Source organism: Vulpes lagopus, chromosome 9 (genome assembly GCF_018345385.1).
Source record: "Vulpes lagopus strain Blue_001 chromosome 9, ASM1834538v1, whole genome shotgun sequence".
Lineage (NCBI taxonomy): Eukaryota > Metazoa > Chordata > Mammalia > Carnivora > Canidae > Vulpes > Vulpes lagopus.
Window position 1 is genome coordinate 1,438,262 of NC_054832.1, and position 60,948 is coordinate 1,499,209.

The 60,948-nt window shown below is 65.0% G+C and overlaps 7 protein-coding genes across 10 annotated transcripts; 6 read left to right on the forward strand and 1 right to left on the reverse strand.

Annotated features, from left to right (window-relative positions):
- Positions 1–6,626: 6,626 nt before the first annotated feature.
- LOC121498551 (ly6/PLAUR domain-containing protein 2-like) lies at positions 6,627–11,877 on the forward strand. Its single transcript, XM_041768561.1, has 3 exons — positions 6,627–6,706; positions 8,541–8,639; positions 11,462–11,877. Exons 1-3 carry the CDS (start codon positions 6,655–6,657, stop codon positions 11,668–11,670), a joined length of 360 nt encoding a protein of 119 aa, XP_041624495.1. The 5' UTR covers positions 6,627–6,654; the 3' UTR covers positions 11,671–11,877.
- Positions 11,878–20,554: 8,677 nt separating this feature from the next.
- Positions 20,555–22,187, forward strand: LY6D (lymphocyte antigen 6 family member D). Its single transcript, XM_041769550.1, has 3 exons — positions 20,555–20,660; positions 21,387–21,485; positions 21,671–22,187. The coding sequence occupies exons 1-3, from the start codon at positions 20,609–20,611 to the stop codon at positions 21,904–21,906; spliced, it is 387 nt and encodes a 128-aa protein (XP_041625484.1). The 5' UTR covers positions 20,555–20,608; the 3' UTR covers positions 21,907–22,187.
- Positions 22,188–30,135: 7,948 nt separating this feature from the next.
- On the forward strand, positions 30,136–34,558 carry LOC121498859 (ly-6/neurotoxin-like protein 1). 4 transcript variants are annotated; one of them, XM_041769165.1, is made up of 4 exons: positions 30,136–30,293; positions 31,206–31,404; positions 31,607–31,708; positions 31,909–34,558. In XM_041769165.1, the coding sequence occupies exons 2-4, from the start codon at positions 31,353–31,355 to the stop codon at positions 32,103–32,105; spliced, it is 351 nt and encodes a 116-aa protein (XP_041625099.1). In that variant the 5' UTR covers positions 30,136–30,293; positions 31,206–31,352; the 3' UTR covers positions 32,106–34,558. The 4 variants fall into 4 exon arrangements, with proteins under 4 accessions (XP_041625099.1, XP_041625098.1, XP_041625100.1 ...); XM_041769164.1 differs by having other exon boundaries at positions 30,154–30,342; XM_041769166.1 differs by having other exon boundaries at positions 30,154–30,336.
- A 165-nt stretch (positions 34,559–34,723) lies between these two features.
- On the forward strand, positions 34,724–41,143 carry SLURP2 (secreted LY6/PLAUR domain containing 2). The gene is made up of 5 exons (XM_041769163.1): positions 34,724–34,814; positions 36,191–36,562; positions 36,609–36,924; positions 39,889–39,987; positions 40,261–41,143. The coding sequence occupies exons 2-5, from the start codon at positions 36,473–36,475 to the stop codon at positions 40,395–40,397; spliced, it is 642 nt and encodes a 213-aa protein (XP_041625097.1). The 5' UTR covers positions 34,724–34,814; positions 36,191–36,472; the 3' UTR covers positions 40,398–41,143.
- A 2,166-nt stretch (positions 41,144–43,309) lies between these two features.
- On the forward strand, positions 43,310–46,550 carry LYPD2 (LY6/PLAUR domain containing 2). Its single transcript, XM_041769168.1, has 4 exons — positions 43,310–43,446; positions 44,575–44,757; positions 45,798–45,917; positions 46,334–46,550. The coding sequence occupies exons 2-4, from the start codon at positions 44,691–44,693 to the stop codon at positions 46,537–46,539; spliced, it is 393 nt and encodes a 130-aa protein (XP_041625102.1). The 5' UTR covers positions 43,310–43,446; positions 44,575–44,690; the 3' UTR covers positions 46,540–46,550.
- Positions 46,551–49,541: 2,991 nt separating this feature from the next.
- SLURP1 (secreted LY6/PLAUR domain containing 1) lies at positions 49,542–51,373 on the forward strand. Its single transcript, XM_041769431.1, has 4 exons — positions 49,542–49,598; positions 50,160–50,286; positions 50,701–50,820; positions 51,134–51,373. The coding sequence occupies exons 1-4, from the start codon at positions 49,542–49,544 to the stop codon at positions 51,292–51,294; spliced, it is 465 nt and encodes a 154-aa protein (XP_041625365.1). The 3' UTR covers positions 51,295–51,373.
- A 2,579-nt stretch (positions 51,374–53,952) lies between these two features.
- THEM6 (thioesterase superfamily member 6) lies at positions 53,953–57,899 on the reverse strand. Its single transcript, XM_041768438.1, has 2 exons — positions 57,319–57,899; positions 53,953–55,316 (listed from the first exon to the last, which is right to left on the reverse strand). The coding sequence occupies exons 1-2, from the start codon at positions 57,829–57,831 to the stop codon at positions 55,203–55,205; spliced, it is 627 nt and encodes a 208-aa protein (XP_041624372.1). The 5' UTR covers positions 57,832–57,899; the 3' UTR covers positions 53,953–55,202.
- Between the last annotated feature and the right edge of the window lie 3,049 nt (positions 57,900–60,948).

A 60,948-nucleotide genomic window follows, 5' to 3' on the forward strand; every position in this document is an offset into this window, starting at 1 on the left:
CAACGGACACATGAAGAAATGCTCCACATCGCTCGGCATCAGGGAAACCAAATAGAACCACAGCGAGATCCCACCTCACACTGGCCAGAATGGCTAAAATCAGCAAGTCAGGAGACGGCAGGGGTTGGTGAGGATGAGGAGAAAGGGGCCCCCTGACCCGCTGGTGGGGATGCAGGCTGGGCAGCCGCTCTGGAGAGCAGTGTGGAGGGTCCTCAGGGGCTGAATGTAGAGCTACCCCATGGCCCAGAAACGGCCCTACTGGGTACTTATCCACAGGACACAGACACGGTGATTCCCAGGGGCGCCTGCACCCCAACCTTTACAGCAGCAACGTCCACGAGAGTCCAAGTGTGGACAGAGCCCAGATGTCCATCGACAGATGAAGGGTAAAGACGCGGCCTATGTATACAACGGAGCGTGACTCGGCCGTCAGAAGAGTGAGATCTTACCATTTGCACAGCGTGGGTGGAACTAGAGGGTATGATGCCGAGCGACATAAGTCAGTCAGAGAAACACAATTAGGCCTTGACCTCACGCATACGTGGAATTTGAGAAACAAAACAGAGGATCGTGGGGGGAGGGAGGGGAAAATACAGTAAGATGAACTCAGGGAGACGAACCATGAGGGACTCATAACTCTAGGAAACCAACTGAGGGTCGCTAGAGGGGAGGCCGGGGGGACGGGGTGAGGGGGTGACGGGCACCAAGGAGGGCACGTGGCGGGATGAGCACTGGACGCCGCGTGCAGCTGGTGAATCACTGAGCCCTACCTCTGGAGCTAATGATACACTATAGGTTAATTCATTGAATTTAAATAAAAAACAAAAACAAAATAAATAAAAAGGGAAGATTTTTGTAGCAAACTGCCCGACTCTTCAGGCCCGACCGCTCTCCGTGTGCCCAACTCAGAAAGGCAGCTGCTGCCCCGGCTCTGCCCGGCTCGTCTGCGAACAGGCCCGGGATCCTCCCGGCTTCAACGCCAGACGCGGCAGGTGCCCAGGGCTGACCCGGACAGGCCGGAGCCTCCGCGCAGCCGCTTCCCACGGGCCCACCTCGCGTTGGCTGCGCTAACTCCCGCCCTCTCGTTCTTGGTGGTCGTGTGCCGTACTAATCGCATGGTGAAATGTCGCTGAATTTGGGGTCTTGACCTTATTTTATGATGAAGTTGCCTTGTTTGGTGACTGAATAAAGCCAGCGTTGCGGGAAGACACCCCTGTGCTGTGCGCCATCCCCTGGCGCCGCAGAGGACAGGATAGCGCACGTGGGACTCCTGGGCCGGCCTCTGCCCCCGTGTGCCATCACCTCCATGACACGGGGCCGGAACGAGGCCAAGAGCACCCTGCTCAGTGAGGGTGCTGCTCCCACGCAGACCTTCCCTAGGACGGCCTCCTCGTCCGCCTCGGCCCGCTCGGTGAGTGAGCTCCTCTCCACCCTTCCTGGCCCGCTGCCAGCGCCTGTCCTCTGGGAAGCTGCCCGTGGAGTCCCACCCATGGCTCGGCCTCGACCTGCAGGGGAGGGCAGGCCCGGGCTGTCTCAGGTGTGTCCTGCGGGACAGGATGCTGGCAGCCGGGACACCCTTGTTTATCCAGTTTGCCATCTTGCCGCTCCTGGAAAATACCAGCCGCCCATACCTAGCAGCACCGGCGTCCCTACATCCTGGCTCCTTGCTGTCCAGACAGGCCAGAACTGGGTCATCCAGCCCACCTGGGCTCCCAGGGAAATTCTTCACCACTCCCCGCCCCCCGCCACTCCTCTCATCCCTCCCCTCAAAGGGACCGGCTGGGACATGCCCAGATAAGCAGCTCATTGTGTTTCTGTGTGTACTTTCAGAGAACCCCAAACCCTGAAGCTGGGATCCCTCAGGATGGATACAGACGAGCTAGTCTTCCCCATGCTATAGGAAAATGGAAGATGGCAGTGCCAGGGCAGGGAGGGAAGAGGCTAGGCTGACCAGGGCACCGGCCAGAACAACTCAGAACATCAAACTTTCTGCTCAAAACACTCAAGAATTGCACTAGCCTGACCCCTCCAGCTGCTCCTCTCTGCACCCCACCCCCTGCTCCGAGCAAACTGGCCTTTCTTTGCTCCTCCCCACACTCTGGTTGTAGGTCCTAAGACTACAACAGCTTCCAATCTCTATGACCAGGGCTAAGGCTCAACCTATGAACAGGGTCAAGGCTCAGTGTGTGACCAGGGTCAGGGTCAGTGTGACCAGGATCAGGGCTCAGAGTGTGACCAGGGCCGAGGAGCAAGAATGCCTCACCCCCTTCACAGGGGGCAAGAAAACCTGCCCCCTTCAAGATCCTCATAGGTGGATTAAGATTCAAATCAACACAAGACAGATTAACAGGAGAAATAAAATTTAATAGGTGCACTACAGGGAATCCACATAGACATGCAAATCCCAAAGGCAGGAGAAATGAGGTGTCTGTGGCAGAGTGAACTAGGGAGAAAGTGCTTTCAGAGGAAAGGGATGCACTTCTCCGGCGGCAAGAGCAGGTGTTTGGTAATGAGCCATTTGCCCGGCTGTATAAGGGGGCGCTCAGGTAACATTCATCTCTGCTAATAGCCCTTATTCTGGGAAAGACCCCCAGTTCAGATTTTTCAATAGAGTTCATGGAGGGACAAAAGTTTCTCTTGGGGCTGAAGGATCTCAAGTGCCTTCAGCTCAAAATAGCCCACATGCCAAATTGGTACTATCTGTGGGAGTCGGAGTGGAGGACTGTCTTGAACCCTCCACCAGGCTCAGGGCTCAGGGTGTGACCAACATCAGGGTACTCCTTGGTCATGTAGGCACGGGAGACCCCTTTTCCAGCCCCTGCCAAGCAGGGAGGGGCCTCAGTTCAAATTCTGGGTCCCCCTCCCTTTCTTCCCACCACAAGAGGGAGGAGGGGTAAGAAGCAGGGTAGAAAGGAGGGGCCAAGGGAAGGCAAGAGAAAGGGATGGGGAGGTCAGTGCAGGACTCTGCCTCTGGTTTGGGTGGAGGTCTTGGGGTTCCTAAGAACAGTCAAGATCTCTTCCTGGAAGGTAGGAGCAAGTGCTCTGGGCTGGCAAGGTCCACGCTGGGTGTCCAGTCCAGAGGCGCACCGCTGCCCCAGTTCCTCCACCTGCCCTGCACACCTGTGTGACAGGAAACCCCACGTCTCCCTCTCAGTCACTCTGAGGAGTGGAGGGAAGCCATGCATCAATGGTGGCCTGGGTGGGAATCTGGGCCTTAACTGGAGAACACCCAGCTTATAAAGTTTCAGATGCCCAATTAGTTCAACAAGGGGTGGGTCCACCTCCTCCGCCAGCACCTGGGCCACTCATGCCACCTCAGCCCAGGACAGCTCCTGTCCTCCTGTTTTTCCCATGGGGAAAGTCACTCCTTCCTTGAGGGTTGGCTCCCCAAGAAGGCAGGCCCTTCCTAGGGTCCCTTCCCCATGAGGCTGCAGCATTTTTGCCCCAAAGGCCCTTTAAGATGCACAAAGTTCAGCATTTCTCAGGTGACCTTATTAGAAGAGAATATACTCACAGAAACGCAGGAACATGGACCTTGATATTTGAGAAATGCTGTGCCCACTGGGTAAGATCCAGCCAACTTTGCTTACACTGAGAGTTTTGGGGACTCATCACCCTGACTTGGCCGCTCTTTTGCATTGGCTCTTTCTCTACTTTGAAGAGTCCCCTTCTCCTCGCCCCTACTTCAAAATGCAACCCATCGGGTACCTTCTCCAGATAGAAGTCTCGGCATTGATAGAACCAGGCCGGGCTGGGGGTCCCCATCATGTTACCTGACTAATCTTGATAGTGCAGGTCCGCCACACCCCTATCCTCAGCACCAAGGGCTCGAGCCTGTCACTCAGTAGGAATCAGAGCCGCTGGAACCCATGAGCTACACCCATTATCTGGGGGGGAGGGGTGATCCCAGAGTCTCAGGCTCTCTCCCCATCCACAGCTGCTCTGCTGCACATTCATACAGGCACAGGTTACCTACCGAGTAGAGCTGCCTGGGTGCTGGGGGTGGGAAAGTGAGAAGCAGGTCTGAGTTCAATGAGAGGAGGGTTGTAGTCAGTCGCCCAAGATGGCGATGGCGGCTTGCGCACGTAGGGATGGGCTCCCCTTCCCTGGAGCCCAGCCAGGGCCCTGCTAAAAGACCTGGAGAATCTGTCAGCCACTGAGCACGCATCTGGCCTCTACTCTCTGGCCTCTGAGCTGGATCTAGGGCCAGCCCTTGCCTTGTGCTCCTATGTCATGGCACCAGTCTGGGCTCTACCGCACCCCTTCCAATTCTGGAGGCAAAGTAAGCAACTTTCTCAGGCCTGGGCTGAGAATGATGTGGAGTCTGGAAAGGAACTAAGTTCTCAGAATCCAGTCCCCATTTCAGGACAGCTTCACGCAGGATAAGGGTTCAGGCGAAGGAAGCCAAGGACCGCTGAGCAAGGCCAAGTGTGCTGTCACGGGCCATGGCTCCAGGAGGTCACCAAGCTCAGAAGGGAGAGGAAGGTGGGAGGAGCGGGGTCAATGGAATGAAGTGTATTGGATGGTATAGGAGGAGCTGACTGAGCAGAATGCAGAGAGTAGACAGGGTAGTAGATGGAGCGAGACAAAGTAGACAGAGTGGATGGAGTGGGTGGGGGGATGGAGGGAATGGAGGGATGGGCGAGGGAGGGATGAGGGATGGGGATGAGGGAATGGAGGGGATGAAGGGATGGGGAAAGGAGGGAATAGAAGGATGGGGGAAAGGAGGGGATGGAGGGGATGAAGAGGATGGAGAGGATGGAGGGTATGGAGGGGGAAGGAGAGGATGAGGGGATGGGGGGATGGAGAGGATGGAGGGGATGGAGGGGGAAGGAGAGGATGAGGGGATGGGGGGATGGAGAGGATGGAGGCGATGGAGGGGGAAGGAGAGGATGAGGGGATGGGGGATGGAGAGGATGGAGGGGATGGAGGGGGAAGGAGAGGATGAGGGGATGGGGGATGGAGAGGATGGAGGGGATGGAGGGGGAAGGAGAGGATGAGGGGATGGGGGGATGGAGAGGATGGAGGGGATGGGAGGATGGTGGGGATGGAGGGATGGTGGGGATGGAGGAGATGGTGGAGATGGAGGCAGTGAGGGGGAGGTGAGTGAAGCGCCAGGCATGCTTGGACACTGGGCTCGGCCCCAGCGTCGCCCCCACTACCCCGGTCCCCCGTGTCTGTGTTTGCACAAGGTGGCCGGGGAGTGAGCAGAGCGCGTGCTGCACTGCAGGTCCTGTGAGCAGGTTCCTGAGGACGGAGGCCGCCCTAAGGTCTGGGTGTGGGCCAGTGAGGCTCAAATACCCTAAGGCTGAAATTTGAACGTTCTAGAAGTGTTAAAAAAAGGTGACATAAAACGTCATGGACAAAGTTACCATCAAATAAATTGATGGACGTTTGGACGCCCGGTCCTGGCAGTGTCACTGGGCGGCGGCCGTTCGGGAGCCCGTCCTCCCGGGGTGTCACCTGTGCGCCCTGCACGGGCCCCACATTCAGCCCACAGCCCCCCACCCCCGCCGCCTGTGCTCCCGCCCCACCTCCACCCCCACCGTCCTTTGTGGCCCTGTGTCTAGGGACGGCACCAGCGGCGCAGCCCAGCAGAGCCTGGACGCAGACAGGAATACCCGGTCTAGGACCGTCCTAGACAGAGATGATTCTGTCCGGGAAGGAAAGAGGGGACGGCGTTGGGACGTCAGGCCGGGCCTGGTGGAGGGCGCAGGGTGTGTGGCCCCCGTGGATGCCCAGGGGAGGCCAGGGGAGGCCAGGCTGCCTGGGTGGTCACCTGCGGGCTCTGCACGGACTGGAACCGTCCGAGTTGCGTGTAGGGTGGTGGCTCTGGCCACAGGGGAGGGGACTCCAGCCACCAGGAGAGAGAGCCTGGTGACCCTGGGAGGGGATGGGTGAGCACCCACCCTCAGCCTCTGGAACTCCAGCCAGACCCCAAAAGCGCACCTGGGACCCGCCTACTGTGTGCAGGCTGTTTCCTGCATCTTCCAGGGCTCCCCGGGCGCCAGTGGGCCCCAAGCCTGGCCTGGGGACCTGGAGCCCTGATTCGGGCCCCCTGAGGTGCCGGCCTACCCCTCTGGCTCTGCCCATCCCTGGCCGGATGCTAGGGGGCAGGCTCTCAGGTCCTGCCTGAGCCTCCTGCCGGGATCAGCATTTTGTCTGAGCCCCGTGTGGTCGGCCTGCATAGACGTGGAGATGTGCGGGCCCAGAGCCTGCCTCCAGCCTCCAGTGCCTCAGTGTCCCCGCCACAATGGGCTTGCTGACTCCCGATTGCCCAGGGACGGGCCCGGGGGAAGGGCTGTGCTCACTCAGAAGGGTTGTGACCCCCGAGCCCTGAGAGGGGACGCCACCCGCAGGCCATCAGGCCTCTTCCTGCTCCCCAGCCTGACCTGGGGCCTTGCGATACCTGCGGGGACCCGGATGCCAATGGCTCCAGACAGACAGGCAGAGGGGGCGCAGGCGACCTCGTGAGCGCCCCCGGAGCCCGGGGTGGGGCACAGGGAGGCCTGGCAGCGTGAGTCAGGCGGGCCTGCCGCCCCCAGCGCAGCTCCGCTAAATTACTAGGTCTGCGCGCGCCGGGGAGCCGGCCCTCGGCCCTATAAAGGCCCGGGTGGCGGCGGCTGCCCAGACCCCGCCGGCGGCCGCCCCGCGATGAGGCCACTCCTGCTGTCTCTGCTCCTGGCTACTCTGTGCGCTGACCTGGGTAAGGGCTGCTGACCCGGGTGCGACAGACGGGGACAGACGGGGACAGATGGGTGCTTGGCGGCCTGGCCCCCATCCGTGGAATCTGCGGGGAGCTGCAGGGAACGAGGGGAGCCCGCGTGGCTGCTCCTCTACCAGCCCGACCACACACTTTTGTGTCTCCGTGGGCAGTTTCCGGTCTGGCCGCCTCTCGTGAGGTGAAAGACCCCGGGGAGGGGGCCCGAGTCTCCAGAGCCCTGGGCTGGCACTGGGACGAGCTAGTAGCCGGGTGACTGCTGTCCTGTGTCCCTGACATTCCCGGGGGACAGAGCTCGGGCGCCCAAAGCAGGAAAATGGGTTGGCCACACCCTTGCAGCCCCAGCTCTGCCTCCACTGATGACTTACTTGTGTGACCTTAAAAAGCACCTGCTGCTTTTGGGGCTACCGGAAATGGGGCCTGGGGAGGGGGTGATGCAGCCCGTGATTATCAGCTAATTACCATCCAGGGATAATAGCCTCACAGCGTCCCCTGAGTGGAGGTGGGGGAGGTGGGGCCTCCAGCCCTCGGGGACCAGACCCAGCCTGGGGGAGGCTAGAAACAGGGAGGGGACGCTTGGGCGGGCTCTGGGGACAGGGCAGGGGACCAGGCGCTGGTCAGAAGAGAGGCCGGCACAGAGGCGAGGATCGGCCGCCGGGGAGGCCCACTGAGGCTCTGCCCAGGCACCCCAGCCCGCGGGACTGCTCCAGTCCCAGAGGGGAAGCCGAGACCCTACAAGGTTCTTGTTCAGAGGAGCCTAGGACCCAACCCCAGCAGCACCCAGGGCCGTAGGAACGATGGCTGGGGGTTCGCCCAGATGGACAGGCCTCTTTTTCTTGGAGGGTTCCAGAACCCTGACCTGGGAAGCTGGCCTCGGAGCCCAGGTTCTGAGCCTGACTTGATTGCCTGGACCCCACCCCCGGGTGCCGGCTCTGAACGTGGGCACCGCCTTGCCCCAGCACACCGAAGGCCCCCCAGACCCGGGGCAGAGGTGCCCTTTCTGGCAACACAGCCCCTCCATCCTGGGCAAGGCTCCTGGCCTTTCCCCAACCCCACTGCCCTGTCACAGGTCCAGGGACACCCATTCCAGGAAGCCTTCCCAGATGGAGCCCAAGCTCTGTCTGAGCCAGGAGTCCCACAAAGTGTCTATTGTACCTTCCCCTCCATCCCACTCAGGCATGTACCTCGCTTGGCCAGCCCCGGGCCCCCGAGCGCCTCCTTGCTGTCGGAAACTGGGGCCACTCACACGGCACGTGGGGTCGGGCCAGGGCCCTTTGCTGTCACCTCCGCCCTGATGGGTCCAGGCTGGGGTCGCTGGCAGGTCCCAGGCAGCAACGGGCAATAAGGAAACAGCCGGGAGCGTCCACGGGAGGCCCAGCTGTGCTGTCCGGGCAGCAGACCGGGCCGGGAGCCGAGTGCGTGCGCTCCATCCCATCCTACAGGGAGGACTCTGCTCCTCGGAGAAGGGCAGGGACCCTGAAACGCAGAGCCCACATGCCTGAGTTAACTGTCCTCGTGTCACCCCAGGCCGCCCGCCTCCGTCCCAGGGTGGCCTGCAGGCACCCCGGCCACAGCCCGCACCCTCACTCCTGCCGAGCGTCCCCGGCCGGTGTGGGGCACCTGGGTCACCGCCCCCAAGAGTCCAGCCCCACCCCAGGGGACCAGGAGCATCTCTGGAGGGTGGGTGGGAGGAAAGCGAGGCTCAGGGAAGGCCAGCTGGGCAGTGGCCGTGCGGCAGGCAGCCGGGCCCAGACCCCAGGTACCCCCCTCCGCCGCCCCCCAGGGTCCAGACTGACCGGGGCCTGTGCTTTCCCCCCAGCCCGGGCCCTGCACTGCCATGTGTGCTGTGGCCACAAGGACTGCGAGTCTCTGGTGGAGTGCGCCCCAACTGACAACTACTGTGTGATCACGCAGGCCAGTGAGTACCCCGTGCCCACCCCACGGCCCAGCCAGGGGCCCACCCGGGGCCCCACGCACCCTGGCCCACCCTGGCCCTCCGCGGGTGCTGGAGGTGGCAGGGACGGACCGTCCCACTCTGACCCTCCCCCGGGTTGGTGGCGGGTGGGGTAGGAGCAGCTGTGCCAGCAGCCCCGCAACTACCCCGTCAGAGTCAGGCCGTACGTGGCCTTCCAGCTTGAGTTAGCGAGAGGGAGTCCGGGTTCGAGACGCGGGAGTGGGGAACAGGCCGACGAGGGAGTTGGCAAGGCGAGGCCTGGAGGGAGGCTGGCGCCTGGAGACCCGGTGGGGACAGCCCTGCAGGGCCGCCCGGGGATAGCAGAGAGCACCGTGGGGCCCCGCAGCCCCCGCCCCGGGCGCCTCTCCCCTGCCACCCCTGGAGCCCGCCTCCTCCATTCCCCGGCTGCCTGGGCCTCAGAGGTCACATGGCGGGAGTCTGAGCGGGACAGGGCTGCCGCACTGCGGTGACCCCGAGGAGCGGGAAGCCTGTTGGGTCTCAGACGGCTGGACAGGGCAGTGGGGAGGCTGGCCGGCAGGGACAGCAGGCACGGGGGCCTCGAAGTGATGGGAGCTGCAAGCCCCTCGCCGCTGGGAGAGGCGGAGGCGCCACGGGACACGGGTGGGTCAGCGCGGACAGCGGCGTGTGGTCCCGGAGGCCCGGCAGGCAGCAGCATGTGCTCCCCGTTGCCGTCCATGGTGTCCTGTGTGTGGCCGTCCCGCAGCACCCGCAGACGCCCGGCAGGGCAGCCAGGCCGCCCCTCCGGGCCCCAGCTCCCTAGAGACCCACGGCTTTCCCGCAAGGGTCACAGCCCCCTAATGACGAGGACACGTGGTGTCCGGCCCTGGGTCACAGCTGGACCTCGCCCCCCGCTTGGCCCGGGGCCCCTGTGAGGAAGCAGCACGAGGCCCTCAAGGCCCCGCGGGACCCTCCCCCGTCAGGTGGAAAAGGACCCTGCCCAAGGACGTGCCACTTTCTCAGGGGCGAGGGGACACTGCCCCACTTCTGGCCAAGCCCTGGGCGTGGGGGGCCACAGCCAGGCTGCGCTCCTTTCGGTCACCCGGCCGACAGCCCCGAGCCCCTGGGGGCGCTGCGGGCTGGGGGCCTGGCACGGCGGGACCTGTGGCTTCTTGGCCTCAGGCGGTGTGGGGGGAGGTTAGACCACTGACCTGGACGCGAGGGGGCGGGCGGGAGGGCGGCAGAGGGGCTGAGGGGGCACCGCTTCTCCCCGGGGTCCCCAGCGAGCCAGGAGCCCCCATGGACTCCCTTTGCCCTTGAAGCATCTGTTCTGACGCCCTGGACAGGGCCAGACACCCTGAGGGCCCCCGGCTCCGTCTCTGGGGCGGGGGCTTCCTTTAGACCCCCCACCCCGCCATCCCCACCGTGGTCCCGGGGCTTGCTCCTCACTCCCCAAGCAGGTCCTCCGGGTGAGGGGAGCAGATGCGCTGACCACTGGGCGTAATGGGGTGCCCGGGATGACAGTGGGGGACGGCGTGCTCCTCTGAGACCCCGCTCCGTGGGGGGACGGTGCTGGTGGGCGGGGGGAGGCGGGACAGATCCCGGGGCAGCACCCGGGGCTGGGGTGGGGACAAGACGCCCTGGCTGGTGTGAGTTGGGCACAGGCAGCGGCAGGGTACTCACGCCCACCTGCTCCCTGCATCACCCGGGCGCCTCCAGCAGGTTGCGGGGACGGCAGGTGGCAGGGGGTCCTGGCTCCCTGCTGGCGATCCCAGGGGAGGGGGAAGGGGGAGGACTGGCGGGGTAGGAGGCGGCCACACGGGGGCAGGGTCCCCGGGGAATGGCTCCTCGGGGGGCACCCGCCCCGTCCCGTTCTGCCCACAGATACACGCTCCTGATTCCGGTAACCGAGCGTGGGCCTCACCACCTTCCTGTTTAACTGAGGAATGTTCTGGGCCTCGCGGCATCCTGCTCGGGCCGGGGCTCGGGAGGGGGACTGTGCAGGGCGGCTTCCCGAGGGCTGGGCCTGCCGCCAACCCCGAGGCCCGAGGCCAGGCCCCGACACCCTCCTTGTCCTGCCGCAGGGCGTCTGTCCCTCCGCTTTGGGCGAGTCAGGGCTCCGACTCCTCGTGCTGCCCCCCCAGCCCTGACGCCGCTGCTCGCTACCTGCCGCCAGGAGCACGTAGTCCACAGGCTCCGGTGCCGCGTGGGAACTTAGCTGATCCCGATCCCCAAACAATCTCGGAGGCCTCCGAGTTCTCTTGTCCTCCATCTCCCGGATGAGGAAACCGAGCCAGAGAGATCGGCCCAGGGAAGCACCCCGGTTCCCAGGGCCCCACTGGCCGGTGCTTCTGGAGCCCTGTGCACAGCTGCCCCCGGGGCGCAGGAGCCCGGCCAGCGGGTCCCACGGGTGGAGGTGTCCTGCCCCCGGGGCCTCTCCCAGTGCCCTCCTCAGGCACTTTCTGCCCCCCCACCCCGTCCCGGCCTCCCCCGCCCACCATTCCCCAAGGCCTCTCAGTCCTGGACCAGGTGGGTGCGGGTGGGGCCGGGCCCCCCTCCAGACCCCGAAAGTCAGACGCAGGAAGGAGCCCAGGCATCTGTGGGGGGTGTGGGGATCACTGAGTCCCACAGGGGCCTGGCCTGAGGGTGAGACGGGGCTCTCCAGACCCACGGAAGGAACCCCCAACCTCAGAAGGCTCTTTGGGGCACTCATGTTGGTGCCCCAGGAGCCCTGGAAGGGCCCAGGCCATGGGCCTGCCTCCCCGAGGGCTGGCTGCGTGGGGGCGCATGGAGCAGCCACCCATGGGCCCTCGCCCCTCTCTCCACAGCGAACCCCGGTGGCATCCTGGTCATGAAGTCCTGCGCCCCCGTGTGCCCCAACAGCACCATGTCCTCGGACGGCCGCACCCTCTCCGTCTCCTGCTGCCAGGGCAGCCAGTGTAACCGCGCGGCCGGGGGCCTGGCGGCCAGTCCCGGGGCCCTGTGGCTCGGCGCCTGGGCCTGCCTGCTGGGGCCGCTGCTCCGGGCGGCCTGGTGAGCCCGCCCCCGACAGTCGTTCCCAGGCACCCGGCCACCTGCCCGCCCGCAGGGACAGTCCCCGGCTCCCCTGCCGTGCCTCCCCCTACCCCGGGATACACCCAGCCCCATCCTGGGGCTCCTACCCTCCTGCAGGGAACCCACCTCCAAGGGACCCTCCGCCCTCTCTTGGGGTCCCGGCCACGTGGGAGTGGGCAGGGCACCTCCATCCTCCCTGGCGCCCTCCGCCTCATTTCAGGGGCTTCCCCTGGGGGCTCGTCCCCCAGCTGCCCTGTGCACGGGGTGGGGAGGGGCGGGGGTCTGGGCGTCCCCTGCTCCGGCCACCGCTCGCCTCCCACCTGCATCCGCCCGCCCTCCCCTTCCACCCCTGACTCACATCTCGGTGGGCACACTCGCTCCTCGTGAACCCCCCAGGCCTCCTGCCAGGCCCCCCAGGCGGTCCTTCAGGGGCTCCCCCCACTGCCCACTGCCCGACTGGAGATGGGGTGAGGGGCCCTGCCGGGTGAAGGAGGCTCATTCACGGTCCCCTGGCTGCCCGTTGTGGGGGCCAGTCCGAGTTGGGTGTCTGTTCTCACCGGGCGTGGGGGGCCGCCCGCCTCCCCCAGAGGCTCCTGTGACAAGCCCACCCCCAGGACAGCTCGTAAGAGCAGAATAAAGCTGCACATCCTGTCCTGTCCCCATTCTCTGAGGTGTTGAATCTGGGGGTCCCTCTGTACCCCAGAGGCAGGAGAGGGGCACCTTTCGGGGGCTGGGAGCACTCTGCAGGCGTGAACTCAGAGAGGAAAAAGCACACTCCCCTCGGACCCAAGAAGCCAGCACCCACTCCCACCCGCTTGGCCTTGGGGTCGCAGGGGTCCCCCAGCATCCGCGGTCAGCCCTGCACTATGTCCCACAGCCCCCACCATCCCGCACCCCGGTCAGGGCCCAGCCAGGTCCCCAGGGCTGTCAGCTGGCCAGGCCAGGGCCTCCAGTGCCGCTCCCTCCCCGCTGCACAGGGCGTCTCCTCGGGCCCCGACGGGGCCTCCTGTTCCTCACCTTTCCCTCCCCCCACATCACTGACCCTTGCGTCCCTCCTGGGGGCTGAGGGCCGACGTCATGCCTGCTTGGCAGAGCTAGGCCCCCGCCGCCCGAGTGCCAAGGCCGTGGGGCTCGTGACGGCGGGCGCTGCCCTAGCTGGGCGTGGACCTCGTTCTGGGAGCCCAGCGGCAGATGTGCGGCTCCCACGCCAGCCTCCCCGCCGTCCTCTCTCAGCCTCCGCCCTCCCACACCCAGCCGCGTGCTCCTGTCCGTTCCCGCGGCCACCCTCTGGCCTTGCAGAGCCACTGCCCCCCAGTGCCTGTGAGCCCGGTCTGCCGGGGTCCCCCGTGCCCGTGACGGTCCTGTGGCGGCCGCGGCCCTTCCGTCGGGGAGCACAGTGCTCCGAGGGCGGGCGGGGAGGCAGGCGGGTGGAGGACGCCCGCCCTCCTGCAGGGTTCCTGCGGCTCTGTGCATCTGGAAGGCAGGGAGGCCGAGCGGGGCCTGCCTTGACACAAGGAGTGTCAGCGTCCCCTCCGAGCCTCCAATACGATTTCCCTTGGTGGCCGGGCCTCCAGGAGGAGGCGGGCATGGAGCCCATGTGAAGTGGTGGCCTCGGGAGCCAAGCTGGGTCCCGGGGTTGGACCACCCCACGCAGCCTTGGAAGGTTGAGTTTCTCTTCCTGGGGATGGAAATTCCCTCTCTTGACTCCTGTCTGACCAGCCTTCCCTCTAGGGCAGGTCCCACCCATACAAGTCCCAACGGAAAACCCCACTGGGTGCCACATGATGGCCCATGGCCTCCTCCTCCAAGAGCTTCTGCTTTCAGAAGTCGGGGTGGCGCCAAGAGAGGCTTCCATGCGAGGACACTCGTTTCCTTGCTACACCGGACACTGAGGCACAAAAGCCTTTCAGACTGAATTCCGGGCTGGCAGAGTGGTCTGCCCCAGAGCCCGAGTCCTCTCCGCCCCGGCCCTGCCCGGCCTGCAGCACGGTCTCCAAGTCAGTAGACACTCAGCGCCTGCTGCATAGCCGGACGGGAACAGACACGGGCGGCAGCCAGCAAGGCCTTGCCGGGGCTGGGAGGGAGGGTGGGGAGTTGCAGGGGTTGCCGGCCGCTCAGAAGGGGAGGTGACAGCTGCGATCCCGACCCCGGGAAGCCCGTGCGGAGGACAGGTACAAAGGTCCGGAGGTGAGAAAGGGCTGGAGGGCCTGCGAGGAGGCCGCGCGGTGGGAACACAGGGTGGGCCGCAGGTGCGTCAGCTGAGCAGGGAGCTGGGCTGGGGACAGAGCAGGATGCTCAGGGAGGAGCCTGTGGGGTGTCGTGGGTGTGGGGCCACAGCCGAGGACTCAGACCTTGACCTGTGACTCCTGAAGTGGCTAAGGGCACAGGCAGGAAGGCAGGGCGGGCGCTGGAGCTCAGAGAGCTTGGCCGACGTGCAGAGAGCAGCACGGCAGTGGCCAGCCTAGCGGCCTTTGTCCTGGCTGTGTGCCCTGGGGTCACAGTTGGAGCTGGCTCCCCGGCCTGGGCTCAGCTCTGGGGGTTCCTGGCCCTCCCCGCAGCATCTCCTGCTCCCCGAGGAGCAGCCCTTCTCTGTTCTTACATAATATTCTCAGGGTGAGGTGGCACAAGCCCCTTGATCCCCTAAGCTCTTTAGGCAAAGTAATGAGCTCCCTGGCAGGCCCAGCCTGGGACCTACTCCCTGCCCTGGGGAGCCTGTCCCCACACCCAGAGCAGGTCGCAACAGCATGCAAACCCCCTGGACCAGCACTGGGTGCCAACGCCGGGCCCCTGGGGCCACCTGGCTAAGCAGGGTGTGGCTGAGCTGGGCTGGCCCAGATTCAAAGCTCAGCAGCTGCCTGAGGCCCAGAAGAGCAGAGGCTGGGTCTGCTCAGCGTCTAGGCCATGCGAGGACAAGGCGCCGTTCGCCCCAGGACACCTGGCCGATGCAGACACAGCCCGCCAGCTCTCACCGTCCTGTAGCCCGACAAGTGCCCGGAACCCCATCTATCAAATGTGGGGTTGGAAAGAGGCCGAAATCCGGGCCTCGCTGCGAGATCGGAGCCCTCCCCACCCACGGACGGTAGTCCCCACCTGAGAACTTTACCAGCTGTTTCCAAAACATCTTTTTTAAAAATCCAATTGTCCTGGCGGTGTTTTAGTGGGGCTTAAAGAGTGTCAGGACCCAACAAGGGGCCATTTCCTGTTCCCAAGGATAAGGGACAAATGAGAGGGTTGGGGATTCTCCAGGAAAGGGATCTGCACTGCTCCGTGTAAGAGGTACTAGTGGATAGAGACGGACAGACAGACCGACAGGGCACACGATGTATGTAAGATATTAATTCTCCTCTTAAGCATTAGGATCAATGATGTCCTCTCAAAGCCACCCCCAACTTTTTATACAATCTTAAGTAAAAAGAGCGTGTCTTGGGACACCTGGGAGGTTCAGTGGGTGAGCATCTGCCTTCAGCCCAGGGTGTGATCCTGGAGTCCCGGGATCAAGTCCCGCATCGGGCTCCCTGCATGGAGCCTGCTTCTCCCTCTGCCTCTCTCTCTCTCTCTCTCTCTCTCTCTCTCTGTCTCTCTCTCTGTGTCTCTCATGAATAAATAGGATCTTACAAAAAAGAGCACGTCTGCACGTTGGGTGTCACAAGTCCCAGTGCTGCTCGCCAACCACTTGCAGACCTAAGGCTCTCCGAGCCCACACTGGGTTTCACTCCACAGTTTGAGAATCACTGTGTTCTCTTCTCACATTTGTGCATGTCAATGAGAAAGGGAAGAGGGGACAGGAGAGAGAGACATCATGGTAACTATTTCCTACAGGACACATACGTTGTGTGAATGGATGAGTGGATGGATGGATAGAATAATGGATAAATAGATGAATGATAGATGGGTGGGTACAGGGCTGGCTGGCTGTGGGTGGGTGGGTGGATGCATGGACAGATGGAAGATGGATGGATGGATGGATGGATGGAGGGACTAGTAACTGATGGATGGGTGGATTACGTAGGTGTAGGTGTTCACTACTCTGGAACTTACACCTGATGCCATCATGGAGCTCAAGGGCTTAGACCCACAAGCTCAGGCTACACAAGCAGGAGGAGCAGTGAGCAGTGACACAGCAGAGGCGAGAACCTCGGATAGAACATGAGCACAGGGACACCTCGGGGGCTCAGTAGCTGAGCGTCTGCCTTCAGCCCAGGGCATGACCCCGGGGTTTCGGAATCAAGTCCCACGTCGGGGCCCCCACAGGGAGCCTGCTTCTCCCTCTGCCTGTGTCTCTACCCCTCTCTCTGTGTCTCTTGTGAATAAGTGAATAAAATATTAAAGAAAGAAAGACCATGAGCAGCACTAACACTCTGTCTAGAACCCCAGAGGGAGCTTTCCTCACATGGAGAGAACAAACCCCCACAGGGTACCCAGTTCTCGGGTTCTCTGGGCCCTGCAGTTCTGGGGTTCCATGCTCTGCAAGTCCACACTGCTAAGAGCCTGCTTTCTTGGAGCTCCGAGGTCCCCAAGGCTGCTGTGGCTCTGTGGCTCTGTGCCCACGCCCTCCACTTCACGAAGGGACACAGTCCTCACTCTGAGAGCTTCTCCTCCATCACCAGGTCCCCTGAGTCCCGGTTCCTCTCAGGGATGCAGCCAGGGAAACTGATATGCAGGGCCCACGCCAGACCTCTGCTGGTGCTGGGTGCTGGTGCTGATGTTAGGTGCTGTGTTGGTGCTAGGTGTTGGTGCTAGGTGCTGGTACCGGTGTTGGTGCTAGGTGTTGGTGCTGGAGCTAGGTGTTGGTGTTAGGTGCTGGTGCTGGAGCTAGGTACTGGTGCTAGGTGCTAGGTCCTGGTGCTAGGTGTTGGTGCTGGAGCTAGGTGTTGGTGTTAGGTGCTGGTGCTGGAGCTAGGTACTGGTGCTAGGTGCTAGGTCCTGGTGCTAGGTGTTGGTGTTAGGTGCTGGTGCTGGAGCTAGGTACTGGTGCTAGGTGCTAGGTCCTGTGCTTGGTGTTGGTGTTAGGTGCTGGTGCTAGGTGCTGGTTCTGGTGTTGGTGCTAGGTGTTGGTGCTGGAGCTAGGTGTTGGTGTTAGGTGCTGGTGCTGGAGCTAGGTACTGGTGCTAGGTGCTAGGTCCTGGTGCTAGGTGTTGGTGCTGGAGCTAGGTGTTGGTGTTAGGTGCTGGTGCTGGAGCTAGGTACTGGTGCTGGAGCTAGGTACTGGTGCTAGGTGCTAGATCCTGTGCTAGGTGTTGGTGTTAGGTGCCGGTGCTAGGTGCTAGGTCCTGGTGCTAGGTGTTGGTGTTAGGTGCTGGTGCTAGGTGTTAGTGCTGGTGCTAGGTGCTGGTGCTGGAGCTAGGTGCTAGGTCCTGGTGCTAGGTGTTGGTGCTAGGTGCTGGTGGGGGCAGAGATCCTGTGGGGCCTCTCTCGGGGGGTTGCCTGCCAGGCCTGAGAACTGGCTGGCGCTCCTGGCCTTCAGGAGCCTCAGGCTCCAGTCCAGCCGTTCCCGGGGATCAGGCTATGCCCAAGGCAGGGCAGGGCTGCCCGTGTGCTGCTCCCTGGATTTGCACTCGGGCAGAGCAGGGGAGGAGGCCCCGCACTGGCCGCCAGGGTTCCAGGGGATGATCTAGGACAGGTGCAGGCCCTGGGAAGCAGGCGAGAGACACCCAGGTCTAGGCCTGCGGTCCTGTGTGCAAAGGTGAGTGTCCTGCACGGGAGGGGGGTAGGGAGGTTGGGCACGGGGGAAGCGCCCCGGGCCAGCTGGGGACAGAGTCGGGGAGGAGCGCAGGCCCCGCTCTGGTTCCCACTGGCTGGCTGGGTGATCCTCTGTGTCATCGGAGGGAGGCCCTGGCTGTGTGTGCAGGTTCGTGAACGGAGGGGCAGAGCAAGCCTGACTCACGGGGTGCTCACCTCAGCCCTGCTGGGGAAGGAGGGGTCTGCCCCGCCCGAGCCCCTCCGCGCCCAGACCCAGGCCCGACCCCCTCGTCCTTGCCCCCACCCCTCGGCCTCCTTGATCATCCCAACACATGGGGCCCGCTGGCCTGGGCCCCACATCCCCGGCTCATCAGGGGTCCTGGGGGCGGCCTGCCTTTCGGGTCCGGCTCCGTCCCGCCCTGAGCATGGTCCGTCCGTGGTGGGCGCCGCTAAGTGAGCCAGCGAGCGGGCAGGTGTCGAACCCCCGCGTGCGGGTGGCCAGCACTCACCCTTGATGCTGAAAGTGAAGAAGCCTTGTCTGCAGGCCCCAAGGTTTGGGGGGTGCCTCGGACAGAGCCCACCTTGCCCGTCCTGGTGCCCACCCTCACCCACAGCGGGGCAGGGCCCACGCAGCTCAGGCTGCGTTTTCAGGTCTGGAGTGGCCACTGTCTGCACTGACCCCGGCGCTTCCCTCTCTGGGCCACTTGTCCCCTTTGTGTGACCCCAGTGACCCCACAGCCGAGGGGTCCAGGCCTCGCCCCCCCGCAAGGCTGAGACCCCGGGGAGAGGTGGGGAGGTGGGAAGGCAGGGCGGGGCCGGGGGCGTGGGCAGGGAAGCACGGCGGGTGGCAGCGGTCTGGGCTTGTCCCGGCGCCTGGCTTCCTGGCCCTCCGAGTTCGGGAAGCAGACAGGGTGCGGGGTGGGGGTGCCCGTCCTCCCGGCCCCCAGCCCGGGGCGAGTTCTGCGGGCTCCAGGGACTGGGTGAGAGGGCTTGGGTTCTGGAGAGTGGCGGCTTTCTCCAGAGGACAGGAGAGGCCATGCGGCACAGAAGCGTCCGTTGGGCTCCACCTCACTCCCGGGGTGACGTGGGCGGCGCCGGCAGGGCCCCCTTGGGACTCATTTCCTTCCCAGTAAAAGGATGTGGGGAGGGTGCAACCTGAGAGGCCACGATGGCTACTCTGTCCCCTGAAATCTGCCTCCAAGGTCGGGCCAACCAGGTCACCCCCTGCAGGAAGCCCTCCCTGCCTGCAGCCTTCCCAGGATTCCTGCTTTGAGAGCTCCTGCGTGGCAATCGCCCACTTTCTCCCCAAGTCAACTGCGTGGGGGCTGCCGTTGATGGTTCTGCTAGGAAGCCCCGGGACACGCAGCTCGCAGCTGGTGGGCAGCCCGCGCCCTCGCTGGCAGTCCCGTCAGAGGCCCGGGCTTGCTCCCCGCAGAGCCAGGAGCCAGCCGCCCCCTCTGCCTTGGGCGGTGCAGGTGCGCGGGCAGTGAAGCCTGCGGTGGCCGCGGGGACGGGCCGGGTGTGCAGGGGTCTGCCCAGCAGCCTCACGTCGGAACGTCCAGCCCCGGTCGGCCCAACACCCCCGGACCCCTTAGCTCTACCAGGCCCGACAGGAAATCCAATCCCCCAAACCTGTTTTTCTAGTAGCTTCCATGCCCCTTGGCCTCAGTGAGTCACCCCTCCCCACCTACCATCCCCCACCCCATGCCAGTCACAGCCCCGTCACTGAGCCCTATGTCTTGCATCCGACGTCCACCTGCCCGCCAAGGGCTGTGCCCAAGGAATTTGAGAAGGCCTCAGAGCTTCGAGGGAGGGCGCGGGGTCCCCCACGTTCCCTGCCTTGTCAAGAGAGACCCCAGCTACCCTAACTAAGGCCCAGGGAGCCGGGAACCAGCTCGTGGGATGGGCTCACGATGCTGACAGCCCTTGGGGGCTGCTGCTTGCACCCCTCCCTGCCCACCCCCGGGTCCTAGGAGAAACCCCATACCACCCCTCCACCGTCGGCCCGGGCCTACCAGGTCCAGTAGCATCTCTAGGGAGGGTAGCACCTGCCCGGACCCCCAGGACCGTGACACGGCCCACCTCACCCACTCAGGGGCCGGCCTGTCCAGGCCCCCCCAGTGGGGGAAGGGCCAAAGCTCCCCGATCTCCCCGGCCTGAGGCCGTGGTGCTCCGGAGAGCTGTGGGCTGGCCCTGGCCCTGCCCTCCCTCCAGCCCAGGCCGCCCTCCCTGCAACAGGCCCTGCCCCTCCAGGACTTGCAGGGCTGGGGGCTCTGCGCTCTGGCCCTACTCAGCGTGGCGGTCAGTGAGCCTGGTGGGGTGGGGCAGGGGCAGGGGCAGGGGCAGGGACCGGGGCAGGGGCAGGGGCAGGGGCTGGGGCAGGGGCCGGGGCAGGGGCAGGGGCAGGGGCTGGGGCAAGGGCAGGGGCTGGGGCAAGGGCAGGGGCTGGGGCTGGGGCTGGGGCAGGGCAGAGGCCGGCCTCTGTGGGGCCCAGCCACATGGCCCAGCAGGGTCCGCGGGGCACAGCAGAACAGCAGTGGGGGCCCAGGGCCAGCAAGCCGACAGGGAAGGGAGCGCCCCACCCCTCCGCGATGCCCCTGGTCCGGCGCTCACCTCTCTGCAGGCACGTCCAGCAGCCACACGCCTGGCCTGCTGCCTACCCCGCTCCAGGATGGTCTCTCCCTCCCCGGACTACGCTGAGGTCCCGACATCTCAGCAAGATGCCTTGATCCCGAGGGGGTCCTACCCCAGGGCTCCACGGGGGGGACCTAGCAATCCTGAGCCCCAAGCCCAGGAAGGCAGGGCCAGGGCCTACTCCCGCCTCGCTAGCCCCGTGGGCACAGCTCTGGGCACCCACAGGGCACCTGCGTGGGCTTGAGACTCTTATCTGAGGGTGAGAGGGGAAGGTCAGAGAGAAAGTGATCTAGGGCCGGACAGACAGCCAGAGAGAGAGGACGATGAGGCAGCGAGCGCAGAGCCAGCGAGGCCTCTGTCCACAGCCCGGAGACGGGGGAGGGCAGACCCCTGCCTCGGGGGACAGGCAGCCGGGGACCCAGGTCCCCCCGGGTGGCAGGGACAGGGGCAGTGGTGCGCTGGGTGGTGGGTGTGGGCCAGCCAGGGTGGGGCGCGTGGAATGCCGCTGCCTGGCTGGCTGCCCACCTCCACCCCTCCCACCAGCTCCTGCCCCAGCTATAAGGCCTCCAGAGAGGAGGGGCCCCCACTGCTCCCAGAGACGCCCCAAGATGAAGACGGCCCTGCTGCTCCTCGTTGCACTGGCTGTGGCCGCCGGGCCAGGTGGGTGAGGGCCCGGGGCGGGGTGGGCAGCGTGGACACGCACGGAGGCCTGGGGTACCAGCCTTCAGGCTCAGGGTATCCCGGACTCAGGGGATGCCACACTCAGAATTGGAAACAAAATGAACCCACATCTTAACTTAGTGGAATCAGACTTAAAGTATCGCGGATCCGGGGAGTCTTAGACTCGGTCCCGGGATCAGACACGCAGAGGGGGAGAGAGAGGCGGGGAGCGGCTTGAGATGCCCCCACCCAGGAGAGCCAGCGCCCAGGCCATCCAGCCCTGACTCTCTGTCCCCGGGGAAGTCCCTCCTCCCGGGAGTGCAGTGTGGTCAAGCTGAGGCCCCTGGCCCTGACTTAGCCTCGGGTCCTCGTGACCATCGCTGCCCGGTGGGGACAGGCTCTGGGGAGGGGGACAGTAGTCCTGGGCTGCGAGCTGCTCTGTGTAAATCTCAGAGCTCTGTGATGCCCTGAGGGGGCCCCAGCGTACCCCACATCAGCCACCTTCCCACCAGTTCTCTAGACGCACAGGCACCTCCTCGAGGCAGGAGGGGCCCCAGGGTCCCAGCAGCCGAGGACTGTCCCCTCCTGAACTCCCGAGGCTGAGTGCAGGACAGGAACCCCGGCAGGGCCTGGGGCTCCGAGGCGCCCAGCCTCGGGGTGGGTGGGGTGGCAGAGGGCTCTGTCCAGACTGTGACCTCAGACCTCCCTGCACCCACCGTCCCCCAGCCCGGGCTCTCCGCTGTCACGTCTGCTCCAGCTCTAGCAACTGTGAGAAACCCCAGAACTGTGCGGCCAACGCGCGCTACTGCAGGACCAGGACCAAGGGTGAGCGACGGGACCCGGGCGGGAAGGGGGCCTGCGGGACCCCCCAGGGCTCTGTCCAGGCGCCGCAGGGGACGGGGCTGGATGATTGGCGGGAGGACGTCGGGGATGGGTGGCTCATGGCGGTGATGGGGGCCGGAAACCGGGACTTGGGGTGCGGGGTGCTGACGGGGCCCGTCCGTCCCCAGTGGAGCCGCTGCTGGGGAACCTGGTGGAGAAGGACTGCGTGGAGGCGTGCACGCCCACCCACAGCCTGCAGGGCCAGGTGAGCAGCGGCGCGGCGGCCACGCAGTGCTGCCAGGACGACTTGTGCAACAGGAGTCTGCAAAGCAGCGCCCCCGCGCACACCCTGCTCCCCAGCACCGCCCTCGGCCTGGCGCTGGCCCTCAGCCTGCTCACCCTCTTCGTGGCCCCCAGCCTGTGACCCCCGGGCGAGGCCCCCATCCCTTTCCGGGGACCTCCGCGTGCCCCGCCCGGGAGAGGCCCCGCCAGGCGGTGAGGGGAGGTTCCGATGGATGTCCGGGTGGGGGCCCGCAGGGGAGCTGGTGACCCCGAGCCCCTCCCCCGAGACAAGAGGAAGCACTTCCCTGAGCAGCAGGAGGGGGCACAGGGGGCACTCGGCCTCTGCCATCCGCCTTCACTCTGCTTGGTTTCCATTTATTTTTCTACTTGAACCTCCGCATAGGAATAAATGACTCAAAACCAGCGTGGCTGTGCCTGTGCTTCTCCGGGGTGCGGGGAGGGGGGACACGCGGCCACGTAGGCCCCCAGGTCCTGGAGCTTGTCACCCGGGGCCAGTCTTGGCATCGTGCGTGACCCCTGAAATGCCACCGTCCCTCTTCACCTTCAGAGGAGACACAACAGTCCCCGCAGCCGCGGAGCAGCGGGAGGCTCCTGGGAGGCCTGCTGGGAGCCCAGGGCAGAAGGCTCGGGTGCTCCTTCTGCGCCCAGCCCGGAGGGTCAGGGACGCACGCGCCACCTCCGCCTGGGGACGTCGGCCCCAGGGCTGCTGAGCCACCTGGACGGGAGGGAAACATTCCTTGGCCCAACTGCCTGGATTCTGGGTCCCTGCCCGGGTTCTGGGCCACCTGCCTGGGTTCTGGGTCCCTGCCCGGGTTCTGGGCCCGCTGCCTAGGTTCTGGGTCCCCTGCCTGGGTTCTGGGTCCCTGCCTGGGTTCTGGGTCCCTGCCCGGGTTCTGGGCCCACTGCCTAGGTTCTGGGTCCCTGCCTGGGTTCTGGGTCCCTGCCCGGGTTCTGGGCCCGCTGCCTGGGTTCTGGGCCCCCTGCCTGGGTTCTGGGCCCTTGCCCAGGTTCTGGGTCCCTGCCCGGGTTCTGGGCCCGCTGCCTAGGTTCTGGGCCCCCTGCCTGGGTTTGGTCCTCTGCCTGGGTTCTGGGTCCCTGCCCGGGTTCTGGGTCCGCTGCCTGGGTCCTGGCCCGCTGCCTGGGTTCTGGGCCCCTGCCCGGGTTCTGGGTCCGCTGCCTGGGTTCTGGGTCCCTGCCTGGGTTCTGGGCCTGCTGCCTGGATTCTGGGCAATTGGAATAATTGTGTCTGTGAGTGTCCAGCACCCAATTGATGCCAGACAAGGAGCCTTCCCTGCTCCTTGGAGGACCAGAGGCTCCTGGGGGCTCGCTCCTCCTCTGGGGCAGTCACGGCACTCTCAGGCCTCATGGCGGGTCAGACAGAGAGACCCAACTCAAGGGCCGACAAGGAGGCAACCCGGCTGGTGCTTGGCTGAGGGGTGGCGGAGATGGGAGGCCCAGCCAGGAGCAGGAGGAGCCGGACCCCATATGGTCTGAGGACTCTGGTGAAAGGGAGGAGCTACCTCCAGAGCTACCTGGCACCAGGGCCCGGCCTGCGTGCCCTCCCGGCAGCCCTGCGCACGGGCGCCCCCGTCTGACACACCTGTGACCCGGGTGGCCCCCCCCGCCCCCCTCAATCTTTCCCCACAGCTTTTCACCATCTAACATACTCTGGTCTTAGTTTCATCAAGGGACACTCGAGGTACAATAAACTGTACGCACCTAAAGGGCACGAGGTGCTGGGCCGTCACGCGCCACAGGCCGTCCAAACCATCGCTGCACTCGAGGGACCGAGCGGGAGAACGGCTCCCCTCCACAGCTGCCCGCACCCCTGTACGGGCCCTCCAGCCTCCCCTGCGCACCCGCCCCAGGCGGCCACGGATCTGCTGTGTTCCCGGGGCGGTGGGGGGGTGTCTTTGTGACCCCTCACACCCGGAAATCCCCAGCGCCGCGGGTCAGCCCAGAGCTTCCAGAATTCGACCAGATGGAATCGGACAGCAGGCCTTCTGCGGCGGCCATCCTCTCTCACTCGGCAGGGTCCTGGGGTGCAGCCCCGCTCCAGCGCGTCTGGGTCTCTCGCCCCTACTGGGCCGGGGCCTGGTGGGCCAGCCACCGAGGGGTCCATCCTCGCCTGTGCCCAGGCAGCCGGGAGGTTCTGGGCCTGAGCTCTCAGGGTGACGTTGCTATGACCATTCACATCCAGATGTTTCCTCTCCCTTGGATAAAACCCAGGAGTGGGGTGCACGGGGCAGATGACAGAGGGACCCCCCCCTCTGAGCGACCACCAGACTCCTATTCTCCGCATGCCCCCGGCAGCGGAAGAGGGTTTCTGTCGCTTCACGTCGTCGCTGGCACTAGGTGTTGCCAGTCTTCAACTGGAGCCGTCCTGGTTTCGGGGGTCCTGGGGTCTCACTGCGGGGTTCGTTTGCCCCTAACTAACGCTGAGCATCTTCTCACATGCGTCTTCGCCGTCTGGGTATCTTCTTTGATAAACTGTTCAAATCCTCTTACTCCCTTGTTTCTTTTGGGTCGTTTGGCTGCTTATTATTTGTAAAAGTCATTCACACGTTTTCATCCATACAACTTCCAGATACATATTTTGCAGATATTTTCTCCCGATCTGGCTCGTCTGCTCATTTATATGATGCTGTTTTGTAAGAGCAAAAGTTTTGCTGTGATGCAGTCCAGTTTATGGATTTCTTTTCGCATAGTCTGTTTTTAGAGAAATGTTTGCTGTACCCACGGTCACTAGGGTTTCTTCTGGCGCTGCTCTTGGGTGGGTCTGTGGCCCACTGCGAGCTCGTCTGTGCGCGCAGCGTGAGTCCCACACTGAGATTCCAGCGAGCTCGCGTCTGGCTCCCTGGCGGAAAAAAATGTTCTCTCTCCATCGAAATGACTTAGCACCTGTGTCAAAAGTCAGCTGACCAAACACGTGGGGTCTGCTCTGGGCGCTAGTCCTGTCCGTTGGGTCTGTATGTCCATCTGACAGCCCTACCACAGTGTTGTGAGTAAATTAAGGCCTAAAATCAGGTTGTGTGAGACCTCTACCTTTTACCTTCTTTTCCAAAATGGTCTTAGCTATTTTAGATCCTTTGCATTTCCATATAAAGTTTAGACTTAGCCTGCTAACTTCTTTTTTTTTTTTTTTTTTAAGATTTTATTTATTTATTCATGAGAGACACAGAAAGAGAGAGGCAGAGACACAGGCAGAGAGAGAAGTAGGCTCCATGCAGGGAGCCTGACGGGGGACTCGATCCCAGGACCCCGGGGTCACACATTGGGCCAAAGACAGACACTCAACCATGGAGCCCCCGAGGTGCCCCAAGCTGCTAATTTCTTCAAGAAAAATGCCCTTAGGCTTTGGGCTGGGAATGCACCTAATCCAAAGTTGGTTCTGGATGGGTTCTCTCTCATTATTAAGTCTGCTCATCAGTGAGTAGGACATTCCGCTCCATCTGGTAAAGCCCTTTAGAAATTTATTTCAGCAATGTTTGGTGGCTTTCAAAGTGAAAGGTCTTGCACATCTTTTGTCAACATCATCCCCAAGTATTGCATGGGATGTTTCTTATAAATGGTCTTTTCCATTTTCAATTATCAGTTGTTGGTTGTAGGAATATAGAAATACAACACATGTTTGCCACTTAACCTTCTATCCTGCAACCTTGCTAAACCAACATAGTTCTAAGAGGCTTTCTTGAGGGTTTTTTTTTTTTTTTTGTACATTCCCTGAAATTTTCTCTGTGAACAGTCTTGTCATCCGAAACCCAGAGGCAGTTTTACTTCCCTTCCAATCTCTGTGTCTTTTGTGTCCTTCTGTTCCTCATTGCACAACGGGGCTCCCGGCAGGTGGCTGAGTAAGAACCATCAGAGCCTGCTCTGCTCCTGCTGGGGAGGGCCAGCGTTCAGGGTGTACCAACCGCCTGCATCCGCTGTAGGATTTCTGCAGATGCCTTCATCAGGCTCCTGTCCCTAGTCTGCTGAGAGATTGGTTGGTTGGTTGGTTAGTTGGTTGGTTGGATCAGAAATGGATGTGAGATTTTTGTCAAACATTTTCCCCAAATCTATGCAGATAGTCGGCTTGTGCTATGCTGAATCACACTCGTTGATCTTCAAATGTCAAACCAGCGTTGTGCTTTGTCGTTTTATATTTCCTTTTCTCCATCTTTGGATTCATTTGCTGTATTTTTGTTCATGACTCTTACAGCTACGTCCGTGAGAGATGCTGGTCTGTCACAGTTTCCTGTAATGTCTGTGTCTGGTTCTGGCCGTGGCGGGGAGGGCGGCCTCCCAACTTTAAATGCTTTGTAGGTGGCTCCGTCGGTTAAGCGGCTGCCTTCTGCTCAAGTCACGCTCTCAGGTTTGTGAGATGGAGCGTGGGGTCGGGCTCCCTGCTCAGCAGGGAGTCTGCTTCTCCCTCTTCCTCTGCCCCTACCCCTCCTCATGCACCCTCGCCCTCTCTCAAATATGTAAAGTCCTTACAAATAAATACAATCAATCAATCAATGAATCAATGCTTTGTAGAATTCACTGGAGTTTTCTTTGTGGGCAGATTTTTAGCTACAAATTCAATTTCTTCGAAAGACGGAGGGATAATCACTTATGTATGTCCGCGGAGTGAGCGCTGCTGGCCTGTGTGTGTGGGGCCTGGCCCAAGTCATCTACGCTGTGGGACGCATTGGTGTAATGTTGTCACGACCTGTCCTGATGCCCCCTTTCTCACTCCTGCTTTGTGCTTTGTCCCAGCTCTTCTCTTTTGGATCAGTCTGCACAAGAGTTTAAAATCGTATTGATGTTCTCAAAGGATCAGCTTTAGGTCTGATTGATCCTCCACGTTGCTTTTCTTTTGGTATTTCATGGCGGGGTGGTTTTGCTTTTATTTTTATCATTCCCTGTATTTTGCTTCCTTGGGGTTTGCTTTGCTCCTGTTCTAGTCTCGCTGTGTTGAGAGCTTTCTGGTTTTCTAATGTGAGTATTAACGCAGGACGCACCCCCCTTCCGAACACTGCTTTAGCTGTGCCCACTAACTTTGCTGTGCTGCGTTTTCACTTTCATTGGGCTGGGGGTCCTAAGTTCCTCTCAAATTTCTCCTTTGACTCATAGGTTATTTAGAAATGCATTCCTCTGTGTCTAAATATCTGGGGGAGCTTACAAATATTTTTCTGTTTCTGGTTTCTTTTTTTTAAATTTTTATTTTTTTATTTTTTTTAATTTTTATTTATTTATGATAGTCACAGAGAGAGAGAGAGGCAGAGACACAGGCAGAGGGAGAAGCAGGCTCCGTGCACCGGGAGCCTGACGTGGGATTCGATCCCAGGTCTCCGGGATCGCGCCCTGGGCCAAAGGCAGGCGCCAAACCGCTGCGCCACCCAGGGATCCCTGTTTCTGGTTTCTAATTTACTTCCGTTGTCGTCTAAGGAAACAATTCATATGATTTCCCTCCTTGTAAATGTACTGGGATTTGTCTTATGGCCCAGAGCACAGGCCATCTTGGGAAATGCTCTGCGCATTCAGACCCTCCACTGCGGCTGCTGCACTGGGTGGCCCGGGTTCCGGGGTTCCAGCCCTGGCCTCTCTGCGCCGCTAGCTGGCCCTGGCCGAGGCGCACACCTGGCGAGCCCTCAGGGCCCCGTCTCTGTCGCTGCTTCTCTTCTTGCGCACCTGCTGCGCAAGGTGCTCTGGCCCGGTTTTCTTCATATTTCTTGTTGTTAGGGTTCATGGAGTTTCTGGGTTCCGTGTGTTTGTAGTGCTCAACAAATTCGGAAAGACTTGGCAATTATTTCTTGGGACGATGTTTTCCCTTCCTCGCCTCTCCTGGGACTGCAGGGACACGGCTGCACTGCTTCCTGCGGCGCTGGAAGTCATCGTCATGTCCTGGCTAGCTCTGCCTGATGTCTCATCTTTAAGCCTGTGATCTTTGACCCGTGGCCTTGTGTGGCTCTGGGGACTGTCCTGTCCCATCCTTCTCTGCAGCTCCCTTTGCGTCTTCGGGTAGCTTCCCCAAATGCGTGCCCGGAACCCTCTGCCCACCTTCTAGCTCTGTCCTGGGCAGCCCTCCTCGATCTGAGCTCTGCCCTGTGCATTCCAGCTGCCCTGGCCTCCCCCACTCCCCACTTGCCTCCGTCAGGGAGACCATGGGCTCTGTTTGGTCCCCCAGCACTAAGGCCTGCAGAGCCTCCTGTCAAGTCCCTTTGCCCAGAGCCACTGCCTCGGCTGACCTAAAAATGCTGCTCCCTCTCTTCTCCCCTTTTTAGTTGTCTTGGGCAAGACAGCAAGCCCAGTTCTCTTTAATTCATCATAGCCTGATGCTGAAGCCTGTGACATGCTCTGGTTTTGACCTGTGTTTAGAGTGTGAGCTTCATGAGGATGAGAATATTGGGGGCACATGGAGCATCTCAGTGACTACCCGCAACAGGGTGACCAACCATCCCAGTCTGCCCAGAGAGTGTGCCTCCATGGCTCTGGAGGCTCGGTGCCTAGGGCCCCCCAAATGGTTCACCTCCTTTAAAGAAAAACCAAAAACAAAAAAAAATAAAAAATAAAAAAAATAAAAAATAAAAAACAAAACAAAAACCCTTTATAGTGAAACAAAATGCTTTTTCACACTAGAAAAAATGAAAAATGTAGGGCCCATGAATATCTTAAATTTTTGCCTAAAACAGAACAAAAGCTAAATGTTGAAGTATATGAAAAAGTCATATAAATAAATATTTATATTAAAAAGTCATATAAATAAATATTATAAGTAACTTATAAAAGTTATATAAATAAAAAATATTTAATATTGATGTTATTATGGTTGGAGGGGGTCCATGAAATAATGGGATCCTCTCAATGGGATCCTTGCCTTTACACTTCGCTAGATGGGACCAGGTGTGGGGACTGGGGACCAGAAATTCTAGGTAAAATGGGTAAAATGCAGAAGTCCCTCAGCAGGGAAGGCAAGGCCGGGTGGGGACCCAGGCGGGCTGACGAGGGAGCCGGGGGCAGGGTCACTGAGCCCTGGGGCTGCTCAGTGCAGCGCCTCTGCGGAACCAGGCTCAAGGCTCAGGGCTCGGGGTGGCGTGGGCGAGGGGGCAAAGTGCACCTGGCAGAAGCAGGCGGACAGAGAGACAGAAGATTGCACCAGGGGACTGTGGCCAGACCCCGTGGTGACGCCCCGAATGGTGCGCGAGCATCTGAGGATCGCGTGGGGGTGGCTGTGCGGCAGCACACGGCGCTGTGGGAGCCAGGCCTGGGGCTTCAGTCCACGTGGGCGGCGGCAGGCTGATGTGACAGGCGGGGGATGGGGTGGCGGTGGAGCCCGGCCGACCTGGGGCGGGGGCGGGGACAGAGCCGGGGCGGGGCGGAGTCGGGCTGCGAGGGGGCGGGGCCGGGAGGGGCGGAGTCGGGCTGCGAGGGGGCGGGGGCCTGGAGGGGGCGGAGTCGGGCTGCGAGGGGGCGGGGGCTGGGGAGGGGCGGAGTCGGGGCTGCGAGGGGGCGGGGCTGGGGGGAGGGGCGGAGTCGGGGCTGCGAGGGGGCGAGGGCTGGGGAGGGGCGGAGTCGGGGCTTCGACTGCGGGGCTGGGGAGGGGCGGAGTCGGGGCTGCGAGGGGGCGGGGCCGGAGGGGCGGAGTCGGGCTGCGAGGGGGCGGAGCGAGCCGGGGCGGGCGAGTGGGCTGCGAGGGGCGGGGCTGGGGCGGAGTCGGGCTGCGAGGGGGCGGGGCCGGGAGGGGCGGAGTCGGGCTGCGAGGGGGCGGGGGCTGGGAGGGGGCGGAGCCGGGCTGCGAGGGGGCGGGGCTGGGGAGGGGCGGAGTCGGGGCTGCGAGGGGGCGGGGCTGGGGGAGGGGCGGAGTCGGGGCTGCGAGGGGCGAGGCTGGGGAGGGGCGGAGTCGGGGCTTCGACTGCGGGGCTGGGGAGGGGCGGAGTCGGGCTGCGAGGGGGCGGGGCCGGGAGGGGCGGAGTCGGGCTGCGAGGGGGCGGGGCTGGGGAGGGGCGGAGTCGGGGCTGCGAGGGGGCGGGCTGGGGAGGGGCGGAGTCGGGGCTGCGAGGGGGCGAGGCTGGGGAGGGGGGAGTCGGGGCTGCGACTGCGGGGCTGGGGAGGGGCGGAGTCGGGCTGCGAGGGGAGGGGCTCGGGAGGGGCGGAGTCGGGCTGCGAGGGGGCGAGGCTGGGAAGGGGCGGAGTCGGGCTGCGAGTGGGCGGAGCTGGGAGGGCCGGAGTCGGGGCTGCGAGGGGACGGGGCTGGGGAAGGGGCGGAGACGAGAGGGGCGGAGACTGGGCGGGACCGAGGTTAATTAGAGGGAGGGGCGCGAGCCTGGAAGCGGCGGGGGTGGGGCTGCGCCCAGGGGCGGGCTTGGGGCGGGGCGGGGGCGGGTCCAAAGCCGGCGGGGGCGGGCCGGGGCGGGGCCTCCGCAGCGGCTCCCGCAGGGCTGCGGGCTCCTGGCCGCCGCGGCCGCCCCGGGTTATTGCGGCGTGGTCTCCGCGGGGCCCCCGGACGATCGCGCCGTCAGACCCAGGGGTCGGCGAGCGGCCGCGGTGAGTCCGGGAGCAGCGGAGGTTCAGCGCGCTGAAGGTCACAGTTAAGGTCACCCCGAAACCTTCCCCCTGTGCTGGGACCGCAGTCTTTGGGGTGGGGCTGTGCGGGAGGGGGCGGGAGCGCTGGAGCCGCAGGCCTGGCCTCACTCAGGCCTGTTGGATCCTGAAGTCGGGTGGGGGTGGGGGTGGGGGTGGGGGATGAGGCGGCTCGATGTTCCGGGGAAGGGGAAGGGCGAGTCCAATTAGTTCCCCTGCTGGGGACGCTGCGGCCCCACCCCCGCCGCCCCCGAGCATCCCCGCGGGCCCGATTCCCGGGTGCTCCAGAGTCCCCCAGCCTCCGGCCTGACGTTGGGCTCGGTCCCGACCCCCTCACCGAGGCCGAGCCGGAGCTGTGCGGGGGCCGTGCCCAAGAGCCCCCGGAATGCGCTCAGAGCGCACTTCCCCCGCCGCCTGCCCAGAGCTGCGGCTGCGGCCCTAGGAGGGCTGCGCCCCGGGCGGCTTCCTGGGAGAGCCAGCGAGCGGCGCCCCCGGACCCCGAAAGTAGCCGAAGTGGGGGACCCACTCAGGGATGCCCCGGGAGCCAAGGGAAGGGGAAGCAGTGAGAGAGACCCAGCCCCGGGGCCAGCCCCTCACTCAGGCCCCAGGTGGGGGTGCAGTGTGTCAGGCTCCAACAGGCCCCTGATGAGCCCCCCCTTCAGTCTGCACCACAGGCCTCCTGGGCTTGTGCTACCAGTCTCTCGTCTTGGAACGTCCCCCACCCTGCTCCCTTCTCTTTTTGTGTCCCCTCCTTCAGGAAACCGGACACCCAGGCTGAGTTGGGAGGCTCTCCTGCCCACCAGCTCCCCTGCCCAGGTCCCCTTGGGTCCCTCAGTCCCCGTGGTGACCAGCTGCCTTTTGTCCCCCTCTGTGCAGGGCTGCAGTGCCTCCAGTACAGCAGGAGCTCTGGGAGGGCAGGGGGTTGTCAGACACCCCCGCCCCCGCCCCTGGGCCCTGCCCCAGCCCAGTTGAATCCAGGACCATCCGCTCTTCACCTCACCACGCCCACTCTCAGCTCCAGCCATGGGGCCCCTGCTACCCCTGTTCCTGGTGGCCCTGGTGGGCCTCCCGCTAGGTAAGGCTGATGGAGAACAGAGGACGGGCGGCCCCATGTTGGGGGGCAGGAGAGGAGGGAGGCCAGGTCTCCTAATCCCCTGTCCCTCCAGCTCTTCTGCTCTGGGGAAGGTGACGGGACCTGCGGTCTGATGGGCTGGAGGAGGGGCCCCTCCCGGTTCCGGGACCCCCATCCAGCTCCCACCCCATCCCCTGGCCCCCAGCCCAGGCTCTGGACTGCCACGTGTGCGCCTACAACGGAGAGAACTGCTTCAACCCCGTCCACTGCCCGGCCATGGTCACCTACTGCATGACCACGCGCACTTGTGAGTCGGCTGGTGCCCCAGTGGTCCCTGGGAGCATGAGGGGCTGCTCTTCCCCAGCCCTGGAGAGTGGGAGACTGAGCAGGGAGGCCCCCGCTTGCCCTAGGAGTCTCTTGGGGGAGCACCTGGGAGCACTTGGCTGCCCTAAAGGCCTGTGTGCCAGGGTTGGCCAACCTGAGTCCTGGCCCACCCCCGCTGTGCAGACTACACCCCGACCAGGATGAAGGTGAGCAAGTCCTGCGTGCCCAGATGCTTCGAGACCGTGTACGATGGTTACTCCAAGCACGCCTCTACCACCTCCTGCTGCCAGTACGACCTCTGTAACGGCGCTGGCCTCGCCGTCCCCGGAACCCTGGCCCTGGCCCCCATATTCCTGGCTACCCTCTGGGGTCTGCTCTGAAGCCCTGCCCCCACCAGGACCCACGCAAGGACAAGTTCTGAGAAGCCCAGCCCTACCCTTTCACCCTTTCACCCTTTCATCCTGCCCCCACCTTCTGTGCTCCCAGAGATCCCCCCCAACCCTTCCAGCCACCATCCAGAACTGCCTGCGGGAGGGAGTCGAGTGTCCACCACCATCCTGGGCCTCGCTCCCAGACCACCACCTTCCATTTTCCAAAGGTTGACGTGGGACCTTCCAAAAATGTCTGGTCTTGGTGGGAGAGCTCGCCCCTCCTCTACATGAGGATGAGGGCATCTGGAGAAGTGTGCCGCTTAGTTGGGGTCCTCAGTTGCCTGAGGGACACTGATGGGAAGGGAGACTTGGCCCACCCTCCTGGCAGCTCTGGGAGCAAGGCCCTGCCCCAGTCTGCTTAGTAAGTGTGTGGAGGCGCAGGGGAAAGCAGGGCCCCAGGGTGGGTGGGGGCAGTCTTGGGAAGAAGGGCTTTCTGGGGCCCCAGGAGGTCTGTCCCTGTGCATCTGACAGGCCAGGAGCTGCCCAGGGTAGGCGTGGCATAGAGGGCCACGTGAGGAAGGCCTTCGTCCCTGTCAGCCATCCAGGTGGGAGTGCCAGGAAGGCCTGGGTGGGGGGTGGGGGTGGCTCATCCTAAAGAGCCCCTGAGGCCCCCAGCCCCAGGAGCCTGGCAAGAGGCTCTTCCCTTCTAGCTCCGCCCAATCCCTGACCTTCCCGCTCCGCACCCGCACCCCGCACCCCGCCTGAGGCTGGCAGGCACTTGGGGGCAGGGCAGGCAGGCCAGATGGCTATATTTGGTGGAGCGTGAGAGCTGACCCCAGGGCTATTTTTGGCAGGGAGGGAAGGGAGTTGGGTGGGTCCAGAACAGCCTGATCTTCAGCCCTGGCCTGGCCCTTAGTGGAGGGGGGTGAGCCGCAGCAGGTGCCTGAGAGTGTGAGCACCCGAGTCAGCGGGGGAGGGCGGAGGGCGGAGGATGGAGGGTGGAGGGCGGGGTGGGGGGGTGCGGGGAGGATGCTGGGAGGAAGGAGAGGAGTTGGAGAGACGCTGGGAGAGGCCGGCTCTGGGATGCAATGCAGATGACCAGGCTCCCTCTGGACACGCACCCCGGGATTTCCTCTGCAACCCCCATCCCAACAACCACTGCCCACAGCCGCTTCCAGCTGGCCTCCCTCCGCTCTGGCCTGCAGGCCCCGCTCAGTGAGTGCTGGCTGAACTGGCCTCGGCCCCAAAGCCTGAGCCCATCAGCCTGCGGGTCTCCATGGGACCCTCTACCCTCCAACTGTGCCTGAGGAGAGAGACAGGAGAGAGAGAGGCCCACCAGGGCTGGAGAGCTTCCTCTCTGATCCGAGGAGTGGTCTGCGAGTGCCCCCAACCTAGAGGGGTATTGGGACCGTCAAGGGCCCAAGAATTGGCATTATTTAAAGGGTACAAGCCTAGGTGAACCCCACCCCTGGCCTGGTTTCAAAGTCAAGAGTCTGCCCAGCAGAGACCATCCTGGATCAGGGTGGCCCAGGAAACACCGGTCCTCCTCCCACTGAGGCCTTAGTTGCCCAGTGTCCCCAGCCCCAGGGTCCATGGAGGGGCCCAGGAGCCCCTTCAGGCTGTCTGGACCTAAGCGGGCAGGACTGTGGCAAATGCCTGTGTGGTGGCATCGTCTCTGGAACGCAGAGGCCCTTGGCCCCCAAGTGTGGCCTCGTCAAGGGAGCCTGTGCTGGAGATCCTGCCTTGAGAGCTTCACCCAGTGCTTCCAGAACCCAAGGGATTAGGATATCGTGGGAGAGCCTGGGGGAGCCTCAGCAGGTGACCTCGGGCAGACCTGGTTGGACCTCCCAGAAGGTCGGGGAAGATGGGCCTCTCATCCTGGGCAGGAAAGGAGCTGCACCCCTCAGAGTGTCCGGTCAAGGGCTCAGTCCCCACAGGACACCTGGGTGCCTCCTCCTGAGGCCCGATCCGGTGTGAGCCCTTCCCTGGGGGAGGCAGGCAGCAAGCCAGACTCCAACCCTGAGCTCCCACAGGTCCTGCGGGACACCCCCCAGGAAGGGTCGGTCTCAGGAAGACCAAGCTCCCCACAGAGCTGCCTGGAGGGCCAGCGCAGGCCTCTACCTGCGGATGCCGGCTGGAAGAAAGGGTGGACGGAGGCCTCCAGCCCTAGCCGCCCTTGACCTGACTCAGTGGGAGAGGCTTGGAATTGGTTGTTAAAGTGCTTGTGTAAGACCTTTGTCCTGGGTCAGCAGGCATCCTAGGCCACGGCCGGGAGGAGCACAGGATCGGTCCTCCCTCCCCTCAGTGGCTGATGACGTTAGAGCCCTGCCTGGGCACCCGTGGGCTCTGGGGTCACTGAGAACAGGGATCCAGGGAGCTGGGCTTGCCGCCGTGTGGGGGTGCTTCTTACACCTGCCTTCTGTGCCCCTCTGTCCACCGTGACCTGGTCCAAGCCCAACACCCCAGCATTGCACCAGGCCCGCAGGACCAGGCCGGGCTCTGGCTGGCTGGGCTGTCCTTGGAACCCAACCCAGAGCCCTCAGGAGGTCCTCGACCAATGCGGGGGCCCCGGCCCCTCGTGGGACGCATGTGACACTGACCTGGAAGGGCAGTGCCGGTGGGGACAGGCACAGCGACCATGGGAACTGACTGTCCAGCTGCCCTGTGCTGTGGCTGTAAGCACTCCACGACCACCCTGCGAGGTAGAAGGCGTTACAGGTGAGGAGGCTGAGGCACGGGGCGCTGACCTGGCTGCCCGCCACCCCCCACCCCACCCCCTCTGTGCGGTCTTCTCCCATCTGCTGGGAGGCTGCGTTCCAGAGCCTGGGACAGGGAGGGAGCAGGTTATAAACTTAGAACTATTTTGGCCTGTGAGATAATGATAAGAGCTGAGGGTCAAGAAAGCTCTAGAAGGAGAAAAGTAGAAGCAGAGGTTTGAGATACCGTGAGGCCCAGAGGCAGGCGTCCAGCCCTGTGTCTGTGTCCCGCAAGCTGGGGTTGCAGAGAGGGGGCACAGGGGCACCAGGCCAGGGTCTCCAGCTGCCAGCGAGACAGCGGGCATTTCCACTGTGGGGATCGCCCCAACAGAAATGAGTGTCCCCTCCATGTGGATCGATGCTCGGGCTCTTTGAAGCTCTCCGTGGCGTCCATCTCGAGTCTGGAAGCAGCCTGGGTGTCTCTGCTGTGCTGCCTCCTGTGGGCACCCTGGGAGCACAGCTGGGGAAGCGGGGCAGCAGGCGCCCACCCTGGGGACACAGGGTGGGCGTCTGCAGCCAAAGGCACCCTCCAGACCTGTGTGCGGCCTGGCCCCGCTGCATACAGAAGGCATCAGGAAGGTGCGCTGGTGGTGGGCGGGCGGGGAGGGGGGTCGACCAACCGCCCCATCTCTCTCCGCAGCGGCTGACTTGTTTGATAAACATGTAACTCATTCATGCTTCTAGACCTCTTGAGTTCTGTTGGGTCCTACAGCTCTGGGCTGGCTCATTCATAAAATGGGCATGATGCCCACCAAGCGGAGGCCTCGGGGGGATGGACGAGGCTGGGGGTGTAAGTGCCCGGCTCAGGGCCTAGCACAAAGGAGGCCTCAGATCCATGGGTGGTCCCTCTTCCCTTCCTGCCACTGGCGAGCTCCGGGCACTTCCAGGGCCATGCCCCTGCCAGCAGCTAATGCCAACCCCTGACCCTGACCCGCATGAGACTCCGCCTTCGGGCCCGGGCCTCCTCCACTGCTCACACTATGCACTTCAGTATCTCCAGTGTGAATAAACAGATGAGGACACATGTCTGCCCTTCTCTCTGTCCTCACCAGCCAGCGGGGCCTGACCTCGGGTCCCCCCTTCCGGTCTGGTGCAGCTGGTCATGCCGGCTGCGTGGGTCCCAGACGCCAGCTCATCCAGTGGCCCTCATGTGCGCCGGGGCTCTCACAGGGCAAGGGGATGACCCATGGGAGGGGAGCGAGCAGGACAGGCAGGAGGATCTGTGGGTCCAGGGAAAGCGGCAGGCCACCCAGTCACCCAGCTGCCCCCTCTGAGCAGAGAAGGCTGGTGGGGGCTGGGGGAGGGAGGCGGCACTCAGGAACCCCCCTACCACCCCAGGCTCTCAGGCTCCTCACCCTGGCTCCCCATCCGGGAGCAAGGTCTGAGTCTACCAGGCCCCCAGCCCTAAGGAGCCCACCAGATAGAGCGGCTGAGGGAGCCAACGCCCCAGGACAGCCACTGCTCGGCCCCTGTGGTGCCCCAGGCCTGCCAGCTTTTGGCCCGCATGGCTGGCTTCTGCTCCCACGTGTGCCCTTTTGGGCTCTCACCCATCGTGGGACCTCAGATTCCTGTCTGCTGCCCACTGGGCCCATCTGACGGGCAGGACAGCTGAGGACGCGCATGCTCTGGCTCTCGGAGGGGGGCTGGTCCTCTAGCCCGCAGGAGGCAGCGCTGCTGAAGGTTCCCGCAGGCCCTGACGTCACTGGCACGGCCGCGGGAGGACCTCGGCTTCAGCCGCGGGAGGACCTCGGCTTCAGCCCAGGAGAAACCAGAGGCTGTGCGCCGAGGGTCTGCCCCGTGCCAGGCGCTCTCCCGCGGTCCCCACCTACAAGCTGGGATCGCCCTTGATGGACAAGGAAAGGTCTGCCTACACCGGGCCTGCCCTCGGGCCTGGGCGCTGGGCGGCCCGGCCGGCTTCTCGGCTGAGTCAGCGGCCACTGAGTCACACGGAGCGGGCGCGGCGGGGACAGCAGGTATAAGATGGCAGTGGGGGCCGGGACCAGCCTCTCCCCAGGACACCATGCGGCTGCTCCTCGGGCTCTTGCTGGCGGCCGCCTTGAGCCTGGAGCCGGGTGAGTCCAGGGCCACCTCCTCCCCAGCTCTAAGCCCTCCCCGACCTCAGCCACCGCCTCAGGGGCGCCCAAGTCCTGCTCCTCCACCCCCTTTCCGGGGGCGCTGGGCCCTCCCCGCCGTCTGCTTCTGGAGCATTCAGGAGTTCTCCCCGACCCCCCTCCGGGACCCGCAGGCCCCTCAGCCGAGCCCTCGAGGCTGTCCTCGTCCTGCAAGCGCTGCCCCGAGCTTGACACCTTTCTCCCCCCACCTCCCCCACAGCCCCACACTGAGAGTGGGGCTCCCTTCCAGCTTCCCGGGGCCTGCACCCCCTTCTGGCCGCCTCCGAACTCTTCTCTGGCTGGGGCCCGGGTCTCTCCTCCTGTGCTCAGGCTCCCTCGTGGGGCCAGCTCCCCACTCTGGCCACCTCCATATTCAGCTGCACCCACGTCCGCTATCACTGGCCCCATCTGGTGCGGCTCTGGGCCCCTTGGACCCGATGCCTGCCTGAGGGCTGCTCGGGGGCATCTCCCTCGAATGGGGCTGCCCACTTGTGGCCGCATCATCTTCCTGCCGCACATGAGGTGGGATGGCATCTCCACCCACCCCCCCAGAGGCCCTGAACCAAACCAGCTGGGCCCTCGATCCAACCGCAACCAGCCCACTCCTCGTGCCCTCATCTGGCAAGGCCTCTGTCTCCCTGTCTAGGTCGGCTCCTCACGGGCAGTGGCCCTGAATGAGATCAACAGAGAGTGTCGGGGCGGCCCTGGACATGGGCACAGGGCTGCACCCGGCAGCATCCAGGACCCGCCAGCTCTCTCCCTGCAGGAACGCTCTGTGCGGGCTCTGTCTGGTGGGGAAGGTCTGGGAGGCTCAGGGCCCCGGGGCCATCAGTGTGGATGGACGGGCGTGGGGAGAGCCTCTGTCACCACCAGGGCTAGGTCACGGGTTGGGTGGCATCTGGGAGTGGCCCCCACAGGCCCCTCCTCCCTCCCCTGGCTCCCCTCCCTCAGTGGATCACAGGAGCCCCCTCCCCCTGGTGCCACAGTGCTGCCTGTGTCCTCTCCCTGCTACCCATGGGAAGCACACTGTCCCCCAGCACACATGCCAGCCCTGCTTTAGAGGGAACAAACGGGGTCCAGAGCAGGAGGTGTCCACCTGCTGCTCCATGAACCAGGATAGGACACGAGCCCGGTCAGCTGCACCTGCAGCCCTTCCACCTGACTCACTCCTCCCTCCCTTCCTCCCTTCCACAAAACTCTCTTGAGCCCCACTGGGTACAGAGGAGGATGCTCTGGGGGTACAGAAGAGGGGGTGAAACACCCCACCCATGTCCTTCACATCAGAGGCAGTGGGGGTAGGGAGGGAGCCCTGAGCAAGATCAGGTGGGGTGTGATCTTGTGACATTGTCACCAGGCTAGGGCCAGAGGTGCCAGCAGCTCGTGGTGGGCACGTCCAAGGAGGAGTCATCAGCTCTGCCTGGAAATCCAGGAGGCGGCATTTGAGCTGGGGTCTGTTTTGCCTGGAGGCAGAAGGAACAGTATGGGCAAAGCAGGAAGGCATTTGGGAGGCCGAGCAGAGGAGAGCAGGAGGCCCGGCAAAGTCTCAGGGCCACAGACACCCCGCCTTCCAGGTGACATTCCCTGTCTGTCCATGAGGTGGCACATGCAGCTTACCACACGGTCGTCAGGTTAGCCGTGAGGGTGGCTTCAGGCAGCTTCCATGGGCTTTGTGACCTGAGCTGTCACCTCTCCTGGACACGCGTGGGGTCTCGGATGGCTCTGTGGGGCTGGCTGATGGTCGGCGGCACTGCCACCCTGGAGACTTCCCGTCTCCATCGCCTGCTCTGTGGCTCAGGGAGGAGGCCACTCACAGCCCCAGGGGTGAGCAGAGGGCTCAGGGCCAGCCAGGAGGGAGCAGGTAGCCCTGCCCAGGCGTGTGTGTGCACACGTGCGCCGTGCACGCTACGGCCTGGTTAAAGGGTGTGGTTCATCATCGTGGCCAAAGGACCCGGGTCTGAAAGTGTGCTGCCCTGGGCGGTGACGGCGGGGCTGGGGCAGCCCAGCTGAGGCCCAGGACTGACTGGGGCGTGGCCGGGGCGCGAGCACACGGCCTGGACTGCGGCACAAGCGTCCTGAGGCTCGGAGCCTGCCCGCGGCGGGTGTGCGTGGCGCGGGCCAGCGGCTCCCCTGCCCTCGGGCTGCGTGCGTGCTGGTGCCCGCAGGTGCACGCGGCCAGAGCAGGGCGACGCCGCGCTCCGACAGCACACAGCTCGGGTGCAGGAAGCACAGGAGAGGCAGGGAGGGAGGCAGGAAGTTCGGGGCGAGAAGCACGGGTGGCGAGAGGGGACAGGGGACCGAGAGCCAGGCGGGCCGACGGGCAGGTGTGCCAGAACTCGGGGTTTCAAAAGCCTCAGGGCCGTCCTCAAAGAACACACGGGGCCGTGCCAGCCTCCTCCTGTCCCTTGTATTGCCCAGCGCTTCTGTCACCCTTGCCTCCCACTCCCCACGGAGGCTGTGAGGCCCCACCACCTCGGCCACCGAAACCAAGGTGCCTGCGGGGCTCAGGGGTCCTGCTCAGGCCCCGCAGACGTGTGGGCGAGGCCATGTCCTGGGGAGCCCTCGCCCGCTTCTCCCATCCCAAACTTCCCCCAACCCTCCACTCCCTCTGCTGCTCGTCCACTGCCCGGGGTGGGGGGGAGTCACACAGCGAGCCCGGGGAGACCCCATCCTGCCCCCCAGCCCAGTGCTGTCCTCACTCAGAAGAGCTGCCTCCAGCTGCAGCCGACCCAGCTGTGGCCCTGGTCATCTCCCCCACCCCCCATCTGGGAGATCTTCAAGGGTTGTGCACCCCAGGAGGAGGGGCTAAGGTCCTGAGGATGACAGGGGGCACTGGGCGGGGATAGAAGGGACTGTCAGGTGGGCGTTGCTCACACCTGTGTCCCTGTCTGTGTGTCCATCCACCCGTCCCTCCACCCGTGGCTGCAGCCCGAGCCTTGAGCTGTCACCAGTGCAAGGGCTTCGGAGGGTGCCTCCATCCGTCCACATGCCCCTGGGGCTCCAACTACTGCGTCAGCATCGCCACCCGTGAGTAGGGCATGTGCGGGGTGGGCCAGCCGTCCCCTCCTTGCCCAGGAAAAGAGACCCAGGCCCAGAGGGTGCAGAGCTGATCCAGGCTCCCAGCTAGTCAGGAACAGGGCGGGGGGGAGCATCCACTGGCCGCAGCTCAGGAAAGGACCCAAGGGAGGGGGCCAGTTACACCCACTCTGGGGACTGCCTCTGGGCTTGGTGGCAGGGGGCAGGGGGTACGGGCAGCTCAGAGCCTCGGGGAGCCTGCAGTTTATCTTCTGTCCACCCCAGGAGTCCCCTTCAGCGTCATTGACATGCCTCTGGTGACCAAATCCTGCTACAGTGGCTGCCCCGACATTGCTACCCTGGGCCTTGGCCCCCACGTGTCCATCGTCTGCTGCCAGTTCAGCCTCTGCAACACCGACTGACCGACTGACTGCCGCCTCCACCCCCCGCGGCTCCCCCCACCTGCGGAGCTAGAGCTGCACCCGCACAGCGCAGGAGGGCACCCCAGCACAGAGCAGGAGGGTGGAACACCTACAGGTGGCCCTGGGAGGGTCAGAGGAAGCGGGAGGGGCCCTCGCGGAGGGGGAGGGGAGCATGCAGGGAACAGAGCGGGCAGGTGGGTGGGTGAGGCTGGAGGCGGCTCTGCCCTCACCCACGCACAGGTGCATGCGCAGGCACCCACCTGGGATCTTTGAAGCATGGCTCCAGCCGGCCTCCAGCTGTCAAGTGGGTCAAGGCCTCCCCAGTGACCCCCAGGCCCACCCCCCAGCCCTTTCCCTTTCCCCAGCCGCTCTCATGGAAGCCAGTGGAAAAGCCAGTGTGGTGGTGCAGCCCCCCGGGGGCGGTGGGGGGGGAGCGTCCCAGCAGAGAGCGGCCCCACACAGGGGCACAAGGAGGGCCTCTGGGTGGCGGGGTTCAGGGTGCATGGGAGAGACTCGGACAACCCCAACCGCAGGACAGCTCTGTGCAGGCGCTAACGCGGCGCAGAGGGGCAGCGGGGGAGGCAGGACTCGGGAGGTGGGGAGCTGACCACCCCGAGGAGAAAACCAGGCTGGCTCGGGGCCTTCTCTCCCATTCCAGTTGAATCAGAGATTTAAACGTAAAAAAAAAAAAAAAAAAGAAAGAAAGAAAAAGGCTGGGGGGGGGGGGGGGCGGGCCCGGGTGCTTCAGCAGTTTAGCGCCTGCCTTCAGCCCAGGGCGTGACCCCAGGATCCTGGGATCGAGTCCCGCGATGAGCTCCCTGCGTGGAGCCTGCTTCTCCCTCTGCCTGGGTCTCGGCCTCTCTCTGGGTCTCTCATGAATAAATAGATAAGATCTCTTTAAACAAACAAAGACCTAAAAAAAATTGTTAAAATGACAGCTTGTCACAGAAAAATCTAGTCACCCAGCCCTCCCACCCGCAGGCGCATACCCACAACAGGGGAACACGTGTTTTGCACAAAAACCTCTCCGTGAACGCGCTGCCACGGGGCCTGGTGGCGACAGTGTGCGAGGAGCGCAAAGGGCGGCAAAGGGCAGCGCTCGGAGGGACACACGGTCCCCGCGGCGCGTCCCCGGCTCTGAGCGCGGGAGGAGCTCGCGATGCGGAGCATAGGAGGCCGAATCTGGGGAATGGGGGGCCTACGACGGGCCAGGGTGGATGGGGGGTGCTGCTGCGCAGGGGGGCCGGGGTCAGGGGCTTCTCGCTGGGCCCCAGGGGATGGTTGCCCGAACCTGCGGGAAACACTTCCAGGGGGTGAATTGTGCGGAATGTGAGGGCCATCCAATAAAGCTGGTTGAAAACTAACAAGAAAAAAACAACGTTTGAGAAAAAAAAGAAAAACAAGATTGATAATCCACACTGGGAAAGATTCATGACCTCACAAAAAAATCTAAGAAAAACATGAAAAAGTACAATACACAAAAGGGAAACACAACAGCCACACGTGTGAAAAAAAGATGACCCCTTCCCCACTAGAGAATCCCAAGGAGGAGCAGAGAAGGGGGTGGGGACAGGCGGGAAGCAGGCCCCTCGCGGGTGTGGGGTGTGGGGTGTGGGGTGGTGCTGCCCCGCGGGCGAGTCCAAAGCCTGCGCCAAACTCTAAGATGCCCCGAGAACTTTGTTGGTGCCGCCCCCGAAATGTCACCAGACGCCTGTGGACGGGAGCGAGTGCCGGCCACTCGGGGCCCGCGCCTCCCCTGCTTAGGCTTGAGGACCAGGTGTGTGGCGGGGGGGCCTGGTGGGGGGACGCAGCGCCCTGAGATCACGGTTCGGCCTCTGGGGCCTTGAGGCGTAAACAGGTGTGTCTAATGGTTTTCGTCCAAGAGCGATTGCGTCTTTCACAAAGTCCCTGCAACGAACGGGAGTCGTTTGCCAGCTCTGCCTTCCTGCAAACCTGCCGGAGGGTCAAGCGTGGTGGAGAGCGGGGAGGAGAAGCCCGGAGCCGGGACAAGGAGCCTGTGGCGCCGCGGGTTCAACGGGGGTTCCTGGGGGGTCCCGGCTCTGTGCCTCCCAGTGCTCGTCCCACTGGAAGATTCCGGCACGACACAGGGAGCAGCCTGATGCCTGCTAATACACAGGTGCCCGAACACTGGGGCACATGCACCTGGGGGTCCCTCAGGAGGGGTCCAGCTGGAAGGCGTTCGGGCCTGCCTTGGGGAGAACGTCACACCATACGCTGCCGTCACAGTGGAGGAAACACCTGCTTAGGAACCGTCACTCTACTCTGCTGGATGCCTCCCGGGGCCACGGGCGACTGCGGGCCTGCTGGAGCACGCGCTCTGCCTTCCTGGGCGCTGAGGACACTGCTCAGAAGAGGCCACCACAAGCAGCGGAGGAGGACCCTGGCCCGCAGATGGAGCGGAAGCACAGGAGCCCTGGCCCCGGTCACACTCTGAGCCCCAATCCCGGTCACACCCTGAGCCCCAATCCCGGTCACACCCTGAGCCCTGGAGGCCCCTAGTAGAACTGAGGGGCGGCTGGAGGCCTCTCAGCGTGGAGGGGTCCTAGACAGCCCACGCAGACTGACTGAGCCACACTGCCGCCGGCCCTCAGTGGACAGGTGCCACCTGGAGAGTTTCAGTGGCTCCCCAGGGATGGGGCCGAAACTGCCGGAGCGGCCAGTCCCCGGGGCCCGGGGTGTGTTCCCGAAGCACAGGTGGGGCCTGGCCTGCGGACGAGGCGGCAGCGGGCCTGGGCTGCAGCGAAGGCGGCGGGCTGGCCGGGGGGGACGCCGGGGCGTGTGTGGGTGTCGGATCCAGTTAGCCGCTCCCAGCTCCCGGCCGGCCCGCAGCCCGTGGCTCAGTGGGCATAAAATCGGACAAGCCCGGTTGCTGCCCTGGCCGTTGCCCAGCCCGAGCTCGTGCCCCGGCCAAGCCAGCCGGCTGCTAGGAGCATCTGACGCTGTGTCCGCGGGATAGCTGTTCGGGCGTAGTGAGGAAAGCACCGTCCGGCGGGAGAGGTGGCTGACGCACGCCGGGTGACACGGGGAGGTGACACGGGGAACCACGCGCCGCGCCCTCGGGCCCCCCCAGGGCCCCTCCAGCTCCCACATGGAGGCCACGGGGTGGGGGGCGGGGTCAGGTCCCCAGACAGAGAATTTCAACCACAGGAGGGGGGGGGGCAGGGGAGGGCCAGGGAGGGATGGGCATCCCTGGGGACAGGAAGAGCAGGAGCAAAGTCTAGGAGGAGTCAGATTTGGACCCTCTGGGAAAAGGCGGAGGGGCTGGGTGGGGTTGCAGTGTGGCCCCCACGAGGCCGGGTGCCGTGGCCTTGACTGCCCTGCAAGAGGCCCTAGGACCTGCCAACAACCCTCCCCACCCCAGGGTTCACCCTGGCAGCCGCGGGCTCGGCGGAGGGTGTGAGAGCCACAGACGGAGCACGTCCTGGGAGGCTGAAGTGCAGGCACTCTGGGGGGCGCACGTGTGTGTGCAAGCATGTGCACACGTGTGGGTGGGGGAGTGGCTGGAGCCCCACTTCCATCCTGTCTGGGCCTTGGACAAGGACCTTCCTGTTACCTCCCTGCCTGACAGTGGGAGGGGACACTGGGGACGCGGGGATTAGCATCCCCACAGCGACCCTGCCCCTCCCCTCCCCCGCCCTCCATGCAGCACCTTTCTGTTGACCCAGCACTTCTCCTGTCCTTGTCCCCTTAAACCTCTGAGTTCACTTTGGCTGGTTGTCCGGGCAGAAATCTGCCCCCATGTCACTGTGTCCCACGACACTACCTCAGAGGAGCTGGGCGGGGCGGGCGTCAGGGCACCCTGGTAGCATTCAAACCCAGAACCACCGGACCCAGACTCTGCCCTGGAGATAGGCACGGGGACCCAAGCGGGAAGGGTGCGGGGCAGAGGCAGGAACCAGGGTGGGGGGTAGGGGTGGAGGAGGAAGGAGACGGTGGGGAGCCCAGGAAAGGGAGTCACAGAGGGCAGTGAGGACCTCCAAACCACAGAGGGGGGCCCTCGGGGCCGAGGAGGGACCTGGGCTCTGGGAGGGAGGGAGAGCGATGGGAAGGGACAGGGAGGGCAGAGGAGTCCCCACAGAGGAACGGGGCGCCCGGTGGAGGCGGGAGGGCCTCGGAGGGCGGGAGGGGCGGGCCTCCACTTCTCTGCCACCCACAGGAAACCCAATCCCACTAATCCGCCTGGCTGACCGGTTGGGTGGCTGCACTGGGTGTCCGCTGGCCCGCGGGCAGGCCGGAGGCGCGCGTGCAGAGGTGCGCTGTGAGGACCCGACCATGAGGGGGGCTCGGCTGGTGCTACTGGTGCTGCTGCTGGCGACCTGCGGCGAGCGTGGAGAGCGTGGTGAGGGGCGAGGGGCGCTGGGCAGAGGGGCGGCGGAGGGGAAGCGGGGGACCCAGGAGAGGCGGGGCGGGGAGCGGGCTGAGCGGGAGGGGAGGGCCCAGGCCTGGGGCGGGCTGGGTGGGCTGGGTGGGCAGCACCGGCCCGGGGAGGGGGGCCGGCTGGGGAGCCCTGGGAGCAAGTCCCTGGGGCTACGGGCACGGGCAGGGCCGTTGGCTGGAGAGGGCATGGTCACCACCCTGCCCCCCCGTCTCCGGCCTCGGGGGTGTCTTGGGGAGACCAGGAGGCTCTGCCAACGGGGGCTGCCGGGGGGTCTGAGAGAGCAACTGGGGGAGACGCCCCGCCCCTCAGGGCCCCAGCCCAACCAGAAGGGGAGCTGGGCAGAGCGGGCCCCCGCCGGAGGGAAGCTGAGGTCAACTTGAGGGACACAGGGACACACAGAGGGGCAGAGGAGCCTGTGGCCTCCGTGCGTGGACCAGCACGAGCCAGCCCGGCCCCCCGGGCTCCCATGGGGTGAGGTGAGGTGGGGAAGAGAAACGCTCCCCGGGGCCCCACCCCTGCTGGCCCGCACCCCACCCTGCCTGGGGCCCTGGGCTGTGGCTCTGCCCGCCTGTGGAAGCTGGCACCTTGGGAGCCCTGGGCCGGCCCGCCCTGTACCCCACACACCTCCTTGTCTGTGCCCGATGCCCACTGCAGCCCTCTGGGTGCTGCTCTTTGCTGGTCAGGACCCGAGGGGCTGTCCGGCCACACCGAGGCCACCCTGACCCTTCCTGACCCTGCAGGGCTGGCTGGCTCCCTGCAGGCACCTTCTCGATGCTTCCAGAGCGGTCCCCTCCCCACCTGGGCCCCGCAGGCCGAGCCCATCAGGGGCACCCTCTGTCTCTATGGACCGCAGCTCAGACCTCCTGAGTCCTCCCAGGGGCTGGGTTGGTGGGCAACCAGAACCTGGATGGCACCGTCCCCCTCAAACCCGGGCCTCCAGGACAGAGGGCGTGGGGAGGGGCAGGGTCGGCCTGATGCGTCCTCCGTCCCTCCTTACCCAGTGGTGGCCCTGCGATGCTACACCTGTCATGAGCCTACTGCTGTGTCCAGCTGTGCCACCATCGCCACCTGCGGTACCAACGAGACCATGTGCAAGACCACCCTCTACTCCCTGGAGACAGGTCAGTGGGCGCTGGGTGGGCGGGGCTGGGGTCCCAGGGCGGAGCTGCCTCCGGGACAGTCACCCCAGGCCAGCGATGCACAGCAGGCAACCACCGCCTTAGCCATTTGCAAAAGGGTTTTTGGTCCAAGCAATTAGGCCTCCTTCCCTCCTCCCTTCTTTCCTTTAATGGAAAGGAATCCTCGCCTTGCCTGGGGGTCACCTGGAAAGGGCTGGCCTCATCCAGCCAGGACCCCCTCTGCAAGTCGCTGTGTCCCCAGCGCAGAGGCGGCACTCAGCCCACGGTGGCGGGAGAAAAGAGGAAGGAGGGACGGGTCTCGGACGGCCTGAGAAGCAGTGCTGACCCGCCCTGGGGTCACGGGGCAGGGCGCGGGGGCCCGAGGGCCGAGCTGACCAGGCCCCCAACATGGCCCACAGTGTACCCCTTCCTCGGGGACTCCACGGTGACCAAGTCCTGCGCCAGCAAGTGTGTGCCCTCGGACGTGGACAGCATCGGCCAGACCCGGCCCGTGTCCTGCTGCAACACGGAGCTCTGCAACCTGGACGGGGCCCCCGGCCTGGACGGCCGCCGCAGCCTGGCCTTGGCGCTGGCGCCCCTCCTGCTCTGGAGCCTCGGCCTGTAGCGCACCCCCGCCGGCCCGGGCACCGCCCGAGCGCCCCTGAAGAAGCCTTGTCCCTGCACCTGGCCTCCTGAATCTCCTTTCGGGCAGCTCTGCCGCCGGGTCCGGGGCGGGGGGCCTCCGGCTACGCGTCTGGCTCTGTCAGCCTCGTCCCGTGTCCCCCTCGGGCCCCTTCTCAGCCCCTCCTGGCCTCTGGGGTCTCTCTGGGGCCCTCTCGTCACCCACATGGCCGCCCTCGTCTGCCTCCTCCCCATGTCCCAAGACGTGCTAAGCAGGGATGGTCACTAGGCCATCAAAGCGGGCAGGGCTCTGCTCCCTGGGCCCTGCGGGGGCAGAGTGGGTCCCCACAGGCGGGGGCAGCACCCCACCTGCCAGGCCCGGGTCACACATGGTGGCTTCTCGGTGACTGACTGGGAGAAGAGACAGGCCCCACCGGGTGGAAGGAAGGTCCAGCGCACTGAGAGTGGTCTGGGTCTGGGGTCGCTCCATGAAGGCCCCCTGCCCCCCCCCCGCCCCTAGTGACACGCCCCCTTATGTCGGGTGGCACCTCTGCCGCCTGCCTTCTCCAGGCCCACCGAGCCCACTCCCTGCTGCCCCGGGCAGCCAGGCTCCAGTGCAGAGGGACCTTCACTCTACCTTGGCCCTGGGCACACATCCTCCGGCTCATCTCCCTGGGAGTCACCTGCCCCGCAGGCCTCTCGTCCCGGAGGACCCCGGCCTGCATCCAGGGTGGGCCTCAGCGCTCACACGCACACACGCTCACACACGTGGTCCTGGAAACACGGCGAGGGCTCGGCACTTGAGGAGGGACGGACCCCCCCAGTGCTCCCACCCAGCGCTGGCTCCTCCCCAGGACAACCTGAGGGAGGCGAGAGGGGAGGGGAGGCGAGGGCCTTCAGTCACCCTGGGGCCTGCCCCTCGTCTCTGGCCTCCTGCTCCAGCACCTTCTCCTGGGCCCAGTCCTGGGAGGGGGCGCAGCTCCTTCTAGCTCACCAGGGTGCTCCCGCCGGCCTCCGCCCTGAGTCCAGAGAGCCCTCGCCACCAGCCCTCACCCTCCTCCCGGGACTTCCTGCTCCGGGATGGGGAGGGCAGCAGCCAAGACCCGATGCAGCACTGTCCTGGCCCAGGAGACACCCCATGCTTCTGACAGAGACCGGTGGCCAGAAGGCCCCCTCCCCGGGACCCCAGGAACCCCACACCTCTGCCTCCTGTGGCGAGACCTTCAGTCTCAGGGGCTCTGTGGTCCTGAGCCAGCTCCTGGGGGACAGAACCCCACTGCCCAGCGGGCCCCCCGTGTGTCCAGCACAGACTGGCCACACAGCATGGCCACCATGTGCCCCAGAGCCCCTTGCGCAGTCTCCAGGACTGGCAGGGAGCTCGGGAGGCCTGGCCAAGTGCTGTCAGCGCGCCTGCGTTTGGGGTTGTGGCCCTGAGCTCTGACTGTCACGGGGGAGGCACCGTCCAGTAACTCATCACGCCTCTCCCCTGGTGTTTCTTGTGTCTCCCACAAAGGCAAGGAGAGAGGCGGGGCCACTTGAGCCCCACAGCCTGGTCCGAGACCCAATCCACACACACGCACACGCACACACGCACACACGCACACACGCACGGCCCTGCAGGCAAACACGGGAAGCTGTGCCCCCCTCCCGGCCGCCGCTCCCACCTGGCCTTCCCTCCCCTCCAAAGCCAGAGCAGGGCCCTTCCAGGCAGCCCCAGCAGCCCAGGGGGGGGGGGTGGGGTGTCTCTCGCCCTCCTGCCCACGCCCGTCCCAGGTCCACGCCCCCCTCGTCTTTACGGCTGCCCTCAGGCGCAGAGGCCGCTCTGCCTGGCTGACAGGTGGAAGAAAGGGGGTCAAGGGCTCGTGAGTGAGCACACTGGCCACGCAGGAGGTCAGGCGGGGCCAGGACCCACTGGATCCGTCACACTCCACACTAGACACTCCCTGGCTCCTCTTGCAACATCTGGGTGCGATTGTGGACCCGGCCCCGGGGAGGGGCCGCCCCGGTGCTGCCTGTGCCTGCACCTGCCGTGTGAGGCCCAGTTGTCGGATCTGCAGCAACCGCCGTCTCGTCCTTTGCAAGCAACGCCCTCCCTTTGTTTCCTCAGTCCACAGGGCCAGGTCACATCTGCCCTCGAAACTGCCCTAGGTTCCTAGTCCCATCCTACAGACAGGAATGCAGTCTGGAGGGGCAAGGGAGTCACCCCAAGGCCGCACGCAGAGCCAGTGGCAAAGCCAAGACCAAAACCCAGGCCTCTGGAGTGCCAGCCCAACCTCCTCCCAGCATGTCATCCTGCCTGGAGATTGGGGTCTGACTCCATACCCTGCAGCGGGGCCCACCCCCCTCCACACACCCAGCCGGCAGCACGCTCGCATTCCTTCACCTGCCATCCAGTTGCTCTTCCGTCTACTCATCTACCATCTCCCCCCATCTTTCCTCCCTCCATTCATGTACTCTCCAGCCATTCACTCTGCCCTCTACCCATCCACTCCCTCAAATATCACCCACTCACCCACCTGCCCACCCATCCATCTATTCACCCATCCATCCAACCATCCACCCATCTTCTCATCCATTCACCCGTCTACCCATCCATCTACTCATCCATTCACCAACCCCCCCACCCATCCATCTGCTCACCCACCCACCCATCCCTCCACCATCCATCCACCCATCCATGTACTCACCCATCCATCCATCCATCCATCATCTACCCACCCATCCATCTACTCACTCACCCATCCACCCACCCAACATCCATCTACTCACCACCCACCCATCCATCCATCATCTACCCATCCATCCATCTACTCATCCATCCACCCATCTACCCATCCATCCACTCACCCACCCATCCATCCATCATCCACCCTCCCAGCCACCCATTAGGCCCTCAGAGGACAGAGAAAACAGAGTCTGGAACACTAGGATGACCTCTGGATGAGGGGCACCTGGACTGGGCCATATAGCATGAGGAAGACTTGAGGCTAGGATGGGAGAGCAGAGATGGTGCCCACTGAAACGCAGAGCACAGGCAAAAGTGTGGGCACGAGAAAGCCTGCGGTGGGATGTGGACAGTGAACAAAGTCAGAGAAGGCTATCAGGCCGGGAGACAGGGGGTGGGCAGGACCCTGTTGTCTGGGGCCTAAAACCTGGAAGCTCAGGCTTGGTCTAAAGGTCATTTGTAGGGAAGGGGCTGGCAGTGATTGTGGGGCCTGCCTGGAGCCTCACACCCATCATCCCAAGAGGAGCCTGGGCGCCCACCCCACCCCACATGACACCATCCCCTCGCCTCAGCAGACACTCCCCACCTCCAGGCTTGTGCTCAGGTGGGCACCTCTGTCAGGGCAGGACATCCCGGTGTGAAGGACACCAGTCTTGGCCTTGGCTGGGTTTGAGATACACCAAGTCCAGATTAGGGCCTGCTGAAGGGAGCTCAGTGCCTGTGCGGTGTCCGCGTGGGCCGCCACCAGGCGGGCTGGAGCCACGAGGGGTCCCACTGCCTGAGGGTCCGTGAGTGAGGCGGCCTGCCTGCCCACCGTCCCGCCCGCTGCCTCCCATTCTGCCCTGTGCCACCCTGCTGACTCACAGCCTCTTCCGCCACCACCCTGGCTTGCGCCGCAGAGGGGAGGGTATAAGTGCCCAGAGGGTGGCCCCGGCACTGCCTCTCCCAGCTTCCGAGCACAGCAGATGGCCCGGTGCGGGGCTGCACTCCCGCTGCTGCTCCTCGCAGCCGCCACCTTGCGCGCTGGTGAGTGGCCAGGCCGTGGTGTGGCTGGCGAGGGACCCGTCTCCAGGCCTCACTCGGGAGGGGGCCCTTCAGGGGCTTGGGCAGAAGGCCTCCTTCAGCCCCTACTGGGCTCATTTCCCTTGGCCTCAATGGGCTTTCTGGGCCCTGGAGCCTTCGCCCGGGACAGGCTCCCAGGCCCCATTGTCTAGGCAGGGAGACCAAGGCTCAGAGAGGAACGCAGTGTCCAGGCTGCTGGTCAGAGCCCTGGGCCTGAAGGGCCTCAGCGAGGCGGGCTACCTCCCCAGGCAGGGGTGGGAGGGGAGACGGGCCAGGTGGGCACCGGGGGTATGCCCAGGGGCGAGACCCTACGGCCTCTGCTCTAGCCTCCGAGAGGGCTCTCAAGGCCAGGTGATGAGTTTGCCCATCCCTGCCCAGGTGAGGCCTTCAGATGCTTTACCTGTGAGCTGCCCACACCTGTTTCCTTATGCAAGAACATCTCTGTCTGCAAGCCAGAGGACACGGCCTGCAAGACCACGCTGCTGCAGATTGAGTCAGGTGAGTCTGGCCCACAGCGGGCTGGGGGTCCACTGCGGTCACCTTCCCCACGTGGTCCTCAGGACTGGAGGTGCAGGGGGCAGAGGTGGAAGGCCCACAGACGGGCTCTGTCCCGCCCCCAGGCTACACCGCAGGCCCCAACAGGGGCCTGGAGGGAGCAAGGACAACTTCCCAGGCCAGGCCATTAGTTTGGGGGTCACAGGGTATCACTGGAGAGGTCAGGAAGGATCAGATCAAGTGCATGGAGGTCGGGGCAGCTGGGCAGGCCCGGGGAGCAGAGGAGCAGGCCCTGACACCTGCCCACGGCCGGCAGAGTACCCGTTCCACCAGAGCCCCATGGTGACCCGGTCCTGCTCCAGCTCCTGCATAGCCACCGACCCCGACAGTATTGGGGCCACCCAGCTCGTCTTCTGCTGCTTCCGTGACCTGTGCAATTCAGTGCAGGCCAGCAGGCTCCTTGGCCACCTTCCCTGAAGGTCCTGGCACCAGCAGAGGTCACCTCTACCCACTTCTGTGAGCTTCCCGAGCCTCAGGTTAATCATGGGACCCAAGGGGTGAGAGCCTTGCAGGGGGCACTCTCTGGCTCCCACACTGGCAGAGAATAAAGCAAGCCAAGGCACAGACGACCCCGTTCCTTCCTGGGTGCTGAGAGCCCATGGAGCCCGGCTGCAGGAGCACTGGGCTGAGTCGGGCCACTCTGGGCACCCGGGCCGTTTGGACTCATTTCATGGAAGGGGGAGCGGTGGCTTCTGGGGCGAAATGCATCCTGGGCCGGCCTTTGTGGAAACCAGTCCCAGGGCACCTCAGAGCAGGACCAGCTCCTGAGCCCAAGGGAAATCTGCCCCCACTCCCGCCCCCCAGGTAGGAGGGAAGCAGGAGTGAAGGGTGCGCATGTCTGCCCTGGGGCGGGGGGTGGGGGCTGGGAGCACAGCACGTGGTCTCCCCGAGGGGGCACGGGGTGGGCTGCGTCTGGGCCAGGTGTCACCCACACACCTGGCCTCACTCACCTCCCCTGACCAGGGCCCACCAAGTCCTTGGGGGGCAGCCAAAGTGAGAAGAGATGGGGTGCAGGAGGCGCTAAGGACATGCCAGCTCAGCCCAGACACCAAGGGCCAGTGCCGGGCCCTGCACCACGCTGGACATGCGGCACCCGGGGTGGGGACGGAGGGGCCAGACCTCGGACCCTGTTTCCCCTGCAAGCTGCCCACCATCCCCCCCGCCCCCGGCCCAGGCCCTGACCTGGCTCGGCAGCCCTGGGGGCAGGTGGGGTGGGAGCTACGCCCGGCGCACTGGCAGCCTCGGAGCCTGCATGGCCCCAGCGGGCTGCCACCCCTCCCCAGGCCCCGATTCCCACCGGTGCCCTCTGGGCCGAGCACCTTCTGGGTTCTGCATCTCGGCCAGCCTTCCCCAGAGCTTCTGCAGCCAAGAGCTCCAGCATCCACTTGCCCACTCCCCGTGGTGAGATGGGGCCCTGGGTCCAGGCCTCCTAATCTGGGGTCCAGCAGCTTTCCTTGGGCTGGGGCCACACGGCTGACAGAGGGCGCCCCTGCCCAAGCCCGCGAGCCCGGGCGGCCACCAACGCAGCCGAGTGGCCTGAGCCCAAGGAAAGCCCCTGACGTCTGCAGGCCCGAGAACGCCTGCCAGCCCTGCACATCCCGCTGTCCCCTCGGGAGCTGGGGAGGCCACGGAGGAGGCCTTGGGACGGCTGGCCCTGGCGTGCCCACAGCGGGGACGGGAGCTGCTCACACAGCTGGGGGCACTTGCGGCCTTGGGATCCAGGAGTTGGCTGTGGGGTCACAGAGAACACAGGAGGGGAGATGCCCACCAAGGGTGATCCGCTCCACAGGCAGGATGGCTGAGGCTGCTCAACGCCCCCGCCCCGCGGCCCAGCCCTGGGCCCTCCTCAGGATCCTCCTCCCCGGTTGGAGCTCCTCCAAACAGAACGAGTGAGACAGCCTCCCCTCCCGTCCCCACTGGCTGGGGCGTCTCCCTTGAGTGGACAGAGAAACCCCGGTGCCCCTGGGACACACGATGTTCAGCCCAGATGCCCCCGACCATCCTGAACACCTCCTAACACAGACCTTGCCTCCCAGCCCCTGCCCTGCTCCGGGGCGCCAGCGGGCCGCCACCGCTGCAGGGACCTGCTGGGACCCAGACCCACTGTGTGCACACCGCTTCCTGGCCCTAGTCCCACCGTGTGACACCTGGGGTGACCCCCACGCTCCCCCACCCCCCGTATGTGCCCCACAGGACCTGCACGTACACCTGTTAGACGGGCAGACACGATGTTCCCCACAGACACCCAAGCACCCCTGTAGTCCAGGCACCGCTGCCCAGGGTGGGTGCGAGGCCCAGCCTGGCCAGCCCCAGGGCCCCTGGGCCAGGCGGGACGTGGGAAGAGCTGAGCTTCGGCGGACCTCCCTCGGCCTCAGCCAGGCCGCAGCCTTCCCTCCCCAGCACCCAGTTCGAATCCAACTGCCCGTTCTCTTCCAGGCCCTCGGAGCAGGTGGTCAGGGCACGACGTGGCCCATAGCGCCCCTCACCCGCCTCATGTGCCGGCCCCACCTCCTGCCCTCTTTGAGGGACTTACGGCACGGCCCTGGGGGACCCCACCTCCACCCGTAAAGCCCCACTGACCTCTGCCCCACCTGCTGCCCCCACCTCACCCCAGGAAGCCCAGAGCCTGAGGCCTAACCTCCCAAACTCCTCTGGGGGATCCTGGGACCAAACCACAAATGTGCACCGGCCGTCGCAGCCTGGGAACCCTGGGAACGAGAGCATCAGGGCCCGGGCCCACGTTCTGTGAAACAGGAGCAAGTCGTGCCCTGCCCTCCTCGTCTCCGAGGTCACGGGATCCCCAGAAGCTCAGACAGCGCCCCACCCCGGAAGACACCGCAGGGAGTGGCCCCGGCTTCCCCGAGGGACCAGGGCTTCGGGAATGAGGACTGCCTCCAGCACACTGACTTTAAAAACCCTTTAATCTCGGGTTTTCTTAAATAAAACAAATGTTGCAGCTTTCCCTTGCGGCTGTAAGGCAGATGTCAGCGAGGGGGCAGGAGGGGGGCAGGCTGGACCGGGCGGGCTGCTCCCAGGGCCAGCTGGCGGGCCCGGCAGGGCGGGGGGGGGGGGGGGGGGGGGGCCCCGGCCACACCACAGGCTGGCGGGAGCAGGTGCGCGGCAGCGGCCGCCTCGTCCTGGGCGAGCAGCAGTGCCACCCCCGGCGCCTGAGCCGCGTCTCCAGCCGCCCAGAGCGAAGGCTCCCGGCTCTGCCACCCGGCCGGGCCACTCCGGGTTCTGCTCCTCCCTGGGCCTCCTCGGCAGGAAGGAGAGCGAGGAGGCGGGGACAGGCAGCTCGGCTGGTGTCCCAGCAGCTGGTGACCCTGACAGGGAGCCCCTCAAGCAAAGCCGTAAAGACCCTTCCCTGGCCCCAGCGCTTGGAGGGAGGGAGGAAGTCCCCAGAGAGCAGATGGGGACGACGACCCCAGGAGGGCAGGCCAATGAGGTGAAGGCCCAGAGAGGACAGGGCCCTCACCACGGTCAGAGCAGGGCCAGGTGAGCACCCAGTGGTGCAGGGAAGCGAGGGCAAAGTGCAGAGGGCATGTGGACACAACCCTGCTCCCCGCTCGGCTTCCCCGGCAGCAGCAGGCCCAGCTGGGACGGGAGGCTCACCACCAGTACGGCCACAGGAGACCCTGCGCCCCCCGACCTGCTCCAGGCCCCGCACATGCTCCGACTGCCGGTCCTGCCCCCACCCCAGGGGCGCCCCTGTGCCCTCTGGTCGGTCTGCCTGGCCCCAATTGCGCAGACCCCACCCTGGGCCTGCCCCGCCCTCACCTTCGGCCAGAGGGATCCGCTGTTGTGATCAGGCCCCAGCCGTGCCCCAGGGCTGCTCTGGCCTCACCCCTGCCGCCACACTCCCCGCCCCACCCCCAGCAGCTCCGTCAAACTCTAACTCCAGACTCCGGGGCTCAGGGTGGTTCCAGCTGGTCCCTCTGGTCCCTCTGGCCCCAGCACTCTCCTGACTTGAGCCTACGGAAGCCTGGCTCCATCGGCAGGGTGGGGCCAAACCCTCTTCCCCCCAACAGCCCACAGGCCGAGGGCCCTGGGCCTCCCACCTTCCTCATCACCTCCACCCCGAGGGCAGAGCTGGGGCCGGGCACCTGTGTCGCCCCCGTCCGGTGCCCAGCGTGGTATGGGGGCAGGGGAGGAGTATCCAAAACTGGCAGGGGAAGGGAGGGCCGGAGCATCGGAAGGGGGGCTGGGATGCAGGCTACTCCAACGGGGAGACGACTCTGCGCCAGCCCACTCTGTGCTCTCTGCCCCTGGCACGCAGGGGTGGGTGGGCAACTGCCCCAGGGCGAGGCCGGTGGGGGGCGTGGTGGTCACTGGTCCTTGACCACGTCACTGAGCCCACTCTCAGCCCTGAGCAGCTGGCTGCTGGTCTCGTTGTAGGCGATCCAGTGCCGCAGGTCTTCTGGCAGCTCCGGGGGTTCCACCTGCAGGGGGAGAGAGTACGATGCCCACGGGGACCACTGCCAGTGTGGCCAGCAGGGGTGCGGGCAGGGTGCCCAGCCAGGGTGCTGCTTTCACACCACTGGACCTCCCACCATGCTAGCTCTCAAGACACCATTCTCCTTCACCAGGCCCGTGTCCCCAAGAGGGCCACAACTGAGGCCACGCCCGCTGCAGGGAGAGAAGTGACAGGAGGCCCAGAGGGCTTCAGGAGTGGGGGGGGAGGGGATGGCGGGGCGGGGAGGAGGCCGTCAGAACGCCTCTGCTGGCAGAGTGCTGGACAGGGGCCTGCCCGGGGCCCCTCTGTCCTCAGTGCATCAGGAGAGGCTGAGCCTGAGGCCCTGGGCCTGACTACTGTGTCCCCACCCCTGCACACTCAGCCACCAGCGCGATGGGCAGGCTGGCGAGACACAGGGTGAGGGGGATGCCCGGTGGCTCAGGGGCTGAGCGTCTGCCTTCAGCTCAGGGCATGACCCCGGGGTCCGAGGATTGAGTCCCGCATCCGGCTCCCTGCAGGGAGCCTGCTTCTCCCTCTGCCTGAGTCTCTGCCTCTTTCTCTCTCTCTCATGAATAAATAAAATCTTAAAAAAAAAAAAAAAGATGCGGGGTGAGGCCTGAGCGGCCAGAGGCCTCGTGGACGCGCTGCGGGCATTCCAGGGCCAAGGGCAGAAGCATGGGCAGAGGCACTTGGGGCCGCGGCCCTGGCTGGCCCTATAGACGGGGGAGCGCTGTTCAGCGTCCCTGCCAGGCTTTTGGGAGCACCGCCCTCCCAGCCCGCTGCAGTGACCAGCTGCAGTGCCTCTGTGGCCCCAAGGCCACCCTAATTTCAGCAGGCAGGATCCCCGGGCACTGGACTTGGATGGCCTTGCGCTAAGTCGGGGTTCTGTCCGGGTCCCCCTCCTGCAGGAAGAGGTCTCTTCTATCTCTTAGCCCCAGCTCTTGGTCTCCGATTAAAGTCCTTCACGGCCAGTGACTGCCCATGCCAGCCTCCTAACATGGGAAAGGACGTGTGGAGCAACTCTGTCCCCACAGGGTGGGCGACATCCAGGACCTCTGGGGGTGTGCCGAGGCAGAGAACCAGGGAGCTGTGCCCATGGCCCGAGGTGTAGCTTTGAGCAGTTCCCACGGCCTCTTTGAGCCCCAGTTTCCCCACTTTTGATACGGGGGAAAGGCTGCCCTGCCACGATGAAGGTGAGCTTGTGACCCTCCTTGCTCAGGAGGCGCCTGTCCAAAGCCAGAGAGGGCAGCGCCCTGGTTTAGGGCACTAGGGGTTGGGGCAGGCCCTGCCTTTGGCTTGGAGGCTCCAGGCAAGTTTGTGGGAACCCGCCTGAGGCTGGGGCCTGCCTGGAAACCATCGCTGTGCTGGCGCCCTGGCTCGCCCCCAGGGCCCCCGTTGCCACGCTGCAGGAGCGGGCTGTGCTGAGCTGGGAGGAGCGGGCCCTGGGGAGGGTGCTCCGGCCCCACACAGGCGCTGCGGGACTCTGCAGCTGGGAGGCAGAAAAGCTTGCAGCATCTCTGGGGCTCAATCCCCCGGGGCCCAAATCCAGGTGACGGTGACCCGACCCCTCAGCTCCCAGCTGTGTGAAGGGCAGGGGGAGGGTGGGTGTCCTCGGGTCCTTGGAACTCCCCGTAACCTGCCCTCACTGACCCCGCCACTCGCATTCAGAAGCAGGGGCCGGAGACGGTGGCTCCAGAGTCCAAGCCACACAGCAGCACCAGGCCTCAGGCTCGCCTGGGGCTCCCTGTCCTGGAAGAGGTGGAGGGGAGGGCGTGGAGTCCGAGGGCAAGGCTCGGCCGCGGGGGGCGCAAGGAGCCGATTCGGGGCCCGGGAGTTCCCGGGAAAGGGGCGTCAGTGGAGGGAGGCCTGGGCCCGGAGGAAGGGCTGGAGGGGCGCTCGGGGGCAGGCGGGCACCCCGGGGGGGGGGCGCAGGCAGCTGGCCTGGGCGAAGGGGCAGGGCCCGGCCCCGGCCGGCGGAGGGTGCTCACCCGGCGCTTGCACAGGTGCCGCACGACGCGCTCCGGCGAGGTGCCCAGCACGTGCTGGCGGGAGCGCAGCAGCGCGCACACGAAGCCGTCGCGCAGGCTCACGAAGCGCGCCTCCAGGTAGAAGGCGCGGGCGTCCCAGCCCAGCAGGCGGGTGCGCACCTCGAAGGGCTCCAGCAGGCGCAGCGAGCGGCGGTAGCGCGCGCACGAGGCGGCCAGCACGGCGCGGGCCCCGAGCGCGCGCAGGGCCCCCAGCACCCCGCAGCGGGCCAGGTGCGCGGCGCGAGCCACGTCGGCCTCGCGCAGGTAGCGCGCGTTGTTCATGTGCAGCAGCAGGTCCAGGTCCGAGGGCAGCACGCGGCCGGCGTAGCGCTGCTCGGCCAGGAGGTCGCGGACGCGCGGCTGCAGCAGGCGCGCACGGAGCACGGCGCACGGCACGCGCACCAGGTACCAGCCGTCCAGCAGCGCGAAGTAGGCGAGCGCCACGGCCAGCGACGCCACGGCCAGCCCCAGCATCGCGGGGCCTCCGGGGCGCGGGGGGCGGGGCGCGGGGGTGCGGGGCCTCCGGGGGCGCGGGGGTGCGGGGGTGCGGGGCGCGGGGCCTCCGGGGGCGCGGGGGTGCGGGGCGCGGGGCCTCCGGGGGCGCGGGGCGCGGGGCCTCCGGGGGCGCGGGGGTGCGGGGTGCGGGGCCTCCGGGGGCGCGGGGCGCTGCTCGCGGCGCGGCCGGTGTCCGCGCCCCGCCTGCCGGCTCTGCCCGAGCGCCGCTGGGCCCAACCACCTCGCGGGCCGGGCCGGGGAGGGACGCGCCGGAATCCGCCGGGGCCGCAGGCCGGAGCCCCGCCCCCCGCGCGCCGCCCCCCCCCGCGCCCGCAGTGGTGCGTCCCCCGCGCCCGCCCGCCCCGCCCCTTCCTCCGGGCCGCGCCACGGCGCCCTCTGGCGGTAGCTCCCCGCGCTGCAGGCACAGGAGGCTCCGGGCTGGGCCGCCTGGCCGTGTCCCCCCCTTCCCGGCCCCCCGCGCGCCCCCGCCTGCCTGTCCCCTCTCACCTGCCTGCCCTCCCCCGCCCGCCTGCCTGCTTGTCCCCCCTCCTGCCTGTCCCCCGCCTGCCTATACCCCCTCCTGCCTGTCTCCCTCACCCATCCCCCCTCCTGTCTGTTCCCCCCACCTACCTGTCCCCCCGCCTGTCCCCTCACCTACCTGTGTCCCCCCGCCTGCCTGTCCCCCCCACCTGTCTCCCCCTCACCCATCCCCCCTCCTGTCTGTCCCCCCACCTACCTGTCCCCCCCACCTGTCCCCTCACCTACCTGTGTCCCCCCCACCTGCCTGTCCCCCCGCCTGTCTCCCCCTCACCCATCCCCCCTCCTGTCTGTACCCCCCCACCTGCCTGTCCCCCCCCACCTGGCCCCCCTCCTGCCTGTCCCCACCTCACCTGCCTGTCCCCCCCCACCTGCCTATCCCCTCGCCTACCTGTCTCCCCTCCTGCCTGTCCCCACCTCACCTGCCTGTCCCCCCCCACCTGCCTATCCCCTCACCTACCTGTCCCCACTCCTGCCTGTCCCCACCTCACCTGCCTGTCCCCCACCACCTGCCTATCCCCTCACCTACCTGTCCCCCCTCCTGCCTGTCCCCACCTCACCTGCCTGTCCCCCCCCACCTGCCTATCCCCTCGCCTACCTGTCTCCCCTCCTGCCTGTCCCCACCTCACCTGCCTGTCCCCCCCCACCTGCCTATCCCCTCACCTACCTGTCCCCACTCCTGCCTGTCCCCACCTCACCTGCCTGTCCCCCACCACCTGCCTATCCCCTCACCTACCTGTCCCCCCTCCTGCCTGTCCCCACCTCACCTGCCTGTCTCCCCCACCTGCCTATCCCCTCACCTACCTGTCCCCACTCCTGCCTGTCCCCACCTCACCTGCCTGTCCCCCACCACCTGCCTATCCCCTCACCTACCTGTACCCACTCCTGCCTGTCCCAGAGACTCAGACCCTGGCCTGAGGGGGCTCACAGTGCTGGCACTTCCTGGACCAGGCGGCAGGGCCCTCTGAGAGTGTGGGCGCAGTGGTCCCCACGGGCACGGCCTCGGGACTGCTGGAGACCAACCGTCCCACGCCCCTCAAACATCCAGGGGCTGGCTCCCCACCTCGGCAGGGCCACGGCCCCAGTGCCAGGCAGCGGGTACAGAGTGCGTCCGGTCTGCCCCCTACGGTAACCCAGCTCGTCACCCCCAGGTCGCAGTCATCTCAAACTCATTCCCAAGCGCTCCCATCCCTGGCGCTTTCAGAAAGGGAGCCAGTGACACCAGGGATGGAGGCGCAGAGTCGCAAACGTGCAGGACTCTGAGGTGTCGTAGCCCGTGGCGGTGGGGTGTGGACGAGCAGCCTGTAGCCCGCACTCCAGCCTCCATCCCCTTCTCTGCATCCCTGGGGAGGAAAGCCCAGAGGGGGTCTGTCCCGCTTCCCCTGCCCCCCACGGCTGGCTGGTCCCCGGGAGGCCCCCTCCGCAGGTCTACCCTGGAGCCCTGGAGAGCACCGCCCATCCTGAGAGGCGGCTGAGCTTTCATCCAGGCCACACCGGGCCTGGGCTCGGGTTAACTGCCCTCCGAAAAGGGGGGCTCCCGGGGTAGTCCCACCACAGCAGGTGGCTTCCCTTGCCCTGGGCACCCTCTGGGCAGAGGCCGAGGTCTTTGCTTTTCTGGCCTTGCTTCCAGGGCCAGTGGTTGGTAGAATGGGACTGGGTTTCCTGGATCCTTGGATCTGCTTGGATGCTCCCGGGGACGGGAAGCTCATTCTCTATGTCCTAGGAACCCCTGGAGGTAAGACAGGCCTTCCCCACGCGGGGCTCACACTTGTCTCTGTCGTGCTGGCGCTGTCCCGGCTCAGCTCCAACCGCCTGTCCCCGAGGTGGGCGGGGCGGCAGCAGGATGGCAACGTCCTGAGCTCCCCCCCCCCCCCAGAGCAGCCGCTCTGTGAGTGCAGCCTGGTCACTCACCTGGTCTCATCCCCACAGGGGAGGGTCCGCCCCCAGAGGCCTGTTCTCGAGCTGCTGGCAAAGGTTGGTGAAGGATGAAATGGGGCTGGGGGGCTCACAGACCCCTGTGCCCATCCTCCTCACGGCCCGGGCTCCCTCGGCCCAGCTTCCTTTGGAGTTTCTGCCGGCCACGCTGAGCCCCCCACCAGACGCACACCGCAGGTGCCCTTCCCTCTGCCAGGGACCCTCCCCTCCCAGGGTTCCCCTCCCTGACCCCCAGACCATGAGGTTCCCAGAGTCCCGGGCTCACCCTGCTTTTGCACAGGCTTGATTATGCGAGCCGGGGGTGCGCTTCCTGCTGGCCCCTGAGAGAGGAGGCAGGGCCTTGTGGGCCTCTGATGGCGCAGGCCCAGGGCCAGCACGGTCCGCAGCCCACTCGGGAATGCCCCACGAAGCAGTTCCTTCTCAGCTGCCACCATCCAGCTGCTTCAGTCCCACACAGCAGATGCGGGTGTCCCAGGGTCGTCATCGGCAGATTCCTGGGGGTCCCGGTCAGGCCGGGGACTCTTGGGCATCGGACCTAGAAGCCCCTCCCTCTGCATTGGCTTGAGGTGAGCCCTGGGAACCGCGCAGGGTGGAGGAGCTTTGGGGGGTACTCCTAGGTCCCCC

Coding starts and splice junctions, on each gene's coding strand:
- LOC121498551 (XM_041768561.1), top strand. CDS start 6,655: ATGAGGCCACTCCTGCTGTCTCTGCTCCTGGCTACTCTGTGCGCTGAC. Junction 6,707..8,540: donor TACTCTGTGCGCTGACCTGG/GTAAGGGCTGCT, acceptor CTTTCCCCCCAG/CCCGGGCCCTGCACTGCCAT. Junction 8,640..11,461: donor CTGTGTGATCACGCAGGCCA/GTGAGTACCCCG, acceptor CTCTCTCCACAG/CGAACCCCGGTGGCATCCTG.
- LY6D (XM_041769550.1), top strand. CDS start 20,609: ATGAAGACGGCCCTGCTGCTCCTCGTTGCACTGGCTGTGGCCGCCGGG. Junction 20,661..21,386: donor GGCTGTGGCCGCCGGGCCAG/GTGGGTGAGGGC, acceptor ACCGTCCCCCAG/CCCGGGCTCTCCGCTGTCAC. Junction 21,486..21,670: donor CTGCAGGACCAGGACCAAGG/GTGAGCGACGGG, acceptor GTCCGTCCCCAG/TGGAGCCGCTGCTGGGGAAC.
- LOC121498859 (XM_041769165.1), top strand. CDS start 31,353: ATGGGGCCCCTGCTACCCCTGTTCCTGGTGGCCCTGGTGGGCCTCCCG. Junction 31,405..31,606: donor CCTGGTGGGCCTCCCGCTAG/GTAAGGCTGATG, acceptor CCTGGCCCCCAG/CCCAGGCTCTGGACTGCCAC. Junction 31,709..31,908: donor CTGCATGACCACGCGCACTT/GTGAGTCGGCTG, acceptor CCCGCTGTGCAG/ACTACACCCCGACCAGGATG.
- SLURP2 (XM_041769163.1), top strand. CDS start 36,473: ATGCTCTGGCTCTCGGAGGGGGGCTGGTCCTCTAGCCCGCAGGAGGCA. Junction 36,563..36,608: donor GCCCTGACGTCACTGGCACG/GCCGCGGGAGGA, acceptor ACCTCGGCTTCA/GCCCAGGAGAAACCAGAGGC. Junction 36,925..39,888: donor CGCCTTGAGCCTGGAGCCGG/GTGAGTCCAGGG, acceptor CCGTGGCTGCAG/CCCGAGCCTTGAGCTGTCAC.
- LYPD2 (XM_041769168.1), top strand. CDS start 44,691: ATGAGGGGGGCTCGGCTGGTGCTACTGGTGCTGCTGCTGGCGACCTGC. Junction 44,758..45,797: donor CGGCGAGCGTGGAGAGCGTG/GTGAGGGGCGAG, acceptor CTCCTTACCCAG/TGGTGGCCCTGCGATGCTAC. Junction 45,918..46,333: donor CCTCTACTCCCTGGAGACAG/GTCAGTGGGCGC, acceptor CATGGCCCACAG/TGTACCCCTTCCTCGGGGAC.
- SLURP1 (XM_041769431.1), top strand. CDS start 49,542: ATGGTGCCCACTGAAACGCAGAGCACAGGCAAAAGTGTGGGCACGAGA. Junction 49,599..50,159: donor TGGGCACGAGAAAGCCTGCG/GTGGGATGTGGA, acceptor CTTGCGCCGCAG/AGGGGAGGGTATAAGTGCCC. Junction 50,287..50,700: donor AGCCGCCACCTTGCGCGCTG/GTGAGTGGCCAG, acceptor ATCCCTGCCCAG/GTGAGGCCTTCAGATGCTTT.
- THEM6 (XM_041768438.1), bottom strand. CDS start 57,831: ATGCTGGGGCTGGCCGTGGCGTCGCTGGCCGTGGCGCTCGCCTACTTC. Junction 55,317..57,318: donor GGCACCTGTGCAAGCGCCGG/GTGAGCACCCTC, acceptor CTCCCCCTGCAG/GTGGAACCCCCGGAGCTGCC.